Consider the following 72,089-nt stretch of genomic DNA (forward strand, 5'->3'; position numbering starts at 1 on the left):
ATTAAATCAAATCATGATTTATTCAAAAAAAAAATGATTTTAAAATATAAAACACTGCAACGAATCTTACTGATTGGTGAGAACAGAAGATGGGATTTTAAAGATTTTTCAGACGTGAAGCTACAGATATGGTTCTTAAAAAAATGTGAATAATGTATTATGAAACTTGAGAATAATTGAAGATAAATGAAAGTTTTAATTGGCGAGATTTTTGAATAATTCCAAGAAGATAGTTAGAAGTAGATTGCTTATCGGGCGGATAACTACGCTTAACGGTTTGGCTTAACGGTTATCGGCTTTTAAAAGTACTAATCCGCTAGCCAACCGATAAGATATCGGTTGGTTCGATATCGAGTTAGCAATTACCGGACGGTTATCGGGCGGTGTATCGGTTAAATTACGTAACTACTATTTTTTATTTTTTTTTGCCTTGAAAGACAAACGTTTTATTCATAATTTAACAACTAGGAAGTCAATTAAGCCTCATAGCCACAGGGTAGGACTTAATAGTTAAGAATTCACAAGTTTAATCTCAACCCTTCCGATGGTGATCACTTCACCACCTTTCTCTGGAACCACAATTATTGCAATAGTAACTTCCAACACAAAAAAATAAAAAAAATAATAATAAAATAATAATAATAATAATAATAATAATTTATGGTTAATGGAAGAGTTTACCGAAGATAATTACTGATGGTTCAGACTTTTCACTTTAGTGTTTTAGCTTTAGATTTTAGCGTTTTAGGTTTACAATACATATTTTATATGTTTAGGGGTAAAAATATAAATATGATAAATTCTTAACGGGTTAACAGTTTGTCCAATAAGGAAATTGTGTAATCCGCCCCCCACCGATAAGCCGTTAACTAGTTATATTATTTGTTTAACAAACTTATTTTACACGAGGAAAATATATAAAAGAGCCAACTTTTTTCCAATTGTGACATTTTGTCATTTTTGTCGAATTTCTTGATGAACTTCCCGATAAATATGGACTTTGGTGCTTTTCAATTGCTTTTTTCTTTTTTCTTTTTTCCTTTTTCCTTTTTCCTTTTTCCTTTTTCTTCCTTCCTTTCCATTTTTAGGTTTATGCATCTAAATAAAGCTTTTTAGACACTTCCAAAAGTACCTCTAGAAAATTAGACTAGACATATAAAATTACAGCAGGTTACTAAGAGCCTGTTTGGATTAACTTAAAAGCACCTTTTAAGTGTTAAAAATTATTTTATAAATAAGCAGTTATGTGTTTGGATAAAAATGCTGAAGCTGAAAATAAGTTGTTGATGTGTTTGGTACACAAGTGTTGTTAGGCACTTTTTTTAGTAGTGAGGGTAATATTGGAACTAAAAGAAAATATAAGTGATAAAAGAGTAAAATCGTTGGTCAAAGCAAAATGGCTTTTAAGCCAAAAAAAAAAAAATTGGGGTTCCCCAACTTCTTATTTTTGACTTATTTTAAGCATTTTTAACTTATTTTAAACACTTTTCTATTTTTTAAACACTCAAAAAAATTAAAAATGATTTATAAGCTGATTTGATCAACTTATAAGCCAATTCAAACTGGCTCTAACTAGTAAAAGGAAAGGAAAAAAAAAACTAACAAGAATTGTGATTAAGTGATAATTATTAAGTATCCTTTATTTTTAATCAAATTTTTTGAGTTAATACGAATTTTGTCTCGCCGCAATACGGTACAAAACAGTGGGTGGAAAACCCCAAACGAAAAAGAAAAAAATATACAGAAGGTAATTTCAAGAATACTAATTTGTCTTTTTCCATTTATAGAGAATTGGACCATCTTTCCTAATTTATTCAACCCAAAAGACCAAGTCAGTGAACCTATGCTAATGATCACAGCATGCACTAAGACAACACCATGTGAAACCCTCCATGCGAAAGTACAGCAGCATGTGAACCCTTCAAGTACGGTATGATTGGTAATTTATAGGAAAAAGGACGAATTAAAAAATGTAGGGGAATGCCTTAAATCCTTATATTTTAACAGTGGCGGAGCAAGATTTGAAGTTATGAATTCGGTAAAATCCAATAGTTTCCGCTCATAATTCTTAATATATATAAATAGGTTATTTTGAATCTAATAAACAAATACATAATACGTAAACAGGTCTTCAAACTTAGCTTCAGCTAGCAAACATGTCCTCTAACTTTGGGAGTGCATAAGTAAACACCTCAACTTGTATAAAGTTGAACATCTAAACACAAATGTTGACGGAACACATAAATTTTTGAAGTGTACTTTACACAAGTTGAGGTGTCTGGATGATTATTTTGTAAGTTAGAGTGTTCCACTGACGAAGTGGAGACAAGTTGAAGTGCATACTTGTGCACACCCAAAGTTGAAGCACGTACTTGTCAGCTGAAGCCAAGTTTGAGGGCCTATTTATGTATTACGCCAAAAAAAAATTATAATCAGAACCTATAAACTATAATCCTGAATCTGCTTTTTTTTTTTTAACTAAGTTACTGTATATATTATAGTGCTTGGAAAAAAGGTCTTGATATTCCTTTAGTAATGTAATGTTACTGTACCAAATTAATAGTACAATATATAGTGCTAATAGTTTAACTTTTACACTATAAACGATTTTCACACTATGTTCACAAAAAATAAGATTAATAATTTATTTAGAAAATAAGGCAAGTTAGCCAGAGGCAGAGCCATGAAAAGCTAATGGATTCTTTCAAATTCGTACCCAATATTGTATCTTTGCTGGTGAGATTGCCTACTGCAACAGGGTCGACTTTTTTATATTAATAAAATGATATTAAAAGAATTATTACAAATAAATCAAAATAAGAGAGGTTAGCGTAATATCGTAAACCACAAGGAAGGTGAGAGTGATAAGGTCAAACCTGAGGGGAGGTCTCCAAAATTATCCCTTGAAGAAATTACTTATTCCTAAAAAATTATGAATATTTCTGCTAACTTATCCCTAATTAAAGCTTAGAAAAAGAAAAGTTATTTAATGATTTTTAATTATAAATAAGGGTAAGTTTGAAAGAATAATTTCTTCTTGAAATCTTAACGTGTCACTTATTTTGAAACAAAATAAAATACATAAAAAAACACTTAATATATAGAATGGAGGGAATAGTCAAATTTAATTAAATGACTTTTTGTTCGGAGGTTCTCATGGACCGTAACAAATCCGAATCTCAAATAACCCAAGCTACACATGAAAGAAGTTCAAAATCTCACCTACCTTCTCTTCATTAATTGTAAAATTTTGCACGTTCTTGTAGTCTTGGGACAATTTCCTGGAAGAGTTGACCAGAACAAGTCGTTTCCCCGTAAAAATAACAATCTTGAAAATAAGACAGATTATTTCTATAACAGTTAAAATATAATTGACCTGACAATGTAGAATATTTTTAGGCGAAGCCAGATTTTAAATTTTAAAATAACAACATCGGGTGTTAATAACTGAGTACTAAATATTTTTTTTTTTCGCATTTAGTGAATATATTACTGTAATAAAAATATTACAGGGTTTGAATTAAGACTGGATTCAAAGGAACGGTAGGTAACATTCTAGCTCCGCTCGTGACATAACTTACACTCAAATATAAATAGGAAGCCTGTATTTTCTGGATCAATACATATATATCAACTGTTCTTCAGCTATTTTAATTTGCCTTAGTTCTACACTTCCATTAACCATATATCAAACATGGCTTGTCAAATTCAAGTTGAAATCATGTCCAAGAAACTCATAAAACCATCTTCACCAACTCCTAAACACCTCCAAAATTACAAATTATCTTTCTTTGACCAAATTGCTGACAAAACACATATGCCTTTTGTTCTATTTTATCCACATAACAACTCTTCTTCTACTACTACTGATTCTATGGTACAACAACTTGAAGAATCACTTTCTAGGATTTTAACTCATGTTTATCCAGCTGCTGGTAGATTTGATGAAAATAATAATTCAATCATTTGTCAAGATCAAGGTGTGCAACTAATAAAAGCTAATGTCGATCATCGAATGGACGATGAATTCCTTCAACAAGCACACAACAATTTGGATCTCGCCATGGAATTTTGGCCACAAGGTATTAAGGATGTGGACAATACAAATTTGTTCGCGACACCAATTATGTTTGTGCAAATCGCGATTTTCCAATGTGGGGGAATCGCGTTATCTACTAGCGCTGCACACCCTGCAATTGACGGGTGGACAAATTTTACGTTCATCTACGAGTGGTCCAAAGTGTGTAAATTGGGAATTCCAGCTGAAAAGATTAACTTCATGAGCTTTGATATGGCTAACATTTTCGAACCAAGAGACATAACCACGATTTTTGAACCTTCTGCTATTTTCGCAGGGAAACGTTCAAAGTTGGTGGCTAAAAAGTTTGTTATGGATGAGATCTCTGTATCAAAGCTCAGAGACAAATTAACTAACTGCAATGCCTTAAGCTTTAAGCCCTCAAGAGTTGAGATTATTACAGCGATTTTATGGAGGGCTCAACTCCGCGCTTCACAGGCAATAACAGGGAAAATTAAGCCTTCTGTAATGTCATTTCCCCTGAGTTTACGCAGTAAGCTTAAATATCCTGAAGCAGCTAATCCTTTTGGAAATTTTATTATTGAAGTTCCTATAGCCTATGAGCCTAAAGGGACCGATATGGAGTTACATGATTTTATTAGATTGATAAGAGAAACAGTGCAAAAAACTGTTGACTATTGTGGTGAAGCTTCAGCAGATGATGTAGTTGCCTTGGTGGCTAATTTATATAACAAAAGTTATGGAGGAACAGAATGGGGAGCTAGTGATGATGTTGAGGAATTTACATGTTCAAGTTTGAGTAGATTTCATATGCAAGAAGCAGATTTTGGATGGGGGAATCCAAATTTAATGCATTTTGGATCAAGACATCATCAAATATTTTGGTTGTATTCTACACAATGTGGTAATACCATTGTTGTGCAGATGGATCTCAAGGAAAAGTACATGGACTTCATTGAACATGACCAAGAATTCCTGACTTTTACCAAGTTTTAGATTTTTCTTGAAGTACCGCCTTCGAGCAACAGTTATAGGTCATAGGTTCAAGCTGTTGAATAAGTTATCAGGATTGACTTGCAACATTATACCCCCTTGGGGTGCAGGCATTCTCCAAACTTTGCGTGAACGCAAAATGCTTTGTGCACTGAACTTCTCACCTTTTTTCTTTATTTTTGCTTTGTTAATGCAAGACGATGTGAAATTTTGTTCTTAATAAAATTGTGTTACTTTCGTCAATTATTTTCTGAAATCTTGAATAGTAGACCTTTGCCACTATACTGGAATCTTCACTTATATATAAAGAATTGTTTTTATTCTATTTGCACCGATACAACGAATTCAGTTGAACTCCCTTTGGATCATGTAAATATGTCCTGCTTAATTGAACCAACACTGCGGTGAGAAATGTGTGTTTTAAGTCTTGGAGCTCTCTTACTGCAGAAAGCTAATAGTACCAAAAGAACGTAGGATTCCATGAAGAATGTTTGGTAGAAAAGAAAAAATGTTGGCATCTAAAATGAAGTGAAAAAAAATCCCATTTGTATTAACACTTCATTTTGAGGGACTTTTACTTTTCATTTTAAATGCTGCATCAAAACCAAATTTGCTCTTCAACAGTTTAACCTTAAAACATCAAAAAACATTGAGATCAAATTATATCAAGATCTTGACAAGTTTTGAAACTAATCACATTGAGCAAATTAACCATTATGGCTGAAAAATGTTGCCTGAAGAGACTGGCTGAGTTTCACAAATAGCCACCTCTTTAATTTAGACTTGTTTTAGAAATTGGCCAGTTTTTCAACATTAGATCAGTAATATGACTTCAAATATAAGATTCCACACCGACGTTGTCAGCAACCAGGACGGCCTAAAGCTCCTCCAGTTGCCGCTTCTATTAATTATTACAAGAAAAGAAAATAGAAATTAGCGACAGATAACTTTTATCGTTAAACAATAAATATCCATTAGACCATAACTAATCTTACATAATGATAGATTTGCAACGGATGATTAAAAAAGCTGGTTAACTACGGTCTAAGTGATCATTATCTTCCTGTCATATTGTAAGTGATATCATTTTCTAGACATTTTCCTCGAAGAAATAACTAGAACCAGTCTTTTCCCACCATAAATAGGAAGTATGGAGTTTTTGTCCAAGATATATCAACTTGTATCTTCAACCTTCCTAATTTTTTCTCTTTTCCTTAGTTCCACATTTTTGCTACATAAAAAATGGGTAGCCTTTCTGTTAATTTGAATGACCAAATTCAAGTTGAAATCATGTCCAAGAAGTTGATATACCTATTCTCTCCAACTCCTAATCACCTTCAAAATTATAAGTTATCTTTCTTAGACCAAATAGCTGAGAAAACGCATGTTTGTTGTTTTTTATCACACCCTATTAACTCATCCACTACAACTAATTTATGGTAGAACAACTTGAAGAATCTCTTTCTAGGATTTTGACTCATGTTTATCGAGCTGCTGGTAGATTTGCACAAGATAAATGTTAAATCAATTGCCTTGACCAAGATATGACATTTGTGGGTTGGGTTGGGTTAATTTATTTGGGATGGGTTTTAATTTGGGGGATCGGTAATTGACGTGGACCATTTAATTGGAAGTCATGTGTCCAATCTGATATTATTTTTGTATTTTCCTAATATTTTAAAATCAGTCATTTTAGTTGTTAACGGTAAGTGACATGAATGAACTATTTCAGTCATGACGATGGCATAAATAGACCAACTATTAACGGGTCCATTTAATTGGAAGTCACGTATCCAATCTGATATTATTTTTGTATTTTCCTAATATTTTAAAATCAGTCATTTTAGTTGTTAACGGTAAGTGGCATGAATGAACTATTTCAGTCACGACGATGGCATAAATAGAGCCAACTATCAACGGGTGACATGAATGAGCTATTTCGGATAGTACGATGACGTATTTGAACTTTTTTCCTTTTTATTTTTTATTTTGGATGAGGAATTACAACCAATAATAGTTTCCTTTCTTCTTCTCTCTAGCGCCCTTCTCCTATTATCTATTTATCTTTCCTCCTCTTTTCATAGTCTAATCTTTCATTTGTCAAAAATCAAATAAGAGAAAATGGATCAATACTAACCCAAATAGATCAATCTGTTTTTTCTCAGTCACTCTTAATATGCCTAAAATACAGAACTTCATAAAGATTCTAATTTTTCTTTTCTTTGTGATTTTTAGACTTCTTAACTTGTAAATTCTAACAAGTTTAACATCACCACAATTTTCAGACATATTTTATTTATTTGTTTTGAGATTTGACAATAACTTAAGAATTCTACGGGTGTGCTTTCACTTCCTCATAGATAAACTGAAAATATTTTGATAAAGCTTTTACAGTGTTCGACTAGAAGAATAATTTAGGTCTTATTTGTCTACACTTAAATAAAAAAATTAATTTTAATTTTTTGGACTTCAGTAATTTTGTTTGTTTTTCAGGTTTGAATCTTAATCATTAATTGGATTTATTTTCTTTATTTTATAATCACTTAAAAGGTTTGAAAAGATATGAATGATTAATATCTATAATAATATCTTAATATCATCATTAAGTGCTCAATTATCTTTCTCCTTTTTCATATTTGTTAAATTCTCTCATTGCTTTGTCGTCTATTCGGTAATTACTATTAATTTAAATTTCGAGTTTCTAGTTCAAGATTTATGTTTTGAGAATCTCTTGGAGCTAGGTTAACTTTCAGAGATCCCAACTTTTTCTTTCCTAGGATACAAGGATTAACGGGAAAGAAGAACCAACCTAGTGGATTTGCGAAAGCACAAGATAATATTGGACGAAAATCTCAAGAAATGGAAGTGTGAAAGAGAAAGAGTACTGACAAAGAGGGACCTGCAAAAACATTTGTCGCCTCGCACAACTATTGTTGGTTGTGTCTCACCGGCCACCTGGACCATAGTCCAGAAGGTTATCTGGTTGAAACAAGGGTACTTGATAAAACTCAGTTGTCCACAGGCACAGTTCATGACATCACATAAAATTCTTCAAACTACACCCATGTTGTTGGAGCGGAAACAAAATTTGAAATTTGAAATTTATAGTTTTTAATTTTAAGATAGTAACATCAAGTATTAGTAATTACGTTCGAATTTGATTTTTGTGCTTATTTAGTGAATTTGTTAATACAAATATATTATTTGAACTAAAATTAATGAGTTATACGCGTCTTTTCAAGTGCCCATATATAACGTAGATAAGTTGGCTGCATAAAATATTTCTCCTCATTTAATTATACACATCAACCTCAATTAACGGAGTACTTGGCCTAAAGTTTTACGGCTTATTGAGGCTAATGTGTATAATGAAAAGAGGTGATATATGTTATGCGGCTAACTTATTTATGTAATGGACACTTGAAACACATACATAAGTTTTTTCAAAATTTAAAACGGAAGTGTCTAATAGGAATAATTTATCAATTGTTCAGGTGCTAATTTGAGTAGGTCATAGTTCGAGTATCTAAATGAAATTTACTGGCAAACTTAATAGGTTTTCGATGTCTTCCGCCTTTATCTTTTAATAATTATATTTTAATATGCTTAGTTCAGAGATCATTCATTGGGATATGTAAGTGTAGCTAACCCTAAAAATAAGTACCCGATCGAATCTGAGTCAACTTACAAAGATATTTAGTGTAGCTAACCCTAAAAATAATTTAACTTCTAAGTTTTTTTTAATTTATACCCTTATTGAAATTATTCAAAGCAACACAAATTAATGTCCATAACTTAATTTAAATCATAAATGTTGAATTTTCTTTTTAATTTCCGTCCAATCAAAGCCAATATTTCAACGACTGCATTATGTGATGTCCTTTTAATTTGCCAGGGCAAATTATATAAACACCGCCACTCTATTATCGAGATAACATCATCGTCATTGCCACTGCTAGCTTTGCACATATCTACCACAAAATATTCCTGCTATTTTCTGCATATATAAATATAACTTGATATGAGTTTCATGTTTTCTAAAAACTAACAGCCTAGATTGTGAATGTCGTTATGTCCTTTTAGCAAGGACACAACTTGTGCATGAGAACATGGGCGATTTGTTATTTTAATTACGTAGGCGTTTGGCCATAGAAATTTATGGAGTTTGGAATTGTGTTTGGAATGATGTTCATACTTGATTGTTCTTAAATATAACTACAAAAGTGAAAAATGAGTTGAAAAACAGGTTATAAGATGTTTTTCAAATTTGAATTACTGCTTCAAGTTGAATTGGAATTATCATGGCCAATTATTGATTTTCATATAAAGTGAAAAAAAATTCAAAAAAAAAAGAATAATTTTTATGCCAAACGGGTCCTACAAACAAAAAATTAAAAATCACAATAAAACCAAGTATTTCATTGAAAGATGTTTCCTGCTGTAGCTGTCGAGATGAACTACTTCCTGCTGTAGCTGTCGAGATGAGCTACAATACAATATGTTGTGTGTGAGCTGTTTTAGGCAAATTTTTAATACATTAGAGAGAGTATATTTTTGTTTGAGATAAGGGTTAAAAACGCATCTCAACTATCACTTTTTTTGAGTTTTATACCTAAACTATCAGAAGGTTAAGAAAACTATTTAAACTATCACTATCTAGTTTGCAAAACACACCTCAAATTATTCTTGAATGTCATGTGATCTACACTCTCCATTTTATATAAAATGTTGTCAAGTGTTGTGCATGTGGATAAATAATGTCACAATGGCACCTACATGAAAACTATAAAAAAATATTTGTTTTCAAAACAAACTGAAAAATAATATTTTTTTTAAAAAAAATATCAAAAATATAGAAAATTAAAAAAAAGTTTAAAAAATGGAAAAGTTATGCTTTTTAAAAAAATAAGAAAACTAATTATTTAGTTTTCACATTTAAAAAAAAAATCAAGTTTTCCATTTTTTAAATAATTTTTTTCTGATTTTCTAAATTTTTTGATATTTTTTTCCAATTTTTTTTTATAATGCTGATTTTTTAAAAAAAAATATACAGTTTTTTTTTTAAATTTCCATGTAGGTGCCACTATAGCATTACTTATGTCATGTGGACAATTTTTTTGAAAAAATTTCAGCTTCACTTGCCTTTTGAAGAGTGAGTTCACACATTTAGTTCAGGTGTGTTTTGCAAACTAGATAGTAATAGTTTAGTTAGTTTTCTCAACCTTATGATACTTTACGTATGAAACTAAACAAAAGTGATAGTTAGGATGTGTTTTTGATCCTTATCTCTTTTTATTTATGTAATTACGTTTTTAATACGCTTCTTCACATGCTGTCTTGATTCAATCTTTTTATATGTCGAACATGTTAATTTTTTATTTTTTTTAATAAAATAAGTGATAGTGAGGCTCGAACCTATATCATCTACCTTTTTCTACTGTATTAAGGAGTGCGTGACTGTCTAATCTAAAATTTTATTAAAATGTTCAAAAATCACTTCTACCGAATTATGTCTCCATCAATCGACACTTAATTTGAAAGGACTTTGAAAACGTTAGTCCAACAAGTACAACTCAGCTGACATTTCATTTGAACGGAACTTGACAAAGTTAGTACTTATAATCCAACCTAAGTGGGGACGTGCTAGCTAGTTTACGAATGGATCGCAAGTCGAAACATGTAACACGAAGAAAAAGATGTATATGTTACGTTGTTCTTTTGCATTGATCCCAATCCCATAAAAATGAGTGGCATTAATATCGTTACGTGTTTATGTTATATACTACTCTCTCAGTTTCAATTTATGTGAGTCTATTTTCTTATTAGTTTGTGCCAAAAAGAATGAACTTTTTCTATAATCGAAAACAATTTACTTTTATGAAATGATTTATAACCACACAAGTTTAAAAGTCTTCTTCTTTTTCTTAAACTCGTGTCCAATCAAATGGATTCACATAAATTGAAACGGAGGGAGTATTAGTCTGTTAAGGTAAAGAATTTCGTTAAAGTTATTGAAAGAATCTTTATAGGTAAGTGTTTTAAAACGTCTAAATTGTAACCGAGAAAATGAACTTAGACTACCTGCCATAACAAGCTAAAGTAATCGGACAGTATAAAAATTACTTATACTCGTTTATCACTATTTGAAAGTTACAGTAGCAGCAACAAAATAAAAATGTTTTTATCCGTTGGCACTCCCTACCCTAATTGCAACGTAGAGAATATAAGGGTGTCAAGTGGGCCGGGCCAGCCCGGACCCGGTAAACGGTCCGGCCCAAGCCTACTAAGAGGTGTAAGGGGCTGGGCTAGATGGGTTTTATTAGGGGGCTGGGCCGGACAAGGTGGACAGCCCACCAGCAGCCCGGGTGATGGCCCACCGGGGCACCGGCCCGGCCCGGCCCACTTCAAATAAAAAAAAGACAAGTACTACATTTATTACTAATAATAAGTATTTTAAAAACATTGTATCCCAATAAAATAGTTGTAGCTATAATTGTGGGATTCTTAAAATTTTGAAAGCAAATATATGAAATATTTATTAATTATTCAAACCATAGTTAGAATCTTACTTTAGTTAATTAAAACTTAACCATTAATTTTAACTAATGTAATGTGTCTCTTATTCAAGTAAGAACTTGGGGAAAATGGAGAAAATGAAAATGGAGAGGAGTCGGATCCATTAATATTTAATTGCTACTAAATGAAAACTAATTAGCTCTCTTTTTTTAAAAAAAAAAAATTAGTGGTCACTGGTCAGCTGAGCCCCACAGAATTAATAAAGTGGGCAGTGACTTTTTCCAACGTTTGAAAACTAGTTTTATCGATTAATAAAACTAAAGGCTTACTGAGCCTTTGAATTTCTTTTCAAATTTGTGTTATAATTTTATTTAAAATTTTATTTACAAGAATAATAACCTGTACGCAATCAAAATAGAACTATAAATGTAATTGTGTAAAACTAATCCTACACAAGCAGCAACTCCAAGATAAATTTCTGCAAGGAGGGACAAACATTGATCAGTGCCCAAAAGCAACAAGACATTATAAGAGGCTGACAAAATCAGTGAAATGACAAGCCTCTGAAATTGCCGATGCGTGAAATAAATCAAATACCCCTTTTAAGTTACTATCTTGCTGTTGGCTTACACAAGTTCAAAAATATTTCAATAGGTTATACAGTATATAATAATATAAACTATTTATATATATATATATATATATATATATATATATATAATAATTAAATATTTTTTAGCGTATTGAAATATCTTCGCCGATGATGGAGGTGTGACAATCTGCACATGACATTAGGACTTAGGGTCAGATGAGATAATTAAATTAAGAACTTTGGTTTAGTATCAAAACTCATGTGCATTGTTCCCATTTAGTTCCCATTTAGATGAGTAGGAAATTTAGAGAAAGAGGAGAGTAGGGAATTGTGAGATAATATGGAGAAGAATGAATGGTATTTATAGATTGAAAATACGGGCAAAATATAATTTAAGGAACTTGATGGTTAAAATAAAGTTGACAATAACTAGATTTTAAAGTATCAAACTTAATAAATTTTAGTATTAGATTTTTTTTTTTAAAAATAATTAAAATCCGGCTCGGCCCACTAACTAAAACCCGGCCCGACCCACTAACGGGCCCGGTTAGCCCGAGGTGTAGCCCTTATCCGATGTGGGCTGGGCCGGACACCCTTTCCCTCTCCAAGCTCGGCCCCCAGCCCGGCCCCTTGTGGCCCACGATAAAATGGCCCGCCCTGGCCCACTTGACACCCATAAGAGAATATCATAATAGCAGCCGGTCTAAACCACGAGCAAGGGCGGAGCCACACGTAGGGAAGAGGGGGTTCAGAACCCCTCTTCGGCAGAAACAAATATTGTTTATACATGGTTAAAATTATTTTTTATGTATATAGTAGATGTTGAACCCCCTAGCTTTGACTTCTTCGTCTGTTTACTTTTTTATATTTTGAACTCCTTAGTGAAAATCCTGGCTCGAGCCACTGACCACGAGAACATGGACTTACATGTCAGAACTCACATCATTCTGGAGTCTTATCGTTGATTTATGTTACTCATTCGGTGTCATTTTATGTGATACAATTTCTTATTAATCTATTTTTAAAAGAATGATATTTGCTATATTTAAAAAAAGATTTAAGTTTGAGAAACTACCGGCAACCCACACCTTATCCATGGACCATGATAGATCTGATGGGTCAAGGAAAGTTGACGCGGTGGGTTTGAGGTGTTTGGGGGTGGGGTGGGGTGGCGAGGGATGTTATACCTAACTAAACAATTAATCTTAAGAATAAATAAATTAGTGTGAAAATGCATACTAATACTTAACCATGGTTAACTATTGAAAAAATGTACTATATGCAAAATCTATGTTATACATTCATTAATTTATCGTAAACACCCGTATGAATAAATGTTTACCTTTAATTAGATAAGAATTTATATCATATATATATAAGCAGGCAAAGAGCCTGCTGACGTGGCTCTCTCAATGACCAGCATTTATATTTAACTATTTTCTCCTTTTTATTGCAATTTCTACTTCATACTACTAAAAATACCTCTGAAAAAAAAAAAGAAAAATCCCACCGGTTCGGTGCTTTCGCGTAGAATCCCAAGGGTCGCTTCTTAAAAACCACCCAATAAGCTAAAGTGAAACAGGGGTGATTTTTTCAGCGTCACCGTTGTTCGGCAGTCAGCGTCACAGTCAACTTCGGCCTTCGCACACACACTCACTTTTGACACTTAGATTTAATTTCGGGTCAAACGCAATGAAAGGAACACACACGATTTACAGGCAATGCCCAACCTTTTTATTATCTCTCAGATATACAAAAGGACTCACGAATTTGGAGGCTTACAAAACTGATCCATACCTTAGCCAAATTCTGTCTACTTTACAAACCTGCCAGGGGCAGTTACAAGGGGAGGGGCGTGCATGGCATGTGCCAGCAGTTACATTGGGATCATGGCATACATTCTAAGCCTAACAATTCTCCTATGTGGGCAAAGCCTTCAGAAACCGAGCATAACCGTCGCACATGCCGCGCACACTGCGTAACCGACGCATGTGCCGCGCGCATGGCCCTTCTGCATGTGCTGCGCGCATGACTCGCTCATGTGCCGTGCACCTGCCTCGCTCATGTGTCGTGCACCTGTCTCTCTCATGTGTCTTGCGCGTGCCTTAGCCTGATTTTCGCCTCATAGCTTCGCCCAACACTTAGAATATTTTTTGCCCATCTTCATGCCAATGTCATGCCAACACCATGCCAACCCTTTTCCTTGCCCGTCTGCCTTGGCCCTAGCCAGCCCATGTCAATGCCCATGTCTGCCGGTCCCAACCAACTGCCTGCACGCATGCCCGCCTGGTGCCATGCGCCTGTCCGTGCCACTGACATTCGTCAAGCTGCTTTGCCAACACCCAAGCACCTTGACTTAGCTGCACACCATGCCATAGGCATACAACCCCGCACATTGCTTCCAACACCCACATAGGCCCATGTCAAAGGGCAATGTACAAGCCCTTGACACTGCCCTCACCCGCATACGTCTAAGTCCGAACTTGGGGGTCTAACAAACCACCCCCACCAGTTGAACTCGACGTCCTCGTCGAGGCTGTTTTCAGGTAGTCCTCCAATTACTTGTCGAACTGCCAAAGTGACTTAGTCTTTTCCCAAGTAGCATCAGCTTCTTGCTTACCCTTCCACTGAATCAGAAATTCTGTCCGCTTATTCTTTTTTACACCAAGTACCTGGTGATCCAATATCTTTTCAATCTCAGCATCAAACTGTGTGCGCACCACAGCCGGTGCTCTCTTTAACTGGTTCCTGTCCGGATCATCAGCACCTTCATGATAAGGCTTCAGAAAACTTACATGGAAGGTTGGGTGTAATTTCAACCTTTCAGGCAGCTTCAACCTATAAGCAACTTCACCAACCTTCTGAATTACTTCAAATGGTCCATCATACTTTGGGATTAAACCGCGGTGCCTAAACTTACTTGTAATCTGTTTCCAGATTTGGGGAGTAAGCTTGAGCAGCACCCTATCACCAACCTTAAATTCCAACGCTCTTCTACGCTGGTCTGCATACTTTTTCATCCGTTTCTGGGCCTTACGCAAACTGTCTTGCGCTTCTGCAAGCACTTATTGCTTGTCCCTGACATAACGATATGCAACAGGGCATTTCCCTTGAGTCTTCTGCTTGGCAACATCAAGTGGAGTCATAGGCTGTCTGCCTAGGACTAACTCAAACGGGCTCATCTCCGTGGCCGACGACTTGTGCAAATTATAGCAAAATTGTGCACTGTCCAATAAGTCCACCCAATTCTGCTGACTTGCTGTCACAAAGTGTCTCAGATATTCCTCCAATAAATGATTAATTCTTTCAGTTTGCCCATCAGTTTGAGGATGGTTCGCCGTGGAGAACTTCAAATCAGTTCCCATCATATTAAACAAAGCAGTCCAGAACCAACCCGTGAACCGAGTATCCCTATCACTGATGATATCAGCTGGCACACCAAAGAACTTAACCACATTTTTGTAAAATAAATCTGCAGCAACATTCGACGAACACACAACTGGGGCAGCAATAAAAACAGCATACCTTGAGAACCTGTCCACCACCACCATGACTGATGCCATACCGTTTACCTTCGGAAACCCACCAATAAAGTCCATCGAAACAGACATCCAAGGCCTTTCAGGAATAGGAAGAGGTTGCAACAAACCCGCTTCCTTCTTGCGCTCAGTTTTATCTAGTTGACAAACCAGACAAGTTTTCACATAAGCTTCAACATCATCTTCTATTTTTGGCCAGAAATACACCCTAGACAGCAATGCCAACATCCGTTCAACACCCGGATGCCCAACCCAACTAGTGTCATGCGCCTCTTTCATCAGTTCTTTGCGCAATCCACCACCTTGAGGTACCACGATTCTCCCCCCTTTGAAATAGAGCAGATCGTCTTCGATTCAATACCTCCGCACTGTCCCCTCTTTGACTTAACTCATTAACTTAGTGTATCATGAATCATTTGCAGCACACAGTCTAATCTTATCAATAAAATCAGACTCCAACCTAGAAATTGAATATATAGCAGCGAATACCTCTTTTCTACTCAAAGCATCGGCAACCTGGTTGTGCTTCCCCGGCTTATGCTCCCACATGAAGTCATATTCAGCCAAGAACTCTTGCCAACGGGCCTGCTTGGGACTCAGCTTGCGTTGCGTTTTAAAGTAAGTATTAGCAACGTTGTCCGTCCGCACCACAAACTTCGTCCCTAGCAGATATACGCGCCAAGTCTGCAAGCAATGTACCACAACAACCATCTCCTTTTCATGAGTAGAGTATCGTTGTTCTGCTTCATTCAACTTTATGCTTTCAAAGGCCACGGGGTGACCTTCTTGCACCAACACGCCTCCCACAGCCTTGTCGGAAGCATCAGTATGCACTTCGAAGGGCAATTCGAAATCAGGCAACCTTAGTATGGGTTCTGAAGCAATGGCCTCCTTTAACAAGTTGACGCACCATCACATTTTCAGTCCACGCCGACACCACGTTCTTTTTCAGCAAATCAGTCAAAACAGCAGCCTTCTTTGAATACCCTGCAATGAACTTGCGATAATAGTTTGCCAACCCAAGGAATGACCTTAAGTCCTTCACACTCCGCGGTGCCTGCCAATCAATAATAGCCTGCACCTTCTTTGGGTCCATCCTCACTTGGTTTTGGCTGACCAAGTGCCCAAGAAACTTGATTTCTTGTTGAGCAAACTCGCATTTCTCCATCTTTACATAAAGCTTGTACTCCCGCAACCGAGACAATACCATCTTCAAGTGGCTTATACGTTCTTCCAATGAGCAGCTATAGATTACAATGTCATCTAAGTACACCACAACAAAATCATCTAGGTACTCAAATAAAACATTGTTCATCAAATTACAAAAGGTAGCCGGGGCGTTAGTCAGCCCAAACGGCATTACAAGAAATTCATATGAGCCATATCTAGTCACACACGTTGTTTTGGACTCATCACCCTCTGCTATCCTTACTTGCCAATAACCAGACCTGAGATCTAGCTTAGTGAACCAGCTTGCCTTGCAAAATCTGTCCATGAGGACCTGCACCAATGGAACAGGATACTTGTTCTTCACAGTCACCTTGTTCAGCGCCCGATAGTCCACACACATTCTCATCGAACCATCCTGTTTCTTTTGGAATAAAACAGGTGCACCATACGGAGCCTTTGAGGGCTGAATCAGACCTGCATCTAGCAATTCATTCAATTGTTTCCGCAATTCAGCCAACTCCTTAGGAGCCATACGATAAGGAGCTTGTGCAGGAGCAACCGAACCCGGCAGCAACTCAATCTTATGATCAATATCCCTCTTTGGTGGAAACGTTTTAGGGAGTTCAGATGGTATAACATCTTTAAATTCCCCCAAAACCTGTGCCACGCAATCAAGCACCTCTACCTTTACATCAGGTTTTAACTCAACCAAAGCAGCAAGGAAAGTTTCTTCACCTTTCTTCAAGTCTCAACCAAAGCAGCAAGGAAAGTTTCTTCACCTTTCTTCAAGTCTTTCTCAACCGAAATAGCAGAAATAATGGGGCTTTTGTACTTACTCAATTTTTCTGCCTCGCCATATGGATGAACATCCTTTATGAACCCAGCCATCTTTTCTTGCATCACCATTACTCCGTCCAAGTGGGGCATTGGAACGAAGCAGTTCTTCCTCAAGAAATCGATTCCAAGTATCATATCGAAATCTCCCAACGGAATCACCATCAAACTGTGCTTTCCTGCCCAAGGTCACGCAAGTACCCTCACGTCATATGCCATACCTTCAATCAGTTCCACCTGGTTCACAGTTTTCATATAATTCGGGCTCTTTGTCAATCTAAGTCCTAATTTGGCAGCAAGTTTGACATCGATAAAAGTGTGAGTAGCTCCAGTGATCCAAGTTGAAACAGGGGTGATTTTTTCAGCGTCACCGCTGTTCGGCAGTCAGCGTCACAACCAACTTCAGCCTTCGCACACACACTCACTTTTGACACTTAGATTTAATTTTCGGGTCAAACACAATGAAAGGAACACACACGATTTATAGGAAATGCCCAACCTTTTTATTATCTCTTAGATATACAAAAGGACTCAAGAATTTGGAGGCTTACAAAACTGATCCATACCTTAGCCAAATTCTGTCTACTTTACAAACCTGCCAGGGGCAGTTACAAGGGGAGAGGCGTGCGTGGCATGTGCCAGCAGTTACATTGGGATCATGGAATACATTCTAAGCCTAACAATTCGCCCATGTTGGCAAAGCCTTCAGAAACCTAGCATAACCGTCGCACATGCCGCGCACACTGCGTAACCGACGCATGTCCCGCGCGCATGGCCCTTCTGCATGTGCCGCGCGCATGCCTCACTCATGTGTCGTGCACCTGCCTCGCTCATGTGCCTTGCGCGTGCCTTAGCCTGATTTTCGCCTCATAGCTTCGCCCAACACTTAGAATATTTTTCGCCCATCTTCATGCCAATGTCATGCCAACACCATGCCAACCCTTTTCCTTGCCCGTTTGCCTTGGCCCCAGCCAGCCCATGTCAATGCCCATGTCTGTCGGTGCCAACCAACTGCCTGCACGCATGCCCGCCTGGTGCCATGCGCCTGTCCGTGCCACTGACATTGGTCAAGCTGCTTTGCCAACACCCAAGCACCTTGACTTAGTTGCACACCATGCCATAGGCATGCAACCCCGCACATTGCTTCCAACACCTACATAGGCCCATGTCAAGGGGCAATGTACAAGCCCTTGAGACTGCCCTCGCCCGCATGCGTCTAAGTCCGAACTTGGGGGTCTAACATAAAGCCTTTGGCCTCACATGCCGCTTCAACCAAACACGGCTTCTCTAAAAATTAAAAAAAAAAAAAACTAAAGAGAAGTTTACCGGTGAGGATTGAGGAAGATCGTTTGTTAATTCATCTATTCTCTGATTATTTCACATAAACCCTACCAACTTTGATTATTTATTTTGTGGGACAATCTTTTTGTTGCTACAATTGCATCTTTTGATCAGTTTGTCATCTTTTTCGCTCTGTGTGTCGTATTGGAAAATTCTGGTGGGATTCCTTTTATTTGTGGTTCACCAGATGTGGCTCAATGTATCTACTTTGGGACTCAGTAAGGTAGATATTGATGTGAATGATAAATTAAACTTATATAGCATATTATACCAGGAAGGAAAAGGAATCAGTGCAATGAAATGATTGAAATTTGTTTTGTTCGACTGATGTATGCCAGAAACTTCCTATTAGTTGACAAAAGGAATTTGGATTAGACAAAAGTAGTTTTGTTTCAGGGGTTAATTGAAGTTTGTTTTCATGGTGCAATTAAACTACCAAAAGTATAGTGATCTGTGCGGACCGATTGATACAGAGAATACGTGAGTTTGCAGGGTTGGTTTTGAGGCTTTATTCGGAAGATAAAAGCTGGATGAGTTATTAATCATAGTTGTTCTTTCTTTCTTCCTTACCATTTGTAAGTTTATTTTCAATTTCTCAAACAATTGTTCCTTCTGATTCCTCAAAGCCTTTTTTATTAGTACAGTACGATATATGTTTCCTACTTTTTATTTCTCTTAATTGCTATTTATAGTATTATTGTTTCTTAAGTATGATAATATAGAGGAGTCACTTCATTAAGATGAACCTACATGTAATATATCTTCTGTTTTGGCTTTCACTTTCAACTGAGTAAGGATACAAATTTAACTGATAACATTGATAGTTTAAAAGCTTTATGTTGTTAATGTAGTTTTTTCAATTGTGTTATACAATTTGCCCATTATGATCGTTCATGGTAGAATCATAAAGAGATTTTAGTTATCAAGGATTGTTTTTAAATGCTGAATTATTTAGCCATATTTTTGCTTTCTTTATCAAGTATGGATTGGCAAATCTCCTCAAATAGACCCAATCTATATATTTATATAAAGTGTGCTATAGCTTCGGTGATGAGGCACTTCCAAAAACCAAGAAACTCATTTTCCTCTTTTTTCCTTCTTTTTGGCTGTTCTTTTTTTGCTCATTGTTTGGTTCGTGTTTCCTTTCCCTGATTGTTTATTTGCTACTGTAGTTAAGAAAGACAATAAAGAGTTGTGAGAGTTAAAATAAACAATCGTGTCCATTATGACCCTCTAATTCTGGTGATAGTCATGGATAAGTTCTTCGGTTAGTTATAATCCTTTCCCTCTCCATACAGTTTTAAGAACCATCTTTTTGGGTTGCATATTCTATCAAAATGTTGAGCATTGTTCATGAGTTTCTTTTTTGTAATTCTCAGAATCTCAAGTTCAAGCAAATAAGCAAAAAGCTCATAAGTACACGTCGAACTGTCTTTATTCGGGAAGTCCACAATAAATAATGTTGTTAATTGAATATGAACAGCGGTACAAGCATTACATGCCGAGAAGTAAGAAGCACAGATGACGCTAGGAGAATCCCCAAGATAAAGATAGTACTTCATTACATCGAAAATAAAGTTGCACCTTATCCAGCAGCCTTAGCTTTCTTTCTAGCACACACATTTTAACAGATATAGTTCAACCATTGTCCTCTGTTACAAAATTGGCTTCATCAAAGATATAGTTATACTTATTTATTACGCTTATTGATATTGTCTCCATATAACTAAATGTTCAATACTCTGTACCAGAGTCCGTGAAAATATGAGAGTAGTGTGCTTGAGGCAGTTAAGTGTTCATGCAATGATCCAGTAAGAGATCGATGTTAGTATTTTTCATAATAATATTCTCGTAAGTGAATTTATTCAAGGAGGTCCCTCTCTTTATCTCTCTTGGACAGGTTTGTGTCAAACTATACTAGATTTATTGGTGTATTGATGTTAGCAGGTGTTCTTCTATACCAAAATCTCTATTAGGAGGTATCGTATTTAGCGGATGGGTCCCTTTTAGTTATTCTATATTAAAGCAATAATCTCCTTAAGATAAAGTGATAATTGTGTAGATACTAACTTTTATATTTTCCTATGGTTTATAGTTGAAGCATATGCTATTCTACCTCTGAAGTTGGTTGTTGCTTTATGCGGAGGGAATCTAAAGTGTGTGCAAAGGGCATGAGTTTCGTAAGACTTCTTAAATTTGACTCCTCATCTCCTAATTGTTTCTTAGGTATGAACATCATGGTACATCACAACAGAAAGAATTTAACATAAAAAGTTGATGTTTGTTTTTAGTAAAACATGTAATAGTAAAAAGGTGGCAAATATACTTTTAAAATAAAAATAAAAATGAGAGACTGAAAAGTTGCCCAGCCGAATTCATATTCTACTATCATATCAAGCCTTTAGTGTTTGCAGTGGTGCTGCTTCTACCTTGTTGGTGAGGTGTCAATCCATTTTTAAAATTTTTATTCTCGGATTGGAGTCTTTCAGAGCATTTCATTTAAGGTTTTTGCCCATATTTTTTATGTATATTTTATGGAGTCATGGATATGTTTGATTATTAAAGAAATTTCCTTTTACAAAAGTTAAAACATGGACTAATCAACAATATTTAGAGACTTCTCCGACCGCGCGAAGCGCGGGTAAAGGGCCCGCTGAAGGGAAATACCATTCAAGTGGATGCAGCAGGTTTCTTCACAAATTCCATTGGAATTTGGTTTAGATACAGTACTTTTTGGTTTTGTTTATATTCAGTACTTAGAGTTTAGTTTTGTTTACACAAATTCCATTTGAATTTGGTTTAGATACAGTATTTTTTTTGGTTTTATTTATATTCAGTACCATCCAATTGCTTCTGGTAGATTAAACTCGCACTATGGCTTTTTGGTGTTGGCCTTATTGTTAAATTAGTAGCTTCTAATTTTCATGCCCCTGATACAAGATTCTGTATCGGTTTCATTCTTATCCCTAATTACAGTTATGTACACTGCCTGATTAAGAGGTTAAACCAAAAAATAGTACCACCACTTATTCATTTAGGGATTATTTTTTGGTTTCACAAATTCCATGTGAACTTGGCTTAAATACAGTACCATTTTTGTGTGCAAATCTTAATTCCCGCATCACACACTTCTTGCTTAATTTTGTTCTGTAATCAGACATCTTTCCAGTCTCTTATACGACTGACTTCCTTAGGTAGTTTCCGCTCAGTTACCATCTTTAACCCCGCAGGACCCCTCCGAGGGAAATAAAAAAAACAGATCCCACACAACAACTTCCACCAACGAAGTGTCCAGGCAAATTACCTTGATTATTTCAGGGGCAGAGCCAGATAAAGCTTAATTGCATATTTCTGTTTGGAGATGTAGATTCAGGAGGAAAAGGTTTGGTGATTTTTCCAAAGCTTGGCCGTTCACTCTTTCTTATTGTACAAGGCAATTCTCTATCTTTCTCAGTCTCTTCATAACATGTTATTCACTTTACTAAGTTTGGGCTGAAATATCGACTTAACTTTTTCTTATTGAAGATTTCTGTTGTTTCTGAGTCTTTGAAAGCTTTGAAAAATGGAGTATAATGAAATCTTCAGTCTTTTTTGTTGGAAAACAACGCAACCCAACACTTTCTGGAAACTCAGTTGTAAGAATTCTTCAAACAACATCATAAAGTATTTTATTTCCATTCAAATTTTGTATTCTGTCTGTCTCTAGAACAGTCGTGGGTTTGAAGTACGAGATGAAATCATACTTTTCTCTATCAAGTCAAATATTGTTGAAAAAAAGTAATTCCAACATGAAAACTATTTCTTTCTAAAACTTTCCAAGATCACAGCTTCCAAGCTCTCATAGTGTATGTAAAACTTTCCATAAACTATTTCTGTCTGTCAATTATCCTTTTTGTGCTAATGGCTGTGACTAAAGATTTCAATATATAGTAGAAAGAGTGAGGGAGGAGATGTATCGCGAAACATGCATCTTCGACTAATTGATGATTATTCAACCCATTTTATGCATTTTAAAGTGATTAGATCTTTAATTAATCAGCACATAATATTATTTGTCCAATTTATCAGTACTAAGACTCTATTACCAAATCAGGATAGGTAAAAATGAAAATTATTGTTGTGTGTGAATATGTAATTTAATTTTTGTTGTGCCTCATGTGTGTTTTGGTAATCCTGATCTCTTTCTTTTTTCTTTGCCGGGAGATCCAAAAGTCCTTTAAGTCACTGTCTTTCATGCTATGACTCTGAATTTCTTTTGGTCAGATCATGATAATTTGGCAAACCAGGAGATGTTTACAGATTTGGTATTATTTTCCTTTTGATTTTTCATCTAATAGGCATTCTTGTGTTATTTTCAAAACAACACTACAGAGAGAAACGAAAAGGAAAACATGATCTAGATCTAAAATTCAGTTTCCATCGCAGCATTGAAGTTTGAAAGACACAATTAAGGAGGATTAATTAAGGTAAGTCTAAAAAATTTTCAAAACCAAAGGGACACCTTCATCTCGCATTTACTCTCTTTCTAATCTGTGAAATTCTCCAGTTTTGTTAGGCTGCAATTTCCATCTGGCATGATTTCCTTTCGAAATCTGTCAAACTTTGTTGGACTCATACAATATGAATTCATTTTTTTTACAAGTTGTGTTGCCCCTGTTCGTTTGTCGCAGCATTAGAACTGCAGATAAATGTTTCACCTTGAAATGGGGCTTCTTCAAATTGTGAGTTTTCTTGATCCTTTTCAGTTCCTTTTTTGCATATTCTCTTCCGCCTCTCCAATAACATTTTAAATTGATGTGGATTGTCAGGCTTTATCAGGCTAACATGTTTCTCTAAACATATAAAGTTGTGAGTTTTCATGAACCTATTCGACTTCAGTTCTGCATCTAATCCTTTGCCTGCCCAGTAATACTTTTACAATGTTGGAGTTGCTTTGGATTATCAGGATAAAACTCGAAAGTAGTATGCTGTTTTGTTTAAAAATCAAGAAATTTTGTGGAAGAGAGCCCCATTGTTATTTTTCGCTTGAAGCATCCAATATCGGAAACCTAATGGCCCGACTATTGATAATGATTTACACTAAATAGGTGCATTTGGGGTGGGGATAGATCAGTGTCTTGTTCATATATAATTTTAATATGTTGGGCATAGTTAGCTTGCTTGCATGTCCATCATAGGTCGTATTAATCATAAAATAAGTGTATCTAAGTCAATTCAGGTCTTTTAATAATTTCGAACTTCCTTTCCTCCTTTCCTTCAAATGAACTCGTTTATTCTACTCCCTCCCTACCTCTAAGACTTGAGACAGAATGAAAAACAGGGAAACCCAACAATCTCCCGAAGAGAGATATACATGCAACTATATATATATATATATGCTGGAAAGACAATGACAAGAGTATTTATTTATTTATTTAATAATGTCTTTAGATAACACGCTCTTTCGCATGCGGTCCTAATTCTTTTCTTTTATATGTCGAACACATGGAGTTGTTTTTCAATAATAGGTAGTGAGAATTGTACCTAGAACCTCTACCTTCTCCGTAATTAGTATATTAAAAAGTATGATCATCTAATCTAAAAATTTAAATTATCAAAGAAAATTATATTTACTTAATTATGTCTTCAATGATCTCACACTTTGTTTGAAAAGACTTTGATAATTATAAACGTTCGTCCCACATTACAACTCAGCCGACCCTTCATTTGAAAGGAACTTGACAATGGTAGTACGTACAATCCAATCTAAGTGGGGATGTACTAGTTTATGTACGTATCGAAACATATATAACTCAAAGAACATGTACATTGTTCTTTTGTAGTCCTGGTCCCAATACCATAAAAATGAGTGGCATTAATATTGTTACGAGTTTAAGTTATATATATGGTACTGTTAAGTTATTAAAATGATATTTATAGGTAAATCTTCTTGAACTGTGAGATTTACAATCTTGAAAATAAACCATATTACCTGCTATAACAAGCAAAAGCATATGCATATGCATATGATAGTGTAAAAATTACTTATATTGACGGTATATATAACTTATACTCGATTGTTAATAGTTGGAAGTTGTAGTAGCAGCAAAACAAAGGTTTTCGTTGTTACTCTACCCTAATTGCAACGTAGAGAATATCATAATAGCAGCAAGTCTTTACCACATGAACATCGACTTACATATCAGAACTTACATATGTTAATATGTTATTCATAATTCGGTTTCATTTTATGTTACAGTGTTTCAGCTGTGATGGATATGATAGTCAAGGAAAATTGAGGCGGCGGAGGGCCAGGAGGCGGTGGATTAGAGAGGGGAGGAAGAAGAGGGTGAAAACTAGGGTAAAATACTTACCTGCATGATTGTTTATACTTATCTAAACAATTGACCCTGACCTATGTCCTTGGAAGTTAAGGTTTATGTCCTCCTTGGTGTACACTCTTGAGATTAATCTATGGATGGGTACGTAAGGGTCATGGCAAACCCCCACCATCTCCGGTTAATATAGCTTGGATGATGGATTGAATAAAAAGAACAATTGGCCCTAAGAATCAGTAAATCAGAATGAAAATGCTTATTATTTCACCATGGTTAAATATTTAATTGTATATGTAAGAGTGTTATACTATTGAAGAAGATAGAAAATTTGCACAACACGCTCAGTGTTCACAAAAAAATATGAACCAAATTGTAAAAAACTGCAAAATGTACTAGAACTGTAGCTATATTCCATTTGATCAAATTTAATGTAACACCCCGCATTTTGGGACTGAGTTTAAGCTCATATCATTAGAAGTCTAGTGAAAACACTATAGGTTTGAGCGTTTGCAAAAATGATTGATAGGCTTATTTCGGGCAGCGATAACTCCTTGATCCATTGCGAATCTGGAAGAACCTCCTTGATGAAAGTTGTAGCCCTATTGAATAGCTTTCCAACGGTATATTATGAGGATTAAACGGACATCTGTGCAAAGAGTTATGCCCATTTGAGTGAAGCCTGTTCGCTGGAAAAGTCGTCTGCGTTACGGTGACGTTACGGACCGTAACTCGTGTTACGGGCCGTAACAGTGAGCCGTAACACAGACGAAATTTCCAGAACCTCACTGGAAATTTCGTTCACGATACGGTCCCAGGATACGGTCCGTCCCTTGTGTTACGGGTCGTACCTTGTGTTACGGACCGTAACAGTGTACCGTAACACAGGGAGAATTTCCAGAAACTTTCTGGAAATTTTCGACAAGGTACGACGCCACGTTACGGTCCGTCCCTTGTGTTACGGGACCGTAACATGGGCGTGTTTTGGTCCGCAGTTGAGTTTCGGGTCACCTGACTTCGGGAGGCCATAACCCCATCGTAAGTTGAGAATTTGGGAAAACTCAAAGAACGAAAGTTGTAGATAATTGAAATACCTTTCCAACCATAGGTTGTGGGTTCACATGCGACATCGGGATAGGGAGATATGGACGTTTTAAGACAGAAAGGTCCCAACCCATTTTCAAGTTGGGTCAAACCCATTTCCCCTTGGTATATAAGGGAAATATAACCCTAGCAGCCCATTTTTTTTCTCCAAATTCAGATTTTAGAGAGAGGAAGTGAGAGAGAGGGAATCTAGAGAGAAGAAGGAGAAAATCAACCAATTTTAAGGCCCCAAATCCCAAAGTTCGTGAAGGATAATTTGTAGTACAAGTTGTGGTCGTCATTTTAAGCTAAAGATCGGACTTGGGGGTGTTGATTTCGTGGTGACTACCCAAAAAGGTAATATTTCTACTCCCTAATCACTTATAGTTGTGAATTGATGAATTCTTGGGAGAATAATAATTGGGTTTGTTGAAGATGATTATATGAATTATGCTAGAATTGTTGGATTGTTGACTTGGGATTGTTGTATCCATATGGTTGATGAAAAATGATGTTAATTACATCTAATGGGATTGTAGAATTAGCTAGAAGTAAAAAGATGGGGATTTGGTGAAGAAAACACCATTAATGAGGGTTATAAAGCTTCATGCCTATTAAGTGTTTGATAAAATGCTTAGATGAACAAAACATGGATATGGTTGCTAATATAGAATCCCTATGACTTGTATTGCTATAGATTGAAGTTGAAGGGATTGAAAGACATTGTGATACGCTCAAAAGCGGGAGGTTAAGGTATGTAGAACTTCCATCCACATGTGGTAATCTCTACGTTCTTCCCCATGATCCGTTTCGTAACATCTATGAAGTTCAAATCCTAGGGCATTAAACCCAACATATTGGTAGCCCGTAATTATGTATGTATGTACACGAATTCCATATCTATGTTCGTTATTGTATTTTCTAATCTTCCATTACGGACATTAGGGATCCTAGCTTAATCCATGAATCATGAATTCTTCCTCATGTGTTCTCATTATGTTCATATGAAACTGCATGAGTTATTTTGCAAGTTATAAACATGTTTTCAAGTCAACTACAAATATATGATTATGAATTATTGTATTACTCATGAATCAAGAACATGTTTGCAAGACTATGACAAGTCATCTTATGAAACTATGTTTACAAGATTATTTCATGAAACCATGTTTACAAGATTATTTCATGAATCCATGTTTACAACATTATTTCATGAAACCATGTTTGAAACCATGTTACAAGTTATTTCGTGAAATCATGATTACAAGTTAATTCACGAAAATCATGGGCTTTTTAGCCAACTATATTATGTTCATGTTTTTTAGAGTTGCACGAATTACCGAGAAGGCTCAGATAGCCTGAAACTATGTAGCCACCATAGGACAAGGATCGCTCCGCCAGTTAGGACGATACCTTAATTTCACACTGAATGGTTCCATCAGGTACGTTATTACCTTATACCCTGGCAAGGTATAGGGGCTCTGCTGGTCCGGCGAGGTACCAGACTCCACGTATCCACGTGGTGATATCATGTGTCGGTTTATGAAATGCTCTCCCTACTTATCATGTTTTACTCATGTTATATATATATATATATATATATGTACTCATGCTCATGCTCATGTTCATGTCCAAGTTTTCAGTTTCAGTTCGTATCATGTTATTCCATGTCCCATGTTGTTTATTCCGGTTGCTTTACATACCAGTACATTCAATGTGCTGACGTCCCCTTTTTATTGCCCGGGGGCCTGCATTTCACGATGCAGGTACTGATATACAGGACGACACATCTGCTCAGTAGGACAACATTCGTATCAGCTTATTGGTGAGCCCCATCTCATTCGGGGTTTAGTCAACTTTTATTTTATGATTAATTATGCATCTAAAGGTATGCTGGGGGCCTTGTCCCAGTAAGTATGTTTTCCAGTCAGACTCATGATAGAGGTTTCATAGACTAGACAAGTCAGTTATGTCATGTCAGACATTTGGAGTCGTATAGCCATTTTGGCTCACTTATGTTTAAACAAGTATTTTATTAAGTATTATGACTTACCATGTTTTATAAAGGCTCATCATGCATTCACGTTATATTCCGCTTATGTTATGCATCATGATGATTCAGCAAGTCATGTGGTTCGCTCGGTCACATGCAGTCAGGCACCGAGTGCCGTGTTACATCCAGGCCATGGTTCGGGGCGTGACATTTAAACTCTATTTTCTAGGAGATCAGCATAATATGAACAACATTAAATACCTTTATAAATCTGAATTATCCTTTTTCCTGAAAGGATAAATTACACCAATCTTTCCGGATATTTGTTTTATCAGGACAAAAAATAGTACTCTAAAACAAATGAAGTTCCAACAAGATATATAACAGATGCAACTCATTACCAAAAATACCAAATAGAAAAAAGTACTTTACGAATCTAAAACTCAAAGAAAGCCCTGATATCACTGTCACGCTCCAATAAATGCATGTTAGTTTCCTTCAAGTCCACTTGCAAGCAAACCCCATTTCCACATTCTGCATCATACAACCAACAATACTGATTATGCCTTGACCCAAAATGCATCAAACATGGTTTTCCCCAACCAAAATCAGCTTCTTGTATAGGAAATCTACACAAACTTGAACTTGTGTACATATCAACTTCTTCATTTCCTCCCCATTCTTGTGCTACAAAACTTGCATTATATATATTTGCCACCGCGGACACTACGTGCTCCGTTGAAGTCTTGTTACAAACAATAATAGTTTCCTTCACCGTGTCACGAATCAACGCTACAAAGTTCTGCAATTCCATCTTGTTCTTCCCAGGTACAAATTTTACCGGGGAGTCAATTACAAGATTCCCGAAAGATTTTTCTACTTGAGGATTGGGATGCCTATTAGGGAACGTCACAAATGTCCGTGCTTCTTCTCTGAAGCACGGATCAGAGCCCTCCATAGTAGGGCTATGATCATCTCAACTCTTGAGGGCTTAAAGCATAAATCTCCGACTTCTTTTCTGAGCCTTGAAATAGAATCCTCATTGATGTATAGCCTTTTGGCTACTAATTTAGTGTCCTTACGATTATCCTGGGGGAGACGAGGCAAGAGAAGTTTCGATAAATCTCTTGGTGGGAAAACTTCAGCCAAATTAAATCTCAGAAAATCGATCTTCTCTTCAGGAATCTCCAATCTGCACACTTTGGACCACTCGTGAACAAAAGTGAAAGTTGTGAAACCATCCATCGCAGTGTGCGCGTGGCTCATAGATAGAGCTAAGCCACCACACTCGAATTCCGTGATTTGCACAATGACAATTGGCATGATGAGTATGTTAGCATCATCCACATCCCAAGTATCTCGAGGCCAGCAAAGCAAAGCAAGGTCGATATCCTCGTGTGCTTTCTCAAGAAATTCATTGAGCTTACTATTTACCTTGGCCTTTACAAATTTAACCCCTTGGTCCTGGCAGTAAATCCAGTCATTCTCAGCAAATCTACCAGCAATTGGATATACATGAGTTAGAATTCTAGATAAGGATTGCTCAAGTTGTTCTTCATTATAAGTGTTGGTGTTGTTGGTAGGACGATAGAAAAGAATAAGAGGCAAATGTGCTTCATCAGCTATTTGATCAAAGAATGATAACTTGTAATTTTGGAGGTGATTTGGAGTTGGTGAAGATGGTTTTATGAACTTTGTGGACAAGATTTTAACTTCCATGTTTTCTTTTTCAAAAGCCATATGGTATATAGATGTGGTGAAATTGCAAAAGAGAAACTAAACAAAGAACTGAAAGAAGATATGTAGAGCCAATACTTCACAATAGCTCATCAACAGCTTGAATCTTACCCTCTATATATAGGAAAAGTTTATAGGTTCCACCAACATCGAAATTATGGGGTATTGGATAATTATCATACAGAACTTTGGTTATCGAGTTGGATAAGAGTTTGTGTGTAACTAATCAGTCTGAAAACTTATTTATCAATATTAGAACAACAATTTGTGTTTGGCCAAAATTCTAAAAATGCTTTTGAGGAAAGAATTACTTTTTTCAATTTCTGAAACATTAGTTCTGCTTTTACTCAAAACACAGTATTTGTTTGTCTTAAAAACTTGACCGAACACTTTAACTCTTTAAATAAACACGTTTAACTTTCTAGAAGCTTGACAAGATAGGCTATTACTCACTGTAGCACAGTCCAAATGCAAAAAACATGTTTATTGACATCTATTTTAAGAAATAAATCCCATTAATTGTGGACGAAAATCATGTATAAAAAGGTATCCAAGTAGAGGAAGATTTAAAAGTTAATGACATGAAATAATATTCGACTCCACTTGGGTTCTGGGGACCCAAAAAGAAGACGAGCAGGTGGCCAATAAAATTCCAATTTCCACATTAGGGCTAGGTCACAACTCTAATTTGTAATGTAATGTAAAGTCCCTCTTGATTACTCCAGATTAGATACACTCACCTAAAACGTGAATAATTTATTTAGACCATCAAAGGATGTAATGTAAAGTCCCTCTTGATTACTCCAGATTAGATACACTCACCTAAAACGTGAATAATTTATTTAGACCATCAAAGGATGTAATGTAAAGTCCCTCTTGATTACTCCAGATTAGATACACTCACCTAAAACGTGAATAATTTATTTAGACCATCAAAGCATGTGGTGCAGTGGATGAGACTGCTCCTCGCTTAATCAGAAGTTTTAAATTCGAGCACTGGGTATGGAAAAAATCTTTGCTAGGGAGCGCTCCCCCTAAATGGGCCTTACACGGTGCGAATCTAATAGGGCTGACTACATATATAGAGGGAGTATTTACAAAAAATACCAGTACTTTTAGGTTTGCAAACAATAAGATTAGAAAACTTACCAACCCTATACAAAATTAAAAATGCGGTAAAAGAAATTAATATACGGTACAAGAATCCCCAAAGATCACAGTGTAACCAATTAGAATCCTACTCCCCATAATTTCTCTCCCCTGTTTTTTCTCCCAGATTTCAGCAATCCACGAAAATTAAAGTAGAAATCATATTTTCACCATCACGGTTGGAGATTCTTGAAGATTCATTTAACTGTAGTTGATAATTGCAGAATTCATACAACATTCAAAAATAAAGTTCCTGATAAAAACTTCAGATGTTTCAATGGCAGATGAGACAACTCATTCAATAATGGTACAACACAATGGAAGATGGGACGCATCAGGTGGTCATATGTTAATTTCCAGTTTCTTATAATTTTTTTTTTCATGTCATTTTTTTTTACTTTTTTTGTCGTTTAAAACCATATAATATGTATAGTTGTGTATACAATATGTTTGAATGATGAATCTGAAATGTATATATTTGATTATGTAATTTGTCGTTAGTGTGTATGATGAATCTAAAATGTATATATTTAATTATGTAATGTGTCGTTAGTGTGTATGGACTTTGTATTATATTTGTATGATAATCGCGGTTCGTATAATGTGTGTTTTGTTTTAATTTTTTGACAGGTAGATACGTAAATTTTGAAGTTGAAGGAATATTATACGATTCCAAATCAAAGTTTACTGGTTTGGTCATAGTGATTGCTGCTCAACTAGGAATAGATACAACAATTCAAGGATTGGAGATTAAATGCATTGTTAGTGACAGATGCCCGCCAATGACCATACACAATGATATGGATGTCCATGTATATTTAGATCAAAAAAGGAAAACAAAAACTTCTTCAGTAAGTATCCTTTATGTATTACATTAAGGGATGTAGCTTTGGATTTAATTGAAATCCAAGACGAAGGAGGCAGCAGTTCAAATTCTATACAATCCCTACCTACACACAATGGAAAAACTGATCAGTTGAATGCCATAGTTCCCAGTGTTGATTTTGAGGCTGTGGAATGTGAACAAAATGGAATTATAAGCGACAATCGATATGAATTTGTTGCTGAAAAACAGATTTATAAGGACAAGGAAACAATTGTTGCGGTTATGAAGAACTACGCCTTTTCGAAACAATTCCAATTTCGGGTTAGAAGATCTAGTTCTAAAAGGTATGAAAATTAATGTTTTTTCAATATGTTGAATACTATGTAAGATATAACTTTTAAACAATCCTTTCAATTATTTATGATTTGGATTGTTGTATGATATATGTAGGAAAACTGTATATAAAATCTGTTTCTGATGTTTTTCTTTCTTCCAACAATAGCTATTGTCTTGAGTGCCATGCGGACGATTTCTCTTGGAGTTTTAAATCGTCAAGTTTGAATGATTCAGGGCATTTCAAAATTAGATCATTTTGTGAACAACATTCATGCTCATTAAAGGAAAGGATTTATTCAAGACGTCAAGCAACTACAACGGTTGTTGGAATTATGATAATGGATAAGTATGAAGATCCTAAAAGAGTATACACACCAAGGGATATAACATCAGATATGAGGAAACAACATGGTTTAACAATGACTTACATGCAAGCTTATAGAGCCAAGGAAAAGGCATTAAACATGTTGCGAGGGATCCAACTGAATCATAGAATAAGTTACCGAGCTACTTTTACATCTTGGAAAAGACATATTCGGGCTCAGTTGTTAGTTTGGAAAAAACAGCAGAAGACCGTTTCTTGTATGCATTTGTAGCATTGGAACCTTGTATTAGAGGATAGGAGTATTGTAGGCCTATAGTAGTTGTTGACGGCACCCATCTAAAATCAACTTATGAATGAACTATGCTAATAGCAAGCACACTAGATCCTGGAGGTTTGTAATTTTTTTTTTTTTAATTTTATGCCTAAATTTAACTTATAAATCACTGTATTGATTACACATAATTTTTATACAAAATCAGGTAGTATACTGCCATTAGCATATGCAATAGTTGATTCAGAGAATGATGCATCTTGGACATGGTTCTTTGAGAGATTTAGGATAGCTTTTGGTGAAAGGGAGAATATGTGCATTGTATCAGATAGACATGATAGTATATGGAAAGCTTCTGCATTAGTATATCCCAGGTTGACTCATTATAAATGTATTTGGCATTTGTGGAATAATTTACTTAAGAAATGCAGGAGAAATAAAGAACAAGTCAGGAAACTATACTTTGCATTAGCTAAGGCATACACTCTTCAAGAATTTAGTGAACTCATGGGAAGGCTGGACACAATAGATAAGAAGTTGTGTGTATACTTATTTGATAGTGGGTATCATAAATGGTCTCGGGTACATGCAACAGTGAAGAGAACATGGACGTTGACTTCAAACATTGCTGAATCAATAAACAGCAGCATTGCCAAAGCTAAAGAATTTCCAGTTTGTAAGTTAATGGATTACATGAGACAATTGATTGAAACTTGGAATGCAAAACACAGTGAAGAAGGGAGAAATACATTCACTGATCTTACTAATGAGTACAATTAAGCTTATGAGGATAACAAGGAATTATCACACCGTATGACTGTAAGTTTTTAAACTGTATGATAGGGTATCATATATGTTGTATGTATTTATGTTGTATGTAGTATGTATTTATGTTGTATGTTTTTTGTTAAATTTCTTAATTTAAATTTTGATCCAACTTTTTAATGGTAGTTAAGGGCTTCCACTGAATTCCTACATACAATGACAGATGGTATGAATAGATTTAGTGTGTGTCTTCGAAGTAAGATTTGTAGTTGTGGAAGGTTTCAACTTGATGAGATACCATGTGGACATGCTTTGGCTGCTATAATGTACAGGCACCAACATGGAGAGGACTACTGCTCTGCCTACTACAGCAATAAAAATTTCAAAGATACATATGCCATACCAGTGGAACCTCTTCCATGCGAGAGTACACGGGAGATACCATTTGATGTGTTAGAACAAATTGTTTTACCACCAGATTCTAAAAGACTTCCAGGGAGACCATCGTTGAAGAGAATGAAACCATTTTATGAGGTGAAATTTAAGAGGGCAAAGATGACATGTAGCAAGTGTGGCATAGAAGGACACAACAAGAAGACATGTAGTAATTTGCCCAAATGAAATTAAATTCCATATAGCCAAATTTTTTATTTTTTTACATTCACTGTTAGTAGACACTCATTACTTTATAAATTCTAAATTTATTTTGACGCAACATTTTCTATTAAATTGGCTAGCAAGAATTTATTTTTATTTCATGGCTGGATTTTTTTTTTTTTTGGGTATATTTAATGCATCAAAACTTTAGTTGTTTAGTTTGATTGTAAAATTTGTGTCAAACCGCTGAAATATCATGGCATTCTATTTAACTACTGAATATTGACTAAAACGCTTAGTTGATTAGTGTATCAATATTGTATAGATAATGTATCAAGAGCTTTAGTTGGTATTAGTTTAGTTGTGTAGTGTATCAATATTGTATAGATTATGTATCAGATAACGTGTTTCATATAAAAAGGAAAGAGCTTTGTTAGTGAATGATCACAATTCTTGTTGGTGTATCAATAATGTGTAAATAATGTATGCACCATACATTATAAATGACCGTATGTAAATTGTATCATTAAATTATACATTATTGTATAAATAATGTATGAGAGTGTTGTGTTAGTGAATGATCAAAATTCTTGTTAGTGTATCAATAATATATAAAAAAATGTATGCACCATACATTATAAAATGACAGTATATAAATTGTATTATTAATGCATACATTATTGTATAAATAAATGTATGAAACATTATGTATGGATATCATATATTTCTGTGTATCATTATTGTATAAATAACGTATGAAACACAACAAATTTCATATCTTTTTAGTGTATCAATATAGTATAAATAATGTATGCAACATAAATATATCTATATAACACGTTTCATGATGTATTAACACGTTTTAGTGTATCAATATAGTATAAATAATGTATGCGACATATATATATATCTATATAACACGTTTCATGATGTATTAAATCTTATATGTTTAGTGTATCAATAATTTATAAAAATTAAGAAGGAAGAATTTTAATTGTTTACTGTATCATTATCGTATAAACAATGTATGGATATTGTACATTTTATGTGTTAGAAGTACAAATTTGTTTGATCATTGAATTTAATATAGTTTGTATACTACATGTGAAAACATGTGTATATTATAGATACTGTATAATTTGTGTATTAGAGAACAAATATGGTGGATCATTGATTTCAAATTAAGAACTGTATTAACATAACTACATTGGTAAACATATTAATAACTAATGATATAAGGTGTAAGAATAATAAAAGCATCATATTAATCAAACTTAATTAACTAACAAAATCAGAAAACTACTTAGGCCAACATCAACAAAATTATCTTTCTTACACCATCAAACTAATAACTAGTCACTAATTTTAAGAATTCTAAATTTTTCGTTTCAGTCTCGGCAATTTCTCCCTTTCAGGTACTGGTTCCTTGCAAATTTTTGGACCACCCAATCTGCTAGTAACATTTCCTGTTACTTCACTCTCACTAATAGCTCCATCAGCCTGCTTTTTTCTTGCATAATCCCACAGCAGGGCACCATACCTCCGACGATGAAGATCGGCATCAAAATCTTCTTCTAAAATTTCAAATACACCTTGACTGATATATTCAGCAAAAGCACATGTGTATAACCCACAATCACTGTAAATAATCACAAACATAAAAAATAAAAAAAAAACAGTTAATATTTAATATGTATGAACACCATTATAATATGTTAAAAATAATATATAAAGTAGAGATACATACTTAGACTCCGGATGTTGTTCTGGCAAATGATCCACAAAGACATATTCGAAAGGATCATCAAAGCTCTTCCCAACATATGCTGGTTCAGTTATCCAGTTTATGTCATTTCTTTTCCCATAAAATCCAGTGCAATTGAAAAAGAGAGGTATCATGGTGGCCAGCCTTTCAACAACTTCTCGAATTGAATTAGTATGCATAGCCCCACCCAGGAATGAATCATATACATAGAAACACCTTCTTTTAATACATAAAACAACCAACACCCAATGGTATTCTTCGCTTATATTGACTGGGATGAGCACATATCAACTGTATCCCAAGAAATATTTGCAATCAATTTAAACCCACGAATAATTTTTGCCACATTATGCTCAGCAATAATAAAACACTTATCATTTTTGTATTCCTTGTACTGCTTGTGGATAGCCTCAACCCACTTTATGAAAAAACAATTTGTTGTTGTGTATCTCACTGGGTTATTTGGACCATACTTTGCTTTTTTCCTCAAGTAATACATAATGACATCAACATGCTGAAAAAAGAATGTCAACTAAAATATAAGTAAAATGGTAAAGAATTTCTGTTATTAAGTATTCAGTTTAACAGTCATATATCAGTTTTTATAATATGCATACTGATATGCACATTTCATACACATATGGTATCTCCATACAACATTCCACACAAATTTCATACATATACACGCCAAATTATATAATCCACATAGCACTTGTGTCAAACAATGGCAACACATAAACTACCATTCTTGCGAAACCCAAAAATTAAGTATGAAAGTATTTTTCATACAACAAAAATAAAGTGAAATAAACAAATAAAGAGTCTGGAGACAACATACCGAGTCTTCCCACGCTTTCCCAGTTTGAATGACATTGTAGAACCACTCCATTTTGTCAACTTTCTTAACTTCCAAATCATAAGGATTGACAATCTTGTTGTCCTTTAAAGTGTATGCTGAAATTCTGGAAAGCAAAAAGCCATAAATGTTTGCAAGAGAAAGAGTTAAATAAGTAAAATATTTTATACATACCTGTTCTTCCGTTTAGAGACTTTAGCATATACCCAAGATGTAAATTCATTGAGCATGCATCATCAACTTCGAATCCATTGTTATTTGCAAAGGATGTTTTATGTTGAAATATATAGGTGATTTACCCGCGTTGCTGCCAGCTGAACTAAAACCAACATACGGAGATGATTTGTATTTTCCAGTCTTTCTGAGTCTTGGCTGTTGTTCAGGAGTGTAATTGTTAGAATACTAACTATTTTCAATCGCAACAATCTGGGTCTCGCTATATGCAGGCAATTCAATGTCATCAAGAGTAGGGGTTTTGGAGACAGAATTGCACAAACTACCCATTTTATCAATTTCAACAACCACATCATCTAAAGAAGTATCTGCAAAATTCAAATTTTAGAAACTTTAATACAATATATTTCATAAATCTTTAAAAACAGTACGAAACTAACAGTGTTAGCATCTATACAAATTAACATCTCCATCATGCACAGAAAGTTCATGATTCAGACAATTCACAAGTCAAGCATGAATGTACATGAAAGCTATAGGGTAGTATTAACACATATACTATCAGATATATACATGAAAGTAATTGGAAAGCTATTGCATAAAACCCTTTGTCAAACAAATACATTTCAATGAAAAGTGAAGTCCTTACCTAAATTAGGAACATGTTCAGTATGATTCATTGAGGCTTGTTGAATTGACAATTAAATACATTTTTGGCTAATGAATCAATTCAACAAGCCTTAATGAATCAATTCATCGGCTCCATCAAACCCATCATGCACACCAACTACATTTTGCATAAATAGTAATGTCAGAAGTTAAATGCTGAATTGACAATTAAATACTTTTTTTTGCAACAATTTTTATACAGTTTTCTGAATGGATTTATGGGTGAGAAATATGATACTACTAATATAACAAACACCAAATGGACTACACTCAAAAGATTCAGCTAAAACTCTATTTAGACCATACATTCATACAAAGTAATTTGCCAACTTATTCTCTACTAAATAGAAGCTATGTTAATACACTTTATATATAGTTTTCATATATGATTTTTGAGATGTACGTATGGCAGATTCTAATTATATCAAGAAAAAGAATGACCTTGAATCTTCAATTCTTCTTGTTCATGTAGACTCTTCAATGCTTCTACATCATCTTGATCATTATAACATGCTTCACCAATCCCAGCATGCATACCAGCTACACGTTTCATACAAAAATATGAATGATAATTAAGTTTTAAAAATATTAACTGGAAAAAATTACATACACATTTTGAACCATTTATGATATATCTATTTAAGGATGTGAAATATGGACATAAATATAATTTACTAGAAATTAAAAGCTTACTATGGGTCTTCAAATATACTACAGCTTGACCAGATATTGGCACACTTCCATCAAGCCCACCAACCGCACCCTTAGTCGCTTGTTCATCAACCTCAGCTTGTATGTCATGATACTTGTCATTCAGGTCACCACTATAAATTATTTTTCCATCTACAACCTTCACACCTCCAGTACCCTATATATTAATGAATGCTTTATCAATTTAAAATTGAATTAATAATATAGAGGAAATCCATCAAAGTTTTATTTTTTTAAAAAAAACCTCATATTCATTATTTTCCGTCTGCCTGCCATGTAAGGACTTGATCTCTGTAAGTATGTCTAATATTGATTTATCCAAATGTTGCTTCAACTATTTAAAATCATCCTCTACCTGATATAAGCAGTAAACAATAAACTTATTATTATTTGTTTATTTCAATAGAAAAAATAATAATAATGAACTTTATAATCCATTAATATCCGACAAATACCTTCTTCTGAAATAGTTTCAAATCTTCACGAACCTATAAAAAAGTAGAATTTATGCGCCATATATGTGTTAACCGACTCATAATCATTCCATACCTTTTAAAAAAGATTAAAAATAGTGAATTCGATAACTACATTTACAACCTCATTCTTCAATGCCTCAAACAAAGAACCATGTACAAATGGTGTATCACTAGTAGTAGTACGTGGTCGTGGCGGATCTGGTAACTCAGTGAGAAGTGGCAATTCATCATTTGCTGGTGTGATGTTGGAAAAAACCACCTAACAAAACAAAAAATTACATGTGTATTCATACCGGTTAGCAAGTCTAATAAAACATACATAATTGAACCCCTATTAAAAGTGAATGAAAAATGTATGCATGCTGTTGAAAGTGTTCTTGTTTACCTGATTCCCATAAGTTTTGAACATCCCCTCTTCAAATAGTCAAATGTACAATGTATCTTGGGATGTTTGCCAATTAAGAATCCGAGGAATGTAGTTTCGAATACGAGTAGCAACAAAAAGATCAACCTTTGAGCAACATTCATAAAACCAAACCTGCAAAGCAAGTGGAAAGCCCCTAACCCTATAATACGATGGATCACCACTCAATTGGTGACTAACAAAAGCAAGTGTTTCGTTAAAACAATCGTTTCCCCACGGATAGTTCCTATATTCACCACTCTCAACTAAGTCAAAGTGCTGCCTAGATACGTAAGATTTGGAAGGCTCAGTTGAGAATAGGAAATGTGCTAATAAAATACAAAATGGACATTTTTACAAGATCATCATCATCCACACAAATGCTTCCTTCATAAAAACTTATCAACTTACTCTTGAGTACCCTTTGTTGATTGGGAAAGTAACTATTCATTAACCTATTTGGTGAATTATGGTCCGGAACAAATTCACTCATCATGCCGCATTTCAAACCACTAATAATGGCAAACTCTCTTATGCCAAAAAAGAGCTCTTCTGCATTCAACTTGATGATAAACATATCATCTCTATCATTATCAGTCTCCGCATACATCAAGTTGCGAATGAGTTGTGGGTGCACCTTGATATTCGGTAAATCAAGAAAATGACCAAATGGGGACTCCCTAAACATCTGCAATTGCTTCTTAGACTTTAATCGCAACTTTATATGCTCAATAGCTTTGATGTTGGTGTAAGTACAAAATCTGGTTTGAACCTTCTTTACCTAAATATATAATAAATAACAAATTACTAAACAAAATCAAAACTAAGAGAAAATCTGATACACTGAAAAGGTCTTAAATGTGTACAACACAACAATGAATGTATTTTGAATGTGTATGACAAGAATATGTATTACCACAAGAGCACAAATACTGACAATATATAAAAATTATGTTTGTTATATATGGCTCAAGTATATATACAACAAAAATACCTAAATTATACAACATTGATACACAAATATTAAAAATCAAGTTTAAAAATGAAACATACCATTTATTAAACACAATTCATACCAATTATTTTGCCCACAAACAACAATTAAAGTATATGTATTTTAGGCTTAGTACAGTATATGTATTATAAGCTTATAACAGTGAATGTATTATTGGTGTATAAAAAGTGTATGTATTAACCGCAGATGAACAATCAACTCAAAAAATATAACAAATTTATGTCTACCATATATGACTCAGGTTTATATACAATAAAAATACATAAAATATACAACATTCATACAGCAATAATAAAACCCAAATATAAACATGATACATACCATTTTCTATCCAAAATTCATACCAGTTCATTTGAACATAAACAAAAATTAAAGTAATAAATACTTGTTTTTTACCTTCAATTTCGGTTTTGCATGGTTTCTCTTTGATGTTTGACCCTTTTTAACATCTTTTTGTAAAACAATATGAAACTCATTTTCTTTCTTCGGATTAGATGTTTTACCACTGTCAACCTTCTTTTTCTTAGAAGAAGGAGAAGCAAATTCATCTTCAAAATCAGAATCAGAATCAGAACCGATTTCGTTTGAGATTCCAAGCGAAATTTCTTTCCCCTTTCGTTTGCCTTTGCTTCGTGTAACCATTTTTTGTTGAACTACCTTGGGGGTAACAATATGTTGTTTTCCATCTTTCTTAACAGGAGATTGAGTGAATGCATGCAGATCGAAAGATGGATCCGGACCAATGTTCGGGCTAGAAGAAGCAAAAAGTCGATTGATTTTAGAGGTTGGAGTCCCCATTAGAAGCTTTTACCAGAAATTCAAACAAGAAAGTCGAATAAGCAACACAAAAACTATGTGAGTTGTAGAAGATTTGATAACATCAAAGAAACAACGAAAATAGTGTATAATTTTACATCTAGAAGTTGAAATCGATATTTACTAGGAAACAAAATGGAATTTTGATATTTAAAAAAAAAAAAAACAGTATAAAATGGAAGAGAGGGAGTTTGAGAGGGAGTTTGTGAGAGAAAGAGAGACACAAAAGGCCTTTTTGATAAATGTGAAAAACGGATCGGATGAGAGAGAATAACTTTTTGATAAGTGTAAAAACTGATTGTATCTTCCAATATAGTCAAAATTCTTAAATGCAGATTCTTTCCTTCTTAAAAGCTTAAAATCAAGGCACTACACATTAAACCACAATCTGGTATATGAAGTAATTAAAATTGTATATTTTGTAAATAAGGAAAAGTATTAATATAATTTATAATATTTAACTTCAAGTGATATTAATATGTGATTTCCCCAATCGAATATAATCGAGCTCTAATGCAGACACCGAACATTGAGTGGGAAATAAGAAGAAAGAATAATTTATTTAGATTATAAAACTCGCTCTCTTCTTTGGTAAGTAGTTTTCACGGTCAATTTAAAATGTGAGTAATATATATTTAGATTATCCAGAACTTGAATATCCCTTACGTTGACTCTTTTTCCTCGGTAGGTGATTTTCAGAATCAACTTAATTAAAACGTGACTAACAGCCTGTTTGAATTAGCTTAAAAAAGTAGCTTATAAGTTGAAATTTTGCTTATAAACAAAATAATAATAATAATAATAATAATAATAATAATAAGTTGGGGGTAGCCCAACTTATTTTTTTTGGCTTATAAGTTCTTTTCATTCTTTTGCGCGGATTGCCCATCTTTTGGGGTGGTCTTTAAATTTTGCTCCTCATATTTGTGGTCTTTAAATTATGCCCCTCATATTACTGGTCTTTAATTTTTGCCCTTCGCATTGCAACTCTGAGCGTTCACGCAGAAATCATGAGGTTCTGAGTTTGAATCCCCGCTCAAACATAAATTTTTTAAAAAAAATTGCAAGGCAAGATTTGGGTCGCGTGTATGCCGGACTGGGCATACACTTGTTAAGGAATTACCAAGTTTATGCCGGACCCGGCATACTCATGCCTTATCGGCTTTGCTTTAAGAATCAAACTCCTCCCTTAACTTTGAGCAATAGTCATTCTCTCCCCTTTTTCCTAATTGTCTTTTTAAAATTCCTATTTCACCCTCACATTATCAACTTGTTTTGTTTTTTCTTCTACTTCTTTAAAATTATGTTTTTTTTGTCTCTTTAATCTATGAACAAATTTTCTGTAAAAAAATATTATTTTTGAGATGGAAAAAGAAAGTGTGAAATACCAGTTAAGTATATAATTAATGCCGTTCTATAATGAAATAAATGAGAAGAATAAGATTTTTTTATTATTATTAATAATAATCAAAACTCTGATATCTATTTATACAAGTAAAAATGACAGGTAATAATAACTTTGTAAATATATTTCAATGTAGATAATCAAAATAATTAATAAAAATAAATGTATATTCTATAACAAATTCCTAAAAATATTTTACTTTTTTATTATAAATGAATTTTAAATTATAATTTAAAATATTCCATTAATGATAACTAAAAATCATTTATATATTGATAAGAGAGAAGTGAAACTTAAATATACATATACATATATATGGAAAAATAACAGGTAATATGAGAGGGTGTGTGTGTACATATGTACATGCATGTACATACATGTACATACATAATATATACTTTTTTAAAATATCAACCATAAAAAGTAATATTCGATTTTTGTGATAAATTCATAAAAGGATTATTCTACTTATAATATGAATTTAAATGAAAATCTAACAATACCTAGGTTAAAAAAATAAATTTTATATAATATAAAAAGTATTGTATATATGGAGGATTGAAAATGTTAAGGGTAAAATAGACATCACATAGGATAAAGGGGGAGGAATGTTTATTATTCATAGTTGAGGGAGGAGTTTGATTTTTAAAGCAAAGTTGGAGGAATAATCTCTTGTACATTTCTCTTTTCCTTTGGTAAGTAAATTTACCATCAACTTAAAACGTGTATAGTAAATTTAGATCCCAAAACTTGTATATTCTTACATTGTTCTGTTTTTCCTTAACTTAAAATGTGAATAATATATTTAGATTTCATCACCCAGCCCAGGTGAAATGAGCAAAAGTGTGCCTTTAACAAATGCTTGTTCTTCATTTATAAATTTGTTTAGTAAAATGAGATAGTTCTATCCATTGTGTTTTCTAAATTAATGAAATTAAAGAGAGAGGACATCACTCCTTGGAGCAGAGAATACAATACTTTGTTTCAAACTGGAAAACTTGACCAAAAAAACAACATAGAAACTGGAAAGAAAAAAAAAACTCCTAGAGCAACTAAATCTTAGTAAAACCTTGATATCATGGAACCAAAAATGCAACATTGAGAACTAAAGAAAACTCTTAGAATTACTAAATAAGAATGACTAATAAAACTTAGTGAAAGCCTTAATATCATTGTCACATTCAAATAATCGCATATAAGTATCCTTCAAATCCACTTGAACACAAATACTTCCACATTCTGCATCATACATCCAACAACTATCAAAATCTCTCAATCCAAAATGCATCAAACTCGGCTTTCCCCAACCAAAATCAGTTTCCTTCATTGGAAATTTGCACAAACTCGAAATTACACACTTGTCAACTTCATCATTGTCAGTACCCCATTGTTTTGACATGAATATTTCTTTATATGAATTGGCCACGGTCGCGACTATGTCATCAGCTGTACCTATAGCACAAGCAGCAGTCGCTTTTTGCACCGAATTCCTAATCAGCGTTACGAAATTGTGCAGCTCCATCTTGGTCTCCCCGGGGACAAATAGCATCGGCGCATCAATTACATAATTCCCAAATGCATTATCTTTTAGAGGTAACGAAATTTTGCCACGCAAATTCACTGGGAAAAACACTAAGGAAGGCCTCAAATATCCGTGTTTTGCTTCTGAAACACGGATTAGAGCCCTCCATAAAAGTGCCGTGATAATTTCAACTCTTGAGGGCTTAAAGCACAATTCCCCTGAATCTATTGCCCCTGATAATTTGTCTCTGAGCAGTGACATAGTAACTTCATCAATAAAAAACCTTTTGGCAACATATTTTGCATCTAACTCTTCTGGATAAACACGAGGTGGGAAAATACTCGATAAATCTCTTGCTGGAAGAATCTCACCGAAATCAAAACTCATGAAATTAATTTCCTTAGCTGGAATCTCCGATTTACACACTTTAGCCCACTCATATACAAATTTAAAATTTGTGAATCCATCCATCAGGGCGTGCGATGCACTAATAGATAGTGCTACACCACCACATTTGAACGTTGTTAATTGTGCAACCACAGGTGGAGTGGCATCAAAATTCGCGTCATTCAAATCCTGGATTTCCTGTGGGAAGAAAAGCAAGGCGAGATTAAGGTCCTTTTGTACTTCATCCATGAAATCGTCGAATTGACAATTGACCTTAGCTTTTATGAACGTAACGCCTTGGTCAAGGCAATCGACTGAGCATCGATCTTTTGATAACCTTCCAGCTACAGGGTAAACATGAGTTAAAACCCTGGACAGGGATTGTTCGAGTTTTTCATCGATGATGGACTCGTTGCCACATGGATAGAAAAGTAGTAGCGGTATATGTTCCCTTTCAGCAAGTTGATCGAAAAACGATAACTTGTAATTCTTAAGGTGTTGTGGTGTTGGTGAGGATGGTTTTATGAGCTTTGTGGAAATGATTTCCAAGTTCAATTCCATGTTAATTTGAATTTGGTAAATGGAAAACAAAAAAGTGAAGGAGGCTCAAAATAATTTTTCTATGAAGCTTATGCTATACCTATAACCTTTATATAGGTAAAATTCCAGGTTTGCTAACCCTTCACACATAGATAATAAATTAATTTGTTACCTAATTTAGATTTGATTTGGGGATCACTTGGTATGTGGATTGTGGATCAGATTATTGTAAACCTTAATGATTGGTATGTTTTTTTAAATTTGAAGAATGCAAAATCATACCATAAATAGGGTCGGATTTGGTACTTATGATATGGTAAGTTAGAAATATTCTTACTGTTTAAGAGTTTAATTTCTCAAATGATCATCTACTAACTTTACTAACTTTTTTTTCAATAGTAAAGTCACTAAATTAATTTTTTGTCATTTAAACTGGCGGAACTTTTTCCTACGTTGTTTTGAAAATCAATTGCTTATAAACATACGGAATCAACAAAAATGCCAAGGTGTACTGTCGCTTCTCATACTCCCTCCGTCTCAAAATATTATTGTTTATTTGAAAGGTAAAATTGAAGTATAGTTGTTGAATTTATAATTTATTTGAAATGTAATAAGTAGTTAGCTTAACCAGAGGTTTCGGGTTCGAGTTTCCTGGATACGGAGTCGATTTTGTTAGGGAGCACTTTACCCCTAATGTGAGATTTCCAATCCCGATTTAGTCGGGCCTCAATATTGGTGCTGAACACCGAGTGAGAAACCTAAAACAAAAAAAGGCATAATACATAAACAACCCTCAAACTTGGCCTCAGCTGGCATGCCCTCCAACTTTAGTATTCACACCTAGACACCTTAATTTGTATAAAGTTGAACATATAAACACAAATGCTGACGTGACAGATAAGCTACGGAGGTGTCTATATGATCATTTGTAAGTTGAAGTGTTCAACTGACAAAGTTGAGGTGCCTACTTGTGCACACCCAATGTTGGAAGACATACTTGCCAGCTGAGGCCAAATTTTATGTATTATGCCTAAAAAATTTAGTTAGCTTTATTTTTTTTGAAATAGTCCAGTGAATAATATAACCTCCGCAAACATGAAGTGTATAACTGGAAATCCGGTATAGTCAGGGTACTTATGCAATCTCCCAAAAGTAATCAAAAAAAAAAAAAAAAAAACTATTTCAAAACCTTTGAAGGTGCTGTACAGTTGAAACCCCCAACGTTCATTTTATCTGATGTTATGCTTGAGAATATCAAACATAGCAGTCTAGTCAAAAGAATTTTGTGATCTATATTACCTAAATGGTGAAGCCGATCCTATGTTGCGGCAACAAACGTATCACATGAAAATACACACACACACACTCCACTAATAAGTCTGTAGATTTATTTCATTTCTGTGCTGATGTCCGATACTAGTATTGGGGTAGCAATTAATTCAAATACATGCCACATAAGGTCCATTAAAGGGAAGATATAACTAATACTCCGTCTGTTTTGATTTATGTAAACCTTTTTGGAGTATGAGAGCCAAACTTTATAACTTTGATCATAAATTTTGACATAAATTTTTTAAGTTTGCAAAAACAAAATTTATATATTTAGAAACTACATAAAAAATATTGTAAGTAATGATAATTTATAATTCAAATAATTTAAAAATAATGTAAGAAAAACGTGATCAAAGTACCGACTCGTATACTATAAATAGTAATGGAAGTATAGTTTCATTTCTTATTTTTAATAAAGAAATACATTCAACCATCAAATTCTCTTGTGCAAAAAGTAATAATGAAACACAATTTATTTGCAAATGAAAAATTCAATAAAATCATCTAAAAACAAGTACATCTGCAAGTTGTGTGCCCTTATTTACTTTTAAGTTCCTTACCTTGAAGAAGAAGTTATTTCCAGGAAACGTGCCAAAATATACACAAGAAAACATGAAAAAGGAAAAATAAATAAAATCTACTGGTCCGTAATATTGTTGTACACCTATTAACTTGTACCTGCACTACACCTGATTACCAAAAAAACCCCATTTTCCCAAAATCTCAACTAATTCTTTGTCCTTAACCTTTATGCATAATTATAAATATAAATTGTGATCCTAATAAATAAACTTGAAATCGATAATCATTTTCGATTCTTCGTAAATATACACATCGATAGTGTAAATTTCACAGCAAAATATTTTCTCCACACGTAAAAGGAGGAGAAATTTGTAAGTATCCAAGCTATTTCTCTCCTCTATTTTTATTTCTGTTTTAATCTCGCAAATCATCGTTTCATTTTTCACAGAATCAAAATATCCAACATAAGTTATTTCCAGAAAACGCGCCAAATTATGCAACAAAAAAACAGGAAAAAGCAAAAAATAAATAAACAAATCTACTGGTCCATAATATTGTTGTACACCTATTAACTTGTACCTGCACTATACCTGATTACTAAAACACTTTTTCCCAAAATCTTAGCTTTATGTATAAATATAAATTGTGACCCTAAAGTTCCAGTTACACTATTTGTATCCACCATATTTTTCTCTCTAAATACACTTGAAATCCATAATCATTTTCAATTTCATCGTATATACATATATACATACACGTTGTTTGAGTGAATAGTGAATTTCACAGCAAAAAAAAAAAAAAAAAAAAACTATTTTCTCTGCACATTAAACGAGGAGAAATTTGTAAGTATAATCTCGCAAATTATCATTTCATTTTGCAGTATCAATTTGTGAAAAAATAAATTAATTTCTATAGCCTTTTTTTCTTTTTCTTTTTAATATATCGTGTTTTCTTAAATTTCAGCAATATATGCGATGTTAATAAGATGATATTATCGTTTAATTTTAGCTTTACTTATTTATCTTAATTTCTAAGCACAAATTCCTTATATTGTGATATAGAGTGAATTTCTCAGTAAAATTATTTTCTCTATCGAAGCTATTTTTATCATTAATTTGAATGTTTTGAATTGCAGAAAATTTATCAGTTTTAATCGTCTTTTAATTTTTTTTTTTTTTGCTGTTTTAATCTCGCGAATCATCGTTTCATTTTTATTTTGTTTTTACGAAATTTGGGTAGCTTTTATTGATATGCAAGTGTATTCTTATATTTTAATTAAGAAGAAAACATTATCTTGTAATAGTGCGATTAATCTAGTATGCTTGCAGTCATTTGTCTTATAATAGGGAGATTAATTTTGTCATAATACGTAAACAGACCCTCAAACTTGATCTCAGCTAGCAAGTATGCCCTCCAACTTTGGGTGTGCACAAGCAGGCACCTCAATTTGTATACAATTGAACGCATAAACACAAATGCAGAGAGTGTCTAGATGAACATTTTGTAAGTTAGAGCCCGTTTGGATTAGCTGAGAAAAGGTAGCTTTTAAGCATAAGTGCTTAAAGTACATTTTAAGTGCCGAAAGTTATTTTATAAACAAGTAGTTACGTGTTTAGATAAAAGTGTTTAAAGGGTTTTTAGAAGTAAGGGTAGTATTGGAATTAATAGAAAATATAAGGGATAAAAGGGTAAAGTTGTTGGTCAAATCAAAATGGCTTTTAAGCCAAAAAAATAAGTTGGGGTTGAGCAACTTCTTGGTTTTGGCTTATTTTAAGCACTTTTTAACTTAATTTACGCTGTTTTCTATTTTTGCCAAATATCCAAATAAGTTAAAAATGGCTTATTAAGCCAATCCAAACGGGCTCTTAGAGTGTTCAACTGGCAAAGCGGAGACAAGTTGAGGTGCCTACTTGTGCACACTCAAAGTTGGAGGGCATACTTGCCAGCTGAGGCCACGTTTGAGGGCCTATTTATGTATTATGCCTTTGAGTATATTTGCGGTCTTAATGTTCGTGTCCTGTGTAATTTAAGGCATGCCATGGAACCTTCTAGAAGGATCAATATGTGTTTGAATATATATATCTCTAGAGCATGTTTGCAGTTTTTACTGCTAGTGTTCTGTGTAATTTGATTTTACCTTTACTTGTTTACTTAATTTATTGCACAAATTTGTGTAGTATATGTTAAGAAGAAATCATTTTCTTATACTAGGAGATTAGTTGAGTATATTTTCAGCTTTAATGCTTTTGTCCTATGTAATTGATTTTACCTTTACTTGTTTTCTTAAGATTTAGCACATATTTGCGTAGTATGTTAAGAAGAAAACATTATCCTGTAATAGGCGATGAATCGAATATATTTGCAGTTTTTACTGCTGTTTCTTTGTGTTATTTAATTTTAGCTTATTTGTTTTCTTAAATTCTCGCTCAAATTTGCATTGTAAATGTTAAGAAGAAATTGTTGTCTTATTATAGGAGATTAGTAGAGTATATTTGTAGTTTTAATGCTTATGTGATGTGTCCTATGTAATTAATTTGAATTTCAGTTTTTTCCTTATCAAAGAGAAAATATAATCATTTTTTGTGCATTGGCACTTAATTGCAAAGTAACTCTATTTAATAGCATTGCTTTGTATTTTTCAGTTAATAGTAAGTAACCTGTTATAACAGTTTAACTTACTGTCAGTGCATATAACTTAAATCCATATAATTTTAGCTCTACTTGCGTTTTAAAATTTGTTTTCATTAATTATTAGCACAAATTTGCATTATATATATTAAGATGAAACGAAAGGAGTGTGATGTTTTGCTGGTGATGTGCTTTAGACGCACATAATAAATGTGTGTTTAATGGTGGTGTTCTTGCTAGTTTGTACGCATTTTGACTAATCTACCAGCTACAGGCTCCTTTCCACCAACGCGAATATCAATCAATCTTGTCTAGCCTCAAATGTAAAGAAATAACTAAGCTTATTAATTTATTTATTACTTCTAGTGGGACTTGAACTCTAGTCTTACGTTCCAGTTTCATTGACTGCTAGGTCAGACCCTTGGATGCTATACATATATACACACTCGAAGGCATGCCATAGAACCTTCTAGAAGGATCAATGTGTGTGTATATACGTCTAGAGCATATTTGCAGTTTACGTGTTCTATGTTATTTCTTTATATTTAGAAGAAATGGATGAAGCGAATATTTTCCTATAATTTGCAATTAATCGCGTACGATTTGCAGTACTGGTGTGGTATCTTATTTGAGTAACTTGTGTGCCACTTGCTGAACATGATGATTTTTGTTTGTTAGTGAAGAGGGCAATTAATGGCTTCTAGAGCGATTCTACGGAGGAGGAGGCTTCTTTCTGACTATTTGAATGTCTCTGCTCGGTCTATTCAAAATCTTCAAAGTTGGGGGTATGGGCAATCTGCTCATTATTTGGACTCCCGCGGTTTCAGCTCAACTATGAATTGTATTTGTCAAGGTTCAGATAAAAGAAAGGATCACGATGAAGTTTCTCCAGCAAAAGATGGATATTCGAGATTTTCTGGTTTAGGATTGTTCCAGCCAAAATATTATAATACTACAGCATTTGGCTATGTAAATAGGAAAGTTGATGTTATTTCTTCGATTGGCGTGAGGTTGTCGCCGTACTCTGTACGTTTTGCTTCTACAGCAACAGCAAAACAACCTGCTATGGAAAGTGATGACGAAGAAGACTTGATTGCCAAAAAGAAAAGTGAAGCTTCTCCTGAGGAATGTGATCAGGCTGTTGTAGGATTAAGTACTGCAAAGGCCAAAGCAAAAGCGAAACGGCCGCAAGAATCTCAGAAGGTTGCTAAATCTGTTATTCAGAGAATATGGGCAACACTTTTGGGGATTGGTCCCGCTTTGAGAGCGGTGGCCGCAATGAGTAGGTTAGGATTTGTTAGAACCTGTTGATTTATTTTTGGCTAAACAAGAAGTGTCTCTGATAGTGCTGAGTTGCATGCTTTCCTTTATCTCATTATGGGTCTTTATTCAGGGAAGATTGGGCAAAAAAACTTGCTCACTGGAAGCATGAGTTTATATCTACTATGCAACATTACTGGCTAGGTTTTAAGCTCCTGTGGGCTGATATGAGGATCAGTTCAAGACTGCTGATAAAACTAGCTGGTGGAAAGAGTCTTTCTAGACGAGAGAGGCAACAGCTCACACGGACTACTGCCGATATGTTTAGGCTGGTTCCATTTGCTGTTTTCATCATTGTCCCATTCATGGAATTCTTACTGCCTGTATTCTTGAAGCTGTTTCCAAACATGTTGCCATCTACTTTTCAAGACAAAATGAAAGAACAGGTCAAATATTGTCTTTCCGAGTGTTAAGTAAAATCTTTGTTCTTGTCTAAGTAGTCTGTAATCTTTTTACTTGTGTGATTTCGTATATTCATGCTAGTATGTAATTCTAGCCCTTGTTATCTCTATCTTGGTTTCGTAATATGTACCGGTGAAATGGTTTTCTGCCCACAAGCAAATTGCAGTGACCTTAACGATCTCAGATTATTACTTTTTGCATTTACTTAAGCTAAAGAGTTTATCCTCCTTTAGATCATCGATTTACTGGTTATGCTTCACTTATAGGAAGCACTAAAGAGGAGGTTGATTGCGAGGATAGAATATGCAAAATTTCTTCAAGACACCGTGAAGGAGATGGCTAAAGAAGTCCAAAACTCTCGAAGTGGAGAACTAAAGAAAACAGCTGAAGATCTTGATGAATTTCTGAGCAAGGTGATCCAGAGGCTAAAAATATGGAAACAAGAAGTGCCAACTAAGATCAATAGCATTCAGCTTGTCTAAATATGACGTTATAACGTGATGCAGGTTAGAAGAGGGGCAGGAGTCACAAATGAGGAAATTTTAGGCTTTGCCAAGCTGTTCAATGATGAACTTACCCTAGATAATATAAGCAGGTTGGGTTTGTAACTATTATTTTTATTCTCTACGGTTCTATCTAGTCTACTTGATATGCGATCTAATTTCTGAATATGGAAGGAATTGTATCTTCTCTATTTCTCAGGCCTCGATTAGTAAGTATGTGCAAGTATATGGGGATCAGTCCTTATGGAACAGATGCTTATTTGCGTTTTATGCTTCGGAAGAGATTGCAAAGGTGTGCCACATCTTCATCTTCCCATGTAGGATAATGTTTAAAGCAAAAAGGCATGTTAGAGATTGTTCTAGATATTCTGAATGTAAGTTTTTTGTCAATCACAGTTTGTGAAATAGGCCATACTTTGACTTGTTCTTGATGCTTTTGGAGGTACAAGAAAAGAAGTTTTCACTAACACTGTTCAGTAGTGAGTCACTTCCTGAATCTCCAGTATAGCATGACACTCTTTTGGTGGTGGTGTTTGGACTCTGTTTTAGTGTTTGAAGCATTGTCTCGAAAAATGGCATCAGAAACAAAATAGTGGTCTTTCATGTGGATAAACAGACTTGATATATCAGTCTGTTTAGCTTGCCAACAGAAATAAGAAAATGGTCTTTCATGTCGATGTATATTCAGTTCCTCTTGACTTTCACTGGGAAGAGGTTACAGTTTGTTTGATCATGCTTGCCCTTTGGTATTGACAAGCTATGTAGCTCAAACAAGCGTATATCTGCACCAGACTCCGGATAACATCTTTTTGTCTAATTGTTGATGGAAACAGTTTTTGCTCTGCTTTTATGACCCACAAGAGACCTCCAAGATAACATCATTTTGTTTTATTGTTGATGGAAAAAACTGTTTACTCTTCTAAGAAGAAGCTACATTAGTCAGTAGCAGAGACATTGCAACTTTACCAGTCTGTCTTAGTCAGTATCAATTGTTGATGGAAAAAACTGTTTACTCTTCAGGTGTTGTTTTTTGAGAAATAGAAGGAACATGTCTACTTGTTCATTAACATGTCATATGAAACATACGAGCTACTTCTGAAGTAACCAATTTCGTCCTCGTACAGTTGCATCTAATAAAATATACGTGATACTGAAAATCCCATCATTTTCATAGGATCAAAGAAGATGACAAATTGATTCAAGCTGAAGGTGTGGAGTCTCTTTCAGAGGCTGAACTTCGTGAAGATTGTAGAGAGCGAGGCATGCTTGGTTTACTTTCCGTGGAAGAAATGCGTCAACAGGTTCTTTGTCAATTTTGTTGTAAATAACATCGATAGAAATGTATTTTGTTCAGTTTGATGTTATGTGGATATCTGTCGAGTTCTTACTGAATTGCAGCAACTTTTCAGCTGCATCATTAGATGTTGGATTGCAATTGCAATATCTGTTTTCCATACTATCTTTGCAAGATATCGAATGCTGACTTCATGTTTTTAGAGATTTGCTTGCCAAAAGTTCTCATTGTCAATAAAAAGTACTCGTCTCAATTTGTTTGTGAGTATTTGAGTAGACATAGAGTTTAGGAAAGAAATGTAGGCTTTTGAAACATATACATAACATATCAGAAGTATTGTAATTTGTTCTGATATTGTTATTCTTGCGCAGCTCCGAGATTGGTTGGATTTGTCACTTAATCATTCAGTGCCTTCTTCACTTCTGATCCTTTCCAGGTATCTCCGTGTATTACTCTCTCTCCCCCTGCAATTCAGAACCTCTGGACTAGTATATGCATGGACTAATTATGATTTTCTGGAAGATTATTCAACTTGTAGCTGATTAATTTGTTCACCTTGGAGCACACATGACCTGCTGACCTGCTTTTTCCTTGCATACTGTGAGCAGGTCTTTCACCGTCTCTGGAAGGTTGAAGCCAGAGGAGGTAGTTGGAGCTACACTGTCTTCGCTACCAGATGAGGTTGTGGACACTGTGGGAATCACTTCCCTGCCATCTGAAGATTCTGTATCGGAAAGGAGAAGGAAACTGGATTATCTTGAAATGCAGGAGGAGCTTATCAAGGTTGATGTCTTTTTTCTTCTTGTCAAATGAACAGCCTATCTGATGCTGTGATCTTTTTCCCACCCCCCTGCCGGGATGTAGCGGGATCTGTTTTGTTCTCTTAACTGGGGATTCTATTTCTTGACTCCGTTATCTGTCAGGAAATGAATCTGCCTCTTAGGGCGTGTATTATATGTCAAGTTGTGTAAACATCAATTATCTTCTGCTTAGAGGTAATTGTAATTGTCAACAGGAAGAAGAAGAGAAAGAGGAAGAAGAGAAAACTAGAAGGAAGGAATCTGTTTGTAGTCAAGAGGATGTGGCATTGAAAGAGATGACTATTCCAACTGCTACAGAAGCACAAGAGCAAGCCCGAGCAAGAGCAATTGACAAACAAGAGCAGCTATGTAAAATTAGCCGTGCCTTGGCTGTTCTAGCTTCTGCTTCTGTAAGGATGGAATTGAAAAAGTTTTGGACTGTACAGTATCTGGTTTTTTCTCTCAATCTCTTATAACTTTATTTTATGCAGTCTGTTAGCCAAGAGCGTGAAGAGTTCCTGAGGCTTGTAAATAAAGAGGTATGTCATTGAGAAACCAGACCAAGAAAGGCAAATGGGAATCTCTTATGTTAAAACTATCTCTTAATGATTCTTTCTTCTGTTTATCGTTTTATTTTGTCTTTTCCTATAGCTTTTAATCATGTTGACCTTCCTACATCTGTTAATGAGTACTAACTGCTTTTATGATGGACGTCATGCGCATTTTGATTTCTATCATGCTAAATTTCTCTTTTGCTTTTAGTTGAACAATTTGTTTCTCTTACTAGGAAACAAAGTAAAGATGAATGCTCACTATTCAATGGAGGGAGTATGGGTTATTGATGATACTGGAAGTATAAATTCTGGGCAAAGAAAACAAAATAAACCTTAACCTTCGTTCGTTTAACAAAATGAACCTTAACCGTCTTTCGTTTTCCTTTTCCTATAGGTAAAAGAGATGATAACTTGTAGTTAGGATGGTTGTAGCATGGGGCTAGTTTCTGCGTAACTTTATTGCTGATGGTCATGGTCACTACCCAGTGTAATCCCACAATAGTGGGGTCTGGGGAGGGTAAGATGTACGCAGCCTTACCCCTACCTGGGTAGGGAGGCTGTTTCCGATTGACCCTCGGCAACCCTCCTCCTTTATCCGGGCTTGGGACCGGCAATGTGAGCGAGCTCACACAGGCGGAGTTCGTAACTTTATTGCTGATATGTTAAGATTATGCTACCTCAATTACTGATCAAAAAAAGATATTGCTACCCTCAAGAGGTTTTGTCACAATTTCTTGACTAGCTTAAACAGCAGAATATTCAATTAATAGCAGAGAAATAATAGGGCGCATTGTTTCTCCAGCTATACTCCTCTCGCTCTCTCCCCCCTCCCCCTCTCCTAACCAAGAGAGAAATTAACAATAAAATAAAATTAAAAAAAAAGAAAAAGAAAAAAGACATCCCTCCTGTGTGCTGCCTGGCTTGCTTTGCTATTCATGTTTTTCTGGTATTTTTCTTTAGGTGCAATGCATATTGCGAGTATCTCTTTGGTTCTCTATAAGGTCAGGTAATTCTCCAACAAGAATGACTCATGGAGGATTCCTTTTCTTGTCAGATCAAGCTTTATCATAGCATGGTAGATGAAGAGGGTGCAGTTGGTGAAGTGGAAGCCATCAAGGCATATAGAGCTGCTCATGATGAGAATGATCATTCTTCTGAACATGATGGGATTTCATCGGCACTCATAGATAAGGTGAGACGTTCAACATGAAATAGTACTAAAGGTGGTGACAAGGGAAACTAACAGAGGACTGGGATGTGTTCCTACAGCTGATTTGAAATTAGTTATTTATTGGCTGATGTGTTTCAGGTTGATTCCATGCTTCAAAATCTCGAGAAGGAAATTGATGACGTTGATGCCAAAATTGGCGATCATTGGCGAATACTTGACAGGTGAACAGCGGTATTTTGCTTGATAATTCTGCTTGGCGATCCCTGTAAAAAATTGCTTGATAATCACTTTTTGGCTTTGACATTTTCTTTTTCATACATCTCGTGGAGTTTTGGTTGCACTTATTAAAAAGAATCTTGAATATACTAGTACGAAACCATTTTGCGTAGTCGTGTCCTCCAACTCCTTAAATGAAATAAAGGTCGAACTTGAGGGAATGCTGTTCCCTTTAGTTATCTTTTAATACACCTGGTTTATTTTTAACTTCACAAGCATGCGGGCAGAAATGTGTTCCTTATCGTTGAATGATTCTCATGTTGCAAAAGTTGAATGATATCTGTGTTATCTTTTGAAGATGAATTGGCGGAATATTAATCATGCGCCATGCAGCTGAACATTACCATATCATGAGTGGAAGTAATGATTAGTCATGTTTATAATTCTCTCATTAATGTTCTGGTTTGTGGTGACCTAAGTTGCAGGGGAAGTTATATGTTCATCTGCAATTGCGCAGATCCAAAATTTAGCTTTTAATTGGCTTGCATGTTGTTTTGTTGTACAGGGATTATGATGGGAAAGTGACTCCTGAGGAGCTAGCAGCTGCAGCCATGTACTTGAAGGATACTCTTGGCAAAGAAGGGGTTCAAGAACTCATCAGCAACCTTTCAAAAGATACAGGTCAGTTTTCAATTTTGTTTAAAATCAGAAAGATAAAAGATTCTTGCTTTGACTGTTCATTTATGGTAGAGGTGGCAAAATTAGCCCATGAAACCATAACCTGCCCAACCCGCCCAAGTTTGGGCTGGTTATTGACCCGCCCATTTATTAGCTTAGCCCATCAAAATTTGGGTTGATATCTACCCCAAATTTATCCATGGGAAATTTTTTCAAAATATTTTCAATTTTTTTTTTATTTGATATGTTATAGATATAGTCGTAATAAAGAAAAATAATAATTTTATTAGGTACTAAAAAATTATAACAGAACCAATAAAGCAATTTAAACTTAGTAAGAATTGCGCGGGTTGGGTTTTGACTCGCTTTTTAGCCCATTTCAGCCCAACCCATTTATTAACTCAGTCCATTTTGACCCGTCCAAATTCAGCCCAACCCGCCCATTTGCCACCTCTAATTTATGGTTATTATTGGTACTCCTGGAATATCTTCACTAACACGTGACATGGTTTGGTATGTGACTTAAATAACTAAAGCTTTTTGCAGTTTAAATGCCTTTGTTGGTGAGACACTGTTTGATAGCAATTAATGATCCCACATTTTTTTTTTTTTGGCGAGTGAAGAAACTTTTCATTACCAAAATTGCTAATATGTAGAGAGTTCAAACTGTGCTAGCATAACAGCCACACAGTTAGCATACTTCCAACCATGACATCAAAAACTCAACTATAAGCTGTGAAATAAGCAAGAAACTAGGGATAGAAATTAAGCACTGCTATTCTTCCTGCTAACTGTGTGGCTATAAGCTATCTGTAGCTTTTAACAGCATATTTGATGTGAGTCCATTAGAAGAATTATACTAGTACTAAAGAAGTCACATATTATCTATGTACATAATCCTTGAATTAAGAGTTCCAAACCTCAACTGTTGTAAAAAAGCCAGCTTAACTAAATAATTACCGTCTCACTGTAAAAAAGCCAGGTTAACTTGTTTATTGACAGTAAATAATAGACGTCGGAAAAGTTAGCTATAACATTGTATGGACACCAATGGATTCAATGACTACCTTTTGTTGTTTCAGATTCCTGATAATGACCCTCATTTCTTTTAGTGGCTTTTAATTATATCATATTTCCAGTACGTCAGAAAATAGTCAACTCTGACTCTATCTGTTTGTTGTTTCCTTTTCTTTTACCATCTTTTCCATTCCTTTTAATTTCTTGAAGTGAATACTTAATTCACAACATTTTTTCTTCTTTAGGTTGATACTGAATTTTCTGTATTTGTGAATCAAATAAACGCGTTTCTCTAAGAAGCAACTCTTAGTTTACGATCTACAGTGGAGATTTATGTATCTGGAAAACAGGAGGAGAGCCATTAATAATCTTAATGCCTTACAAGTTTCCGGGAGTTAACAGTATCTATCAAGGCTGACATGAAAAATGAACGTTTCTCTATTTATGCTGCTTCTAACTTCTGTTGGGTCTTTTTGTTGCAGATGGAAAGATTTTTGTCGAAGACATTGTTAAGCTAGGCAGCCGTGTAGAAGATGCCAGGTCCGATGAATAGACTAAGTAATGCAACAGTTTTGGGTTACTTAGAAAATAATAAAACATACACTTCACTAACGTAGTTCAGTCATGTAATTAGGCCTCCAATTATAGAAAAGCAAATGTCTGTTAGTTTTCATTTCTAACAGCAATTACTTTTACAGCCATTGAGGTTAGTCCCATTTGAGAAACTCCCCTATGTCATATGAACCCAGACCCTTCATAGGAATATGGTAAAAGATACAAGGAAAATAAATAGATATATACTGTAAGCATGTAAAGGGTATTCTAAAGTTGAGGCTGAATATTTTTGACGTGGATGTATACTGGAGATTCGTCCTATATCCAATATTCTGATGAGGAAACATGTTCTTTTTTAATAGTATGGGTTTGAATTAGGAGTTTCTCTTGGTATCAAAGGGGAGCTTCATATTCTGTCAATATTTCTATAACACGACTAAAGCGGGAGGTACTTTGATTTTTTTTTTTTTAATTTCTTATTATCCTTTCAATAGCCAGAAGATGCAAGTGATTGTTCTGACAGTGGGGTTTGCCTATTAATGATTTTTTTGAATTTCTCTCAGTGATTGTCACATTCACTAATACTGTACAACTCAAGTTCACAAACCACAACGGCACAAGAATCATTCCAAAATATGCACTAAGGGTCTTTTGGTAGGAGGATAATTTATCCCATGTAGGTGGAATTGAGTGGGATAAGATGAGATTATTAATCCCGCTCTTTATGTGGGATTATTAATCCCACCTTTTATCCCATTTACATGGGATTGGATGGGATATTAAAAAGTTATCTCACCAACTAAATATAGAATTAATTTCAATCTCATTGGATTAATAATCAGTCCATCCCATCGTTCCTACCAAACGACCCTAAGTGTGAAAAAGAAAGGACAAAAGACAACCCAAGACATAATAAGACCCGAAACACAATGCAGTCCATTTTCCACGTGACTTTCTGTTCACAATTACATCAGTGCTTCTCTTTCCTGTCTTTTTTGTCCACAGAAAGAATCCTAGAAGCCAAAACAAAGACAGTCCTACTTTACTCATGCTTGTGTTCATTTCAGTACTTTTTCTTTCTTTTCGGTCCAGTCAATCATGGTCCAAGAACTTTTGATGGGTTCCTCTACACTGTTATTTTGAGCAATTTTGGAGTATTTCAGAAAATACTACTTATCTACGGATACTTCAGAAAATAATTCTCCCACCAATTTTATATGGTGATGGTTGCCGACAGGCGTGGTTATCGACGGAGGATGATGGTAGCAGTTGGCAGTGGCGGTTCATAAATTACGGTGCATGATAGTAATGGCTAACTGTAATTGTGATTGATAGTGATGGTTGATAATATATTATGGCGGTTTGATGATAGTGATTGTCGTAGTGGTTATTGGTTGTTTTGGTTTATGTTGCTCAAGATATTCAAAAATGTAATTGGGTGTGTGGAATCCTCTGGAAGTAGTGCATTTTTGGAAGATTCAATGTGGGTGTGACAATATTTTGGCATGTCCGAGCAGCATAGGTTGTGGTAATAGTGATTGATGGTGATGGTTGTAAATGATTGCTTGTGATAGTGTTGTGGTGATTAACGGTGATGATGGTTGTGGCTGAGAATGGTCATGGTAGTAGCCATAGCAGACGGCTATGGTGGTAGTTGATAATGAAAGGACCAAAATCATTCATAATGTTTGAGTTTGGATCAAAATCATACATATTCTTTCATATGGTGCACTAATAGTACATTATGTTTGCATAAGTGGTGCACTTTTAGTTGCAATCCCAAATAAATTTAACGGAAAAGAACAAAAATGCCCTTGAACTTTTAGAAAAGGTATAAAAATACCCTTTATTCATCTATTTTGCTAAAACTACCCCTCAATTCAACTTTTTGGCTCATTTATTCCCCTTGACTAACGGACAACACTAATTTTGTTTTTTTAAAAAATAAATAAATTGCACATGACATTTTATTACTGAAAAATTGATTTATTCTTTTAAAAAGAAATCTGAAACCTTGGATTTTTTTTAAATTTGAAAAACTTTTTTTTAACGAGTAAAACCTTGACTAACGGACAACACTAATTTTTTTTCTTTTCAAAATGTGAAAAATTGGATTTTTATAAAAATCTGAAAAAATTAATTTTTTTTATGGAAAAACTGTGTTTAAAAAAAAAACCAGAAAACTATCTTTTTTTAAATCTAGAAGAAAATTATGGAGTATTAGTTTTGCACATTTTACTTAAAAAAACAATCAGTTTTTCAGATTTAAAAATTGAATTTTCTAAAAAAAAAATGGGGTTTCCACCCGTTAAATTTTTTTTTCCAAACTTAAAAAAATTCCACATGTTTTAATGAAAATCCAATTCTGTTATATATATATATATATATATATATATATATATATATATATATATATATATATATATATAAAAAAGACTTACTACATTTGTTTTTTTAAAGAAATGGATGTTGAAAAATTATTTTTCCTTATTCTACAAATAACGATTTTTCAGATTTCTTTTTAAAAGAATAAATCAATTTTTCAGTAATAAAATGTCATGTGCAATTTATTTATTTATTTTTTTAAAAAAATTAGTGTTGTCCGTTAGTCAAGGGGAATAAATGAGCCAAAAAGTTGAATTGAGGGGTAGTTTTAGCAAAATAGAAGAATAAAGGGTATTTTTATACCTTTTCTAAAAGTTCAGGGGCATTTTTGTTCTTTTCCGTTAAATTTATTTGGGATTGTGACTAAAAGTGCACCACTTATGCAAACATAATGTACTATTAGTGCACCATGTGAAAGAATATGTATGATTTTGATCCAAACTCAAACATTATGGATGATTTTGGTCCTTTTCTCTGGTTGGTACAATAATGGTGATGCTTAGTGGTGAAAATGAATGGAGTAGTGGTGAAATGCATCATCTTTGGAGAAATCCTTAAATATATTGCATTTTAATGATATTTAAAATTGTATCATATATTTTAATCATTTAGATGAATTCAGATTCATAAAGCGCTTGTGAAATAAAAAGAACAAACGTACTTAATAATTGCAATTTGAATGATTGAATTTAGCATTAAAAGAAAAACATACTTAGGGCGCGTTCAGTATGGAGGAAAAAGTTGTTTTATCGGTTGGTCAAAATATTTTGTATAGGAAAAAAAGTATCTTTACAATGAGTAAATGGTTTCCCTAGTGGAAGTGAGAAAAACAAGTTCACTGATTGTGTCCTCCCCACCTTTCGATGCACCTCATCTTCACCCTCGTAGCCTTTCCACCCCACCTCCCATAGTATTTGTCGATTATATACGATCGTTAATCGTATAACTCTTTTGCTTACGTACCAAACACAAGTAAATAAGTAAGAAATCTGCATATTTTTTCCTGAAAAACCTTTTTCAAGAAAACATTTTCCTTCGTACGGAATATCTAATGACTAAACGCAAACATATGAGGCCTATATCATCCTAATAGCAGAAACTTCAGGTCTTCATATCCTGAACAACTCTGAACAGAACAGCTAAAGAGTATACTGTAGAAATGGAAGAAATAACCAACAAAGCTCATGTTTTAGTTCTCCCTTACCCTATACAAGGCCACATAAACCCAATGGTTCAATTTTCAAAGAGATTAGCATCGAGAGGAGTTAAAGTGACCTTAGTCACCATAGACTATGTTAGCAAGAACATGCCAAAGGAGTTTGGTTCAATCAAGATTGAGTCCATTCCACACGATGACGATCCACCACAAAGTGTTGACAAATCTCTTGAATGGCTCCTTGCTTTGTTATCTAAAAGCTTGGGAGCAATTGTTGAGAAATTATCTGATTCTGAGTACCCTGTGAAAGTTCTTGTTTATGATTCAATCATACCTAGGCCAATTGACTTGGCACATCAGCTAGGACTCAAAGGAGCTGCATTTTTCACACAATCTTGTTCTCTAAGTGCCATATACTATCATATGGATCCAGAAACAAGTAAAGTTCCTTTAGATGGCTCTGTTGTAACTTTGCCTTCACTTCCATTGCTGGAAAAGGAAGATTTGCCTTCTTTCATCTATGAGAGTGATTTGTATCCATCTCTGACAAGGATTATCTTCAGTCAAAACATCCATTTCAAGAAAGCAGATTGGCTTTTCTTCAACACATGTGATGTGTTGGAAAAGGAGGTAAACTCTCTCAACCATGACAACAGAAAAAATGTCAAAATTTACCCATGTACTATACATGGAATGTGGTGATCTAGTAGGTCAGTTGGTTGACTACCTGAACTTTCACCTTGTTGGTGAGGGCTCGAATCCCCACGTTGCAATCCCCTTCCTCATTTCCCCTTCCCCTACCCCCTATGTCATAATAATAATTTTTTAAAAAAAAGTACTATACATGGAATATTTTAATTTTATCATTCGTTATACTTTGGGTCCATTCATATTCTTGCCCTTAGCAAATTGTTCTCATTATTTGCCCTCGACCTTTATAGATCTCAAATTTGAAGTATAACGGCGGATAACTTTAAAAAATAGTTAAAAGTAGAGGGATACATTTGATATTTTTTCGAAGTATTTTGACAAGTGAAGTTTACAAAGTTCGCGCCGGAGCTCCGTTAAAGTCAAGGCAAATACGAGACAATTTGCTAACAACAAAGATTTGATTAACGTTAAAGTTTAAGAGGGTAAAATTAGATATTGCATATCATAGAAGAGTATATTTTTACTTTTGTCTTTTTAAAATAAGTACTATTATTATTATTAATATTTTTTTTATCCACTGCACGCAAAGTGACCATCCAAAGTGCTACATTAATATACTCACTTCGTGTTTGCAAATGTGGAGTTTATGAAACACGCCTTTTTCCACATACCAAAAATGAGATCAGAAATTTCTAGTCTTAATCATTTCATAATATTTTTGTGATTATAACTGCAAGTGTTTTATAAGTATTTTTTTTGGGTAAATAATTTCTAGTCTTAATCATTTCAAGGAAAAACAAAATTGCACTAGGATTGGGCATGCTGCCCCAACATCTAGGATCTTTAACTACATCACTACCTCTCATTAACAATACTCAATGGTCATATTGGATATACATTCAGCTTAAACAACTTCCTAGCTAGTCTAGGCATTAAGCTAGCTCTAATATATATGAAGGGGCGGAGCCAGGTGGATGCAAGAGGCTCGGCCAAAAATTACATTGTATACACAATGTTAAATTGTTTTTATGTGGATATAGTAGACTTTGAATCCCTTGACTTCTTATTGTATTTACTTATTTATATTTTGAAGCTTCTCAGTGAAATCCTGGCTCTACCACTTATATACCTCCTGAATTATCACCTTCATGACTACTTCAGAATAAGATCTCGAATGAACAATCCTTAAGTTCCTCTCTTGCCAGACTTGTAGGTACTCCCCAACTTGGAATTTTCTCTCTGGTGTATAATCTACCAAGTTCAGCCAATCTCAACATGAAGATCCACCTAGGTGATCCATAGTTAATCTCAACATGAAGATCCACCTAGGTGATCCATAGTTGTTAAGGACAAATCGGAAGTTTAAATTAAAGAGCTTCATAATATATATAGAAAAAAATGTATAATTCTTTTTCTAGCAGACTAAATAAGAAAGTACCACATAAAATTGAACAGAAGGTGTACTATTTAAACAGGCTAGATATACACACACATCCTTGCATAGTGCTATACCAAAAATCCAGGGCCGGCCTAAGGGTAAGGCAAATAAAGCCTTTGTCTTAGGCCCCCAAATATTTAGGGCCCCAAAATTACTACAAATACTAGGTATTATATTATTATAAATATTAATAATTAAAAAATTTAAACTTTTATTTTAGTGGTTGAAGTTGTACAGACGAGTGATTAAATAACGGTAAAAAATTCCATTAAATTAAATAGTATATTAATTTTCCTTGTTTATTCTAATTTTTCTATCTCTATGTACACTCATTCTCTTTCACGTTTTTAATCATTTTATTTTCGATTTTTCTAAATTAGCTATTTAATTTTGTCATGTTTGATCCATGCATCAGAAATTAAGTACATTTGTCTTTTTTTTTTTAACTGAGAAATCACTAAAAGCAAGTGACATAAAGTTAGAAACTCGATAGATAATAGGCCTGTTTTTCTACCTTAATGCACTTAATTACCATGCTTTTGCCTACGGTAAAGTTCGGAATTGCGATGACTGATGTGCGTGCTCTTACCTTTAGATAAAAAATTTGGGGGTTCTTTCGTGTCTCATTATAAATTATATGAATTTACGAAATAAATTTAGGGCCCTCTTGATATATTTTTGCTTTAGGCCATCAACATCATTGAGCCGCCCCTGCAAAAATCTAAAGTTTTTGTTGTTGAATATGTACAGGTGATCGATTGGCTAAGGACACAATATCCAATCAAAACCGTCGGACCAACAATTCCATCAATGTATCTTGACAAGAGACTAAAGGAAGACAAAGAATATGGTTTGAGTCTCTTCAAGCCTAATAGTGAAACTTGTGTGAAGTGGCTAGATTCAAGGGAAATTGGCTCTGTTGTGTATGTAGCATTTGGAAGTTTGGCCAGTCTTGGAGAACAACAAATGGAGGAACTAGCATGGGGATTGATGACGAGCAACTTCCATTTCTTGTGGGTCGTTAGAACTTCTGAAGAAAACAAACTCCCTAATGAATTCATGTTGAAGTTATCAGAAAGAGGACTAATTGTGAATTGGTGCCCTCAACTTGATGTCTTGGTTCATCAATCAGTTGGATGTTTTTTTACTCATTGTGGATGGAACTCGACGCTCGAAGCACTGTGTTTGGGAGTACCAATGGTAGCCATGCCCCAATGGTCAGATCAACCGACTAATGCAAAATTTATTAGTGATGTATGGCAAACAGGAATTCGAGTTAAGGCTGGAGAAGATGGTGTAGTTAACAGAGATGAAATCGCGAGTTCCATAAGGGAAGTCATGGAGGAAGAGAAAGGTATAATGCTTAAGGAGAATGCAATTAAATGGAAACAATTGGCTAAGGCAGCAATAGATGAAGGAGGGAGTTCTGATAAGAATATTGAAGAATTTCTTTCAAACTTGTAATGCTCTAGCTGTTTAAATAGCTTGCATTTCATTTTCGTTTTAAACTAAACAGCCACGTAGTTGCTTAAAGAACTCTCGTAATGTTTATGGTTGTTTAGAAAAATTCCCCCTTTTTTTAACCGAACGACCTGAGTTGCGCCTTGTGCATGTTTGTTGCACAAGTTGTAGGCCCTCTAGCCATGTCCACTGCACTTTCAGGAGAAGAAGAGGAGGCGGAGGCAGGGGCGGGACTAGCACTTTGATTACCGGTCGACTGAATCTAGTAGCTTCGGTCAAAACCGTGTATTTGTATTAAGAAATTCATTGAATAAGTGTAAATTACTAATTTAAAACTCAATAACTTAAAAAGACTAGAATCTCGAACCCACTATCTTTGGAGGATGAGGAGAAGGAGGAGAAGAAGAAACGAAAATGAAAAACAAAAACTCGAATTCCGATGGTTCAATTTTCCAAACGATTAGCATGTAAAAGAAACAAGGAAAATAAATAAATACATACTGTAAGCATGTAAAGAGTGTCCTAAAGTTAAGGCTGAATTTTTCTGACTTCGATGTATACTAGAGATTCCTTCAGCACTCGACATTTTGAAGATCAGGAAACAATGTTCTTTTTCAATAGTATGGTATGGATTTGAATTAGGGGGTACTTTTTTTTTTTCTAGTTAAATTTCTTATTATCCTTTCAATAGCCAGAAGATGCAAATGATTGTTCTGAAAGGGGGTTTGCCTATTAATGAATTTTTTGAATTTCTCTCAGTGATTGTCATATTCACTAGTACTATACAGTAGACCTGTCAACCGGTTCCAACCGGAACCGGACCGGGAACCGGTTAGGAAACCGGCCGGTTCCGGTTCCAAAACCGAAACCGCCTAACCGGTTCCGGTTCCAAAACCGAAACCGCCTAACCGGTTCCGGTTAACCGGTTTTAAAGTCCAAACCGGAACCGGTCCGGTTTGGATTGGTTAAAATATTTTTTTTTGTTTTTTGTATTATATATATATATATTATAGTATTTATTTGTATATTATAGGTATATTTACATATGTTATACAACTTTATAATTAAAGTTTAAATATTTACTGACTAACAGCCTAACAGCAAGTCAGCAATACAGAATAGTGCTTTTCGTACACATATATATGTATAACTTACATACTATACTCTATATACTTATATAGTTATATATATGGTATAGCTTAATATCTATATATAGGTATAACTTAATATATATATTTATATAATATATATACTTATATACTATATATACTTATATATGTATATAACTTAATATATATAGTATATATACTATATATACTTATATATATGTACTATATACTATATATACTTACTTATATACTATATACACTTACTTATATACTATATATACTTGTATATATGTACTATATACTATATATACTTACTTATATACTATATATACTTATATATGTGTATAACTTAATATATATAGTATATATACTTACTTATATATATAGTATATATACTTACTTATATATACTTGTATATATGTACTATATACTATATATACTTACTTATATACTATATATACTTATATTCCTAACTTAATAAAAGTAAAAATATGAACACAAGTAAATAGAAGAAAGCTCAATGAGCCATATATTTTATTCATTCTTGGATAACATTTATTTGCAAGTTGTATTTTTTTTTAACTTGCAAATAATACATGAGTTATACAAAAATAGTAGAATAATAAAATCACCAATTTTGAACCATTTCGTTAATTTCCCCCACATCATATTCGGTCATGGAAATATCTTCAAAGTCTTCCATTTGGTCCGGTCCACTAGCTATCAAATCTTCAATTTCTTCCTCTTCGCCTTGCTCCGCTTCTGAGTTTTGGTTGTGTCGCTCCGATCTAATCCAATCTCGAATGCACACTAGTACTTGCAAGCTAAAGCCGGATAATGAATGTCTATGGTCTCCAATTTGTTGTCTTCCTTGGCTAAATGCGCTCTCCGAAGCCACGGTTGATACTTGAACCGTAAGGATATCTCGAGACATTCTTGAAAGTACCGGATAGCTTGCCTTGTACTTCTTCCACCATGCTAAGACGTCCAAGTCATCCTTGATATCCACATTTGGCTGCATCAAATAAAAGTTAAATTCATCAAAGTTTGCAGTAGAAGAAGACGTTGGCTGTGAATGTAAAACTTTTAAACCCGACAAGCCCTTTTTGCTACTCTGAGAAGTAGTAGGGCGTGGAGCAACGGGTGTAGCACGTTCTTCCAAACTAGAATAATGAGTAAAAACTCTTCTAAACTCATCATCAATAGCGAGATCGGCTTCAGCTAAAGATGGTTGAACTCCCTCTTCAATTTCTAAAAATGTATAAATTTGACTAACCAAATTTTTAGTATAAGACACTTTTAAACAAAGATTTAAAAGGGAACCCAATATAAATAAAGTTGGGATGGGAAAAAAATACTTCTTAAATTTGATTATCATTTCAAAAATAGCCACTTGATAATCGGGTTTATATTTATACTCTTGTAAAACTCTAGCTATTTCCGCTAAGTAGGCTAAAATTCCGGTTACCGTGGGATAGAATTGTCTAGAAAAAGCAAGAGTTGCATTATAAAAATTTTCTAAGAGTTCAATACATTCTTTAACATCTTCCCAATGCCTAAAAGTTAACCAATCCTCACTATCAATATTATACTTGTTGTGAACTTGTTGTATGGGAATCCTATACTCATATGCTTGTTGTAGCATAATGTAAGTGTAGTTCCACCTAATCTCAATTTCTACTTGAATTTTCCTAGGTCTAAGGTTATTTTCCACACAAACATTCTTAAAATCTCTAATTCTTCCCCTATTAGCATTACAAAAAAGAAACGCAACAGCATTTCTAACTTTTTGAACAGAATCATCAAAATGCATAAGACCATCTTTAACAATTAAATTTAAAATGTGACAACTACATCTTACATGAAAAATATTTCTTAGAGGAGGGTTTATTTCTCTTTTTAAAAGACCAATTGCCTTTGTATTATTAGAAGCATTATCTAAAGCAATACAAAGTGTTTTTCTATAAATGTTAAAAAATCTCATTATAGTAGACATTGAATCGGCTAAAATTTTTCCATCGTGACGACCTTTTCCTTCGTCGTATAAAAAAGCTATAATTCTTTTTTGCATAACCCAGTTGTCATCAACCCAATGACATGTAATAGCAAAAAAATCTAAATGGTTAATACTAAGACCCAAATCAGCGGTAAGACAAACATTACAATTTAAAGAATTAAATACATGGCGCAAATAAAATCTATATTTTTTAAACAAATCTATAACATCGGCTCTACAAGTACTTCTAGGAATACCCTCAAATAACGGGTTATAACAACGTTGAATGTAAGTAACAAACCCCAAACCCGAGGGAAAGGAAAATGGTAAACAATCATAAGCTACCATTTTAGCTATTTCTACGCGTTCTTTTTTCTTGTCATACTTAAAATTTCTACCGGTTCGTGGGTCTATCGTCATTTGAATCCCCCCCACATTTGAACCCGTTTGTTCTCCCCAAATATCCATATGTTTGGTTCTCATATGAGCATTTAGTGTACCCGTTCCACCATCCTTACCAGTTCCTTGCTTAAAACTAAATACTTGTGCACATAGGGTACATGTAACTGATTGGTTTTCCCTATTCTTAGTCATAAATTTCCAAACTTTAGCTGTTGGCTTACGAGTTCTAGGCGGTTTGTCTTGTGTATGTGATTGTGCAGGACCTGTATCTCCTATGGGATTTTCGGGGGGTTGTGTTTCATCATCATCATCATCTAAGTCTTCATTAAAAGTGTCGGTAAAATGTTGTTGCATTGCCTCATGACCTAAAAGTGGATTATTTCCACCAACATCAATACCTAAATTAGGTGTTTCTTCCACAAATGTTTCCTCATTAAGCGCACCCCTAACAGTACGACTACTACTACCGGCACCACGTCTTAATCTCTTTGACATTATTAAATAGAAATAATTTAAATCACAATCAAATAAATCACAAGAAAATAAATTACAACAAATTAAATTTGCTAGAATTAAATTGCGTAAATTAAATTTCGAAAAATAAATTGCTAGAATTAAATTGCGAAAATTAAAGATAGAGTTGGAACGAAGGTACCAAATTGCCGAATTAATTTCCAACAAAGCGAAGACGGCTAGAATTGCAAATCCACCAAAGCTACTTCGGATTGTTGCAAAATCACCAACTCCACCAACAATATTATAATTGCAAAATTAATAATTGAAAGTTGAAACTATAATAAGACTTTGTGGCTAATTATTGCAAAGTAACTATAATTGAGAGATTGAGATTTGAGAGAAAGATGAAGAAGAGTGAATTGAAATGAAAATGAAGAAGGGTTTATATAGGGGTGGGGGAGGGGTTAAAGTGTTAAAAAAAAAAATTGGGGGCCAAAAATTAAGAAAATGACCGTTTGGCAACGACCATTTTTGCAAATGGACCGTTGCCAACGGTCCATTACCGAGGCCCAACGGCTCTTTCCTTTTTTTTATTTTTTTTTAATTTTAACCGGTTTAACCGGTCCGGTTCCGGTTAAACCAGTTCCGGTTAAAAATTTTTTGGAACCGGACCGGTAAACTAATATCCGGTTAACCGGTTATACCGGTTCCGATTCCGGTTTAACCGGTCCGGTTACCGGTTAAAACCGGTTACAATGAACCGGTTGACACCTTTACTATACAGTCATATTCACAAACCACAACAGCAGAAGAATCAGTCCAAAATATGCACCAAGTGTGAGAAGAAAGGAAAAAAGATAAAACCCAAAACACTAGTATTCTTTTTGGTCCACAGAAAGAATACTAGAAGCCAAAACAAAGACAGTTCTAATTTACTCACACTTGCGTTCATTTCATTACTTTTTCTTTCTTTTTGGTCCACTCAATCATGGTCCAAGAACTTTTGATGGGTTCGTTTGCCCTGTTATTTTGAGCAGTTTTGGAGTATTTCATGTTGTTTCCCGTAATTGCTTCTTGAGCTTGTCATCGGCCAGAAAATAATTCTCCCACCAAATTTATACGGTGATGATTGCCGACGGTAGTGGTTATTGATGGTAATAGTTGGCGGTGGCGGTTCATAAATTGTGGTGAATGATCATAATAGCTAATAGTAATGGTAATTGATAGCGACGATTGGTATATACTATGGTGGTTTGTTGATAGTGATTGTGGTAGTGCTTATCGGCTGTTCTGGTTAGTGTGTCACGCCCCGAACCATGGCCTGGACGTAACACGGCACTCGGTGCCTGACTGCATGTGACCGAGCGAACCACATGGCTTGCTGAATCATCATGATACATAACATAAGCGGAATATAACGTGAATGCATGATGAGCCTTTATAAAACGTAGTAAGTCATAATACTTAATAAAATACTTCCTTAAACATGAGTGCGGAAATAACATGAATGAGCCAAAATGGCTATACGACTCCGAATGTCTAACATGACATAACTGACTTGTCTAGTCTATGAAACCTCTATCATGAGCCTGACTGGAAAACAAACTTACTGGGACAAGGCCCCCAGCATACCTTTAAATGCAAAACTAAATAAAGAAAGACAATGTCTAAACCCCGAATGAGATGGGGCTCACCAATAAGCTGGTACGTGCAAGTCCTAATGAGCAGAAGCGTCGTCCTGTAAATCCGTACCTGCATCGAGAAATGCAGGCCCCCGGCAATAAAAAGGGGACGTCAGCACATTGAATGTACTGGTATGTAAAGCAACCGAAAGAAACAACATGGGACATGGAATAACATGATAAGAACTGAAACTGAAAACCTGGACATGAACATGAGCATGAGTACATATGTATATATATATATAACATAAGTAAAAACATGATAAGTAGGGAGAGCATTTCATAAACCGACACATGATATCACCACGTGGATACGTGGAGTCTGGTACCTCGCCGGACCAGCAGAGCCCCTATACCTTGCCAGGATATAAAGTGGTAACGTGCCTGATGGATCCATTCAGTGTAAAATTAAGGTATCGTCCTAACTGGACGGAGAGATCCTTGTCCTATGGTGGTTACATAGTTTCAGGCTATCTGAGCCTTCTCGGTAATTCGTGCAACTCCCAAAAACATGAACATAATATAGTTGGCTAAGAATCCCATGACTTTCGTGAATTAACTTGTGCTTGTCTTGTAATCATGATTTCATGAAATAACTTGTAAACATGGTTTCATGAAATAGCTTGTAAACATGTTCTTGATTTATGAGTAATAACAATAGTTCATAATCATATATTTGTAATTGACTTGAAAACATGCTTGTAACTTGCAAAATAAAATCATAAAGTTTCATATGAACATAATGAGAACGCATGAGGAAGAATTCATGATTCATGGATTAAGCTAGGGTTCCTAATAACCGTAATCGAAGATTAGGAATACAACAACGAATATAGATACAAAATTCCTGTACATAAATATATAAATACGGGCTACCAATATGTTGGGTTTAATGCCTTAGGATTTGAACTTCATGAATATCAAGAAACGGAGCATGGGGAAGAACGTAGAGATTCCCACATGTGGATGGAAGTTCTACATACCTTCACTTCCTGCTTTTGAGCGTATCACAATGTCCTTCAATCCCTTCAACTTTAATCTATAGCAATACAGGTCATAGAGACTCTATATTAGCAACAATATCCATGCTTTGTTCATCTAAGCATTTTATCAAACACTTGGTGGGCATGAAGCTCCACAACCTTCATTAATGGTGTTTTCTTCACCCAATCCCCATTCTATTACTTCTATCTGATTCTACA

The 72,089-nt window shown here is 34.6% G+C and overlaps 5 protein-coding genes, 3 long non-coding RNA genes and 1 pseudogene across 10 annotated transcripts; 6 read left to right on the forward strand and 3 right to left on the reverse strand.

Annotated features, from left to right (window-relative positions):
* Positions 1-3,603: 3,603 nt before the first annotated feature.
* LOC132604320 (acetyl-CoA-benzylalcohol acetyltransferase-like) lies at positions 3,604-5,275 on the forward strand. The gene has a single exon (XM_060317775.1). The coding sequence runs from the start codon at positions 3,695-3,697 to the stop codon at positions 5,033-5,035; it is 1,341 nt and encodes a 446-aa protein (XP_060173758.1). The 5' UTR covers positions 3,604-3,694; the 3' UTR covers positions 5,036-5,275.
* Positions 5,276-18,871: 13,596 nt separating this feature from the next.
* On the forward strand, positions 18,872-24,039 carry LOC132604321 (uncharacterized). Its single transcript, XR_009568701.1, has 3 exons — positions 18,872-19,599; positions 21,120-21,204; positions 22,255-24,039. It is a non-coding gene; the product is annotated as an uncharacterized LOC132604321 (long non-coding RNA).
* Positions 24,040-26,621: 2,582 nt separating this feature from the next.
* LOC132602621 (uncharacterized) lies at positions 26,622-28,618 on the forward strand. The gene is made up of 3 exons (XR_009567839.1): positions 26,622-26,778; positions 27,119-27,174; positions 28,188-28,618. It is a non-coding gene; the product is annotated as an uncharacterized LOC132602621 (long non-coding RNA).
* A 129-nt stretch (positions 28,619-28,747) lies between these two features.
* LOC132602622 (acyltransferase Pun1-like) lies at positions 28,748-30,367 on the reverse strand (annotated as a pseudogene).
* Positions 30,368-34,039: 3,672 nt separating this feature from the next.
* Positions 34,040-34,444, forward strand: LOC132601931 (uncharacterized). The gene has a single exon (XM_060314979.1). It carries the CDS (start codon positions 34,040-34,042, stop codon positions 34,442-34,444), a length of 405 nt encoding a protein of 134 aa, XP_060170962.1.
* Positions 34,445-35,612: 1,168 nt separating this feature from the next.
* LOC132602623 (uncharacterized) lies at positions 35,613-41,523 on the reverse strand. 2 transcript variants are annotated; one of them, XR_009567841.1, is made up of 11 exons: positions 40,886-41,523; positions 39,457-40,255; positions 39,193-39,330; positions 39,051-39,083; positions 38,840-38,950; positions 38,578-38,752; positions 38,326-38,424; positions 37,216-37,583; positions 37,024-37,147; positions 36,168-36,699; positions 35,613-36,059 (listed from the first exon to the last, which is right to left on the reverse strand). It is a non-coding gene; the product is annotated as an uncharacterized LOC132602623 (long non-coding RNA). The 2 variants fall into 2 exon arrangements; XR_009567840.1 differs by having other exon boundaries at positions 39,051-39,330.
* Positions 41,524-43,678: 2,155 nt separating this feature from the next.
* Positions 43,679-45,180, reverse strand: LOC132602624 (acetyl-CoA-benzylalcohol acetyltransferase-like). The gene has a single exon (XM_060315431.1). It carries the CDS (start codon positions 45,178-45,180, stop codon positions 43,852-43,854), a length of 1,329 nt encoding a protein of 442 aa, XP_060171414.1. The 3' UTR covers positions 43,679-43,851.
* Positions 45,181-47,676: 2,496 nt separating this feature from the next.
* On the forward strand, positions 47,677-58,573 carry LOC132604322 (uncharacterized). Of its 2 annotated transcripts, none has more exons than XM_060317776.1 (15): positions 47,677-47,855; positions 50,320-50,927; positions 51,035-51,347; positions 51,630-51,776; positions 51,870-51,958; positions 52,066-52,158; positions 53,041-53,167; positions 53,532-53,596; positions 53,769-53,943; positions 54,176-54,370; positions 54,452-54,499; positions 55,569-55,706; positions 55,824-55,906; positions 56,467-56,582; positions 58,079-58,573. In XM_060317776.1, exons 2-15 carry the CDS (start codon positions 50,335-50,337, stop codon positions 58,147-58,149), a joined length of 2,253 nt encoding a protein of 750 aa, XP_060173759.1. In that variant the 5' UTR covers positions 47,677-47,855; positions 50,320-50,334; the 3' UTR covers positions 58,150-58,573. The 2 variants fall into 2 exon arrangements, with proteins under 2 accessions (XP_060173759.1, XP_060173761.1); XM_060317778.1 differs by having other exon boundaries at positions 50,325-50,927.
* A 2,928-nt stretch (positions 58,574-61,501) lies between these two features.
* LOC132604323 (mogroside IE synthase-like) lies at positions 61,502-65,348 on the forward strand. The gene is made up of 2 exons (XM_060317779.1): positions 61,502-62,322; positions 64,532-65,348. Exons 1-2 carry the CDS (start codon positions 61,696-61,698, stop codon positions 65,243-65,245), a joined length of 1,341 nt encoding a protein of 446 aa, XP_060173762.1. The 5' UTR covers positions 61,502-61,695; the 3' UTR covers positions 65,246-65,348.
* Positions 65,349-72,089: the final 6,741 nt, after the last annotated feature.

This window comes from Lycium barbarum, chromosome 7, assembly GCF_019175385.1.
Source record: "Lycium barbarum isolate Lr01 chromosome 7, ASM1917538v2, whole genome shotgun sequence".
NCBI lineage: Eukaryota > Viridiplantae > Streptophyta > Magnoliopsida > Solanales > Solanaceae > Lycium > Lycium barbarum.

What these genes read in the sequence shown, in the direction of transcription:
- LOC132604320 (XM_060317775.1), top strand. Translation starts at nt 3,695, where the DNA reads ATGGCTTGTCAAATTCAAGTTGAAATCATGTCCAAGAAACTCATAAAA.
- LOC132601931 (XM_060314979.1), top strand. Translation starts at nt 34,040, where the DNA reads ATGACAGATGGTATGAATAGATTTAGTGTGTGTCTTCGAAGTAAGATT.
- LOC132602624 (XM_060315431.1), bottom strand. Translation starts at nt 45,180, where the DNA reads ATGGAATTGAACTTGGAAATCATTTCCACAAAGCTCATAAAACCATCC.
- LOC132604322 (XM_060317776.1), top strand. Translation starts at nt 50,335, where the DNA reads ATGGCTTCTAGAGCGATTCTACGGAGGAGGAGGCTTCTTTCTGACTAT. An exon ending in GCGGTGGCCGCAATGAGTAG is followed by an intron (nt 50,928 to 51,034) that starts GTTAGGATTTGT and finishes GTCTTTATTCAG; the next exon opens with GGAAGATTGGGCAAAAAAAC. An exon ending in CATTGGCGAATACTTGACAG is followed by an intron (nt 55,907 to 56,466) that starts GTGAACAGCGGT and finishes TTTGTTGTACAG; the next exon opens with GGATTATGATGGGAAAGTGA.
- LOC132604323 (XM_060317779.1), top strand. Translation starts at nt 61,696, where the DNA reads ATGGAAGAAATAACCAACAAAGCTCATGTTTTAGTTCTCCCTTACCCT. An exon ending in GTGATGTGTTGGAAAAGGAG is followed by an intron (nt 62,323 to 64,531) that starts GTAAACTCTCTC and finishes GAATATGTACAG; the next exon opens with GTGATCGATTGGCTAAGGAC.